Consider the following 72,089-nt stretch of genomic DNA (forward strand, 5'->3'; position numbering starts at 1 on the left):
ACCAGTTGCGCAAAAGGATCCGTGAATGCAAGAGTGAATACTGTGAGATACAAGAGGCCAACCAAAAGCTGATTGAGGAGTGGAAAGACATGGTTGTCAGTGCCAATAAGCGACTAGGATATTTGGAGCGAGGCATAGTAGAGTTGGAAAGGAAATTTCTCAAAAGAATCAAAGATTGTCAAAAGGTTAAAGGAAATGAAGGCGGACATCTAGCTAGAGCATACCTGTTGCTAGGACTTCGCGAGTTGGGGAAGCTGTTCGATGAAGCCAAAGATGCCAAATCTGGGGAATGTCCTTCAGGGACCAAGTAGATAGGAGTTTATCTTTTCGCTCTATAAAATGTAATAAGGTCAATGGTCATTAGTGACTTTTATTTCCTGTTTATCTAGTGTCGATTTGGGATTCGTCTAATTTTCTATTAATAAAATGAGGCATTTAGCATTCTAAGTTCTACAAATTAATTTGTCGCTAGGCCTACCTCGGGCATAAAGAGGTTCCCAAATTAGGACACGATTTACATTCCCACACTGTGTGTTTAAATGCGATGCTTTTTATAATCCTCACTAACTTGGTTACCTTTTTGTTTTATTATTCCCCTCCCCAAAGGTTAGTTCGTGCACTCTGGCAACATCATCCTATTCCATGAGATCCAGGGGCCCTCCACCCATTCCTCCTCTTAGTGTTGTCAAAAACAAGAACAAAGGGAAGATGGAAGATTTGAGCAATGTCAGAAAGAAGAATTCAACTGAACGGGTAGGGGTCACTAATGGTCATGGCAATCAGGTTCCTAAGGAAAATGCATTCCAACTTGAACAAAAACTACTGAAATTCCAAGAAGAGCTTGATTAAGTTCGGAATATGGCAAATCTATCATTTTCCCTCACCACCCCAGACATCAATTTCCCAAATGCTCAGAACCCTACACCTCCACAGAATATCCCAAAGCAACAGAACCATCCCGCTCCTTACTATCATTGTAACACCTGCCACCTCCCAAACAACACTCCACTACTTATCCCAAAACCCCAAAACTCCACAAATGACCATTTCCACACCCACCATAACACCCCCATCTACGTGGAAACCGTGCCACACTCCACCCAACCCATCTCAAGCACACCCGAGTCTGATGATAAAGACTTGCTCATCAGGAACCTGGCTGAGGAACTTAAGAAATTGACTAGCCGGATTCAAGGCGTCGAAGGAAGCAAGGGAATTGAAGGGATGAACTATGAAGATCTTTGCATACAGCCCGATGTTGAATTGCCCGAGGGGCACAAACCTCCGAAGTTCAAAATGTTTGATGGTACAGGGGATACAAGGGTCCATTTGAGAACGTACTATGACAAGCTGGTTGGAGTAGGGCAAAACGAGAGAATCCACATAAAGCTTTTCATGAGGAGTTTGAAGGGAGATGCTTTGTCTTGGTACATTAGCCAAGATCCAAAGAAATGGTCAAACTGGGTAAGCATGGCGTCCGACTTTATGGACAGGTTCAGGTTTAATACAGTGAATGCGCCGGATGTGTTCTATATTCAGAATCTAAAGAAGAAGCCTACAGAAATATTTTGCGAGTATGCTACTCGCTGGAGGTCTGAAGCTGCTAAGGTCAGACCTGACTTAGAGGAGGAACAGATGAACAAATTCTTTGTCCGGGCTCAGGACCCGCAGTATTATGAACGACTAATGATGATCCAGAGCCACAAATTTTCCAACATTATCAAGCTGGGTGAAAGAATTGAATAAGGTATCAAATGCGGTATAGTTACAAACTTTGAGGCATTGCAAGCTATAAATAAGGCCTTACAATCTGGTAGTGTATCCAAGAAAAGGGACGTGGGGTCCGTAATGGTTGCACAGAGAACCAAATCTCCCATCAAATACCAAACTTGCCCAACACCTCCACTCACATATCAGCCAACTCTGAACTACCAAGCACCCTCACCCTCATACCAAGCTCCACCACCAACTTATCAATCGCCTCCACCTCCCACATATCAGCCTACTTTGCCCAGATATTCCCAACCCGCACATGTCTACTAAACCTACAATGCTCAACCACCCCACTATCAATCACCTCCTACACGCCAAAACTTCCCTAGACCTCGACCAAATTTTGATCGCAGACCTCCCAAACAATATACAACCATTGCTGAACCTATTAACCAGTTGTACGAGAGACTCAAAGCTGCTGATTATGTCACCCCCATCCATGCTGCAACTCCTTAGAAACTTTCTCAGTGGGTTAACCCAAACAAATCCTGTGCCTACTACTCCGGCATGAAAGGACACACCATCGACGAATGTTGTTCTTTGAAAGACAAGATATAGGCCTTAATTGGTAACAAGATTATTGTAGCAAAGGAGCCTGCTCCAAATGTCCGCAATGACCCTATGCTAGACAATAAGGGTGGAGGCATTCACATGATTGAAATAAAGGATGATTGGGATCCCGAGAGATCAATCGGGTTGATCGTAGAAGGTGATAACCCAAAGAAGCCAATAGTTACTCTTAATCTAATCATAGTCCAGATTCAGCCATCTAGGGACGCTGAGGTAAATATGTCTGTGCCACTTGAGTTTGAAGCAACGTCATCTGCAAAGACACCAGCGCCAATCGAGGTCAAATTCGCGTCTCCAACAAATGCGCCCACACCGTTTGAAGTTATAGTTTTACCACCCAAGGTACATGCTCCGTTCGGAGTAAGGATAGCAACGCCGATCCCAATGGTGATGTCAACCATGACACCATTCCATACAAATGCTATACCATGGGACTATACAGCTGAGGCAAGGAGGAAAGGCAAAGTTAGGTTCAAAGAAACTATTGCGGCACATACTCCTGAACATCTAGCTGAGTCAAGCAAGCTGGCCTCCAATCGGTCACCCATAATTGAGACAGGTCCAGACGATCTTTGGAGAAATATACAGTCCAAGGAATACTCGGTCATCGACCAGTTGAACAAAACACCGGCACAAATCTCCATTCTTGCTTTGTTACAAAATTCTAAGGCGCACAAGAATGCTTTGCTAAGGGTGCTAAGTGAAGCATATGTGCCAAGCAACATCACTGGCGAGGAAATGGCTAATATGGTAGGACAGGTATTGGAAAGCCATAAGATCACTTTTCATGAGGATGAACTGCTACCCAAGGGGCTAGGGCACAACAAAGCACTGCACATCACCGTGCAATGCGAGGACTATTTTATCACCAGAATCCTGATTGATGGAGGTTTCAGTCTCAACATCTGTCCACTGGTAACAATCAAGAAGTTGGGTAAAGGACTGCACGAGATAAAGGACGGAGCTAACAATGTGAAAGCCTTCGACAGTTCCTAAACGTCCATCATTGGGGAGATTAGTTTATGCTTGAAAATGGGGCCAACCTGGTTCGATGTGGATTTCCAGGTGATAGATGTGTCAGCATCCTACAATTTACTGTTGGGATGGCCATGGATTCATGCTGCTGGGGTCATAGCATCAACACTACATCAGGCCATAAAGTTCGAATGGAATCACCAAGAAGTGATCATTCACGGCGACGGTAGCAACCCTATATACAATCGCCAGATTATTCCAGCAATCGAAGGGAGAATGAAGCTAGGTGGAGAGACTTACCATCACATTGAACGGGTAAATATTGTTGACAAAGATAAATGGTGGGATAACAAGATCGAGAGTATACTGAATTGGAGTGGGTACGAACCTAGCAAAGGGCTCGGCAAAAACCTCCAAGGGTTGCTAAGCCCATAAAGCTTAAGAAACATGGCACTGCTTTCGATCTGGGATATGAATACACTTGGGAAGAATTCAACAACTGGTCACCACCATGGCGTGGTCCTTACTATCCTCTGGAGCAGCCAATACCACATTTGGAGCAGACTTTCCAACAGGCCGACATTGTTTATGGGTCAGACGAAGAAGAAGCATTTGTAGCGGTAAAGAACTTGTTCTTAGAATACAATGATATGGACTATTGTGTTGTTCTCGAGGAGGAGGGGGAGGGAGGCCCTTCCATACTGGCTGTAAGTATAGGGGCACGCCTCAATAACTGGACCATCAGGACAACCAGAGCCCAATGAGCCTCGGGGTAGCAAGGCTAAAACAAGCATCATACACTGTTTTTATTTTCTTTTCGCATTTTAATTCCTGCAATAAGATCTCCAATGTTCAAAACAATTATGCAATTTATCAAAGAATTTTGACTTTTCTAATGAAGCAACACTCATTATTATTTTTCTCTTATTACTTTACTTATACAACATTACTATTACGTGTCTTGATGAACCAATGACTATGACATGCAATGAGATAACGCAACAGACGAACATTGATTCAGAGGAAGATGACATAACTGAAGAGATTGTTAAAGAAGTAGAGAATTTTGAAAATAGACCTAAGGCCAACCTGGATGAGACTTATATTATTAACCTGGGAGATACAGAAAATGTCAAATAAACACGAATCAACGTTCACTTATCGCCATCAAAAAAGAAGGAATACACAAAAAATTTAAGGGAATATGAGGACATATTCGCCTGGTCATATGATGACATGACTGGTTTGAGTACGTCTATTGTGGCTCACAAACTGCCAACCGATCTGACATGTTCGCCGGTAAAAAGCTCAGAACGTTCAAGTTTGATATGAGTTTGAAAATCAAGGAAGAATTCATTAAGCAGGTCAAAGCTAAGGTTCTCGGGGTAGTAGAATACCCAACATGGTTAGCCAACATTGTGCCAGTACCAAAGAAGGATGGGAAGGTCAGACTCTGTGTCGACTACCGGGATCTCAACCTGGCCAGTACGAAAGATTACTTCCCTTTGCCAAATATACACATCCTGATTGACAATTGCTCCAAGCATGAATTACAGTCATTTGTAGATTGATTCCCCGGTTATCATCAGATCGGGATGGATGAAGAAGATGCTGAGAAAACGGCTTTCATTACACCGTGGGGAATGTACTATTACAAGATGATGCCACTCGGACTAAAGATTGCTGGGGCCACCTACATGAGGGTTATGACAACCATTTTCCATGATATGATACACAAGAAGATAGAGGTATATGTGGATGATGTTATCATTAAGTCCAAGAAAGCTGCTGATCACATGGGATATTTGAGGAAGTTTTTCAATAGACTGCGAAGGTACAACCTGAAACTGAATCTTGCGAAGTGTGCATTTGGGATTCCTGCCGGGAAATTGCTTGGGTTTATTGTGAGTCGCCGAGGAATAGAACTGGATCTATCAAAAGTCAAAGCCATTTAAGAATTGCCACCACCAAAGAACAAGAAGGATGTGATGAGTTTCTTGGGGAGACTTAACTACATCAGCCGGGTCATAGCACAGTCTACAGTTATCTATGAGCCAATCTTTAAGATATTGAAGAAGGACGTCGCCACCAAATGGACTGATGACTGCTAAAAGGCTTTCGACAGAATCAAGGAGTACATGTCAACACCACCAGTCTTGGTCCCTCCCGAGCCAGGTAGACCCTTGTTACTCTACCTTGCAGTATTAGATGGAGCTTTCGGTTGCGTTCTGGGGTAGCATGATAAAAAGGGGAGGAAGGAGCAGGCCATTTATTACCTCAGTAAGAAGTTCACCCCGTAAAAGGCTCGGTATTCTCTATTAGAGCGCACCTGTTGTGCTTTGACTTGGGTGGCGCAGAAGCTAAGACATTACTTGTGTGCCTACATTACATATCTCATATCAAGGATGGATCCTTTGAAGTACATCTTTCAAAATCCCATGCCCACTGGCAAATTGGCCAAGTGGCAAATCCTGTTGAGTGATTTTGACATTGTCTACGTGACTCAGAAAGTAATCAAGGGACAGGCACTAGCAGATCACCTTGCTGAGAATCCCGTGGATGGAGAATACTAACCCCTGAAAACGTATTTGTCTGACGAAGAGGTATCATTCATAGGAGAAGACATTGCAGAATACTATGATTGTTGGAGAATGTTCTCCGATGGAGCAGCAAATTTCAAAGGAGTTGTCATAGGAGCAGTCCTAGTATCAGAAATTGGTCAGCATTATTCGGTATCTGCCAAGCTCAGGTGTCCCTGCACCAACAATATAGCCGAGTATGAAGCCTGAATCCTAGGGCTCAAAATGGCCATTGACATGAACATTCAAGAGTTGTTAGTAATTTTAGATTCAGACATACTTATACATCAGGTCCGAGAAGAATGGGCAACCAAGAACTCCAAGATACCCCCGTATCTACATCATCTATATGAATTGAGAAAGAGGTTTACGAAGACAGAGTTCCAACATGTTCCCAGAGTCCAGAATGAGTACGCCGATGCATTGACTACTTTATCATACATGATACAACATCCAGACAAAAATTTCATTGATCTTATTCTGGTAAAAATCCATGATCAGCCAGCTTACTGTGCCCATGTCAAAGAGGAAGCAGACGGAAAGACTTGGTTTCACAATATCAAGGAATATCTGGCAAAAGGTGAGTACCCAGAATATGCAAATCCTACTCAGAAACGCACACTTCAGAGATTGTCCAATAATTTCTTTCACAGTAGAGGAATCCTGTACAGAAGGACTCCTGAATTGGGATTATTAAGGTGTGTCGACGTAAAGTAAGCATCTAGGATACTAGAGTAAATTCATGCTGGGACCTGTGGTCCACATATGAACGGCTTTGTCTTAACAATGAAGATACTCCAAGCTGGCTACTTTTGGATGACTATGGAAACGGACTACATCCAGTATGTCCGGAAATGCCACCTCTGTCATATACATGCAGACATGATAAAGGTACCTCCAAATGAGCTTAATGCGACGAGCTCATCATGGTCGTTCGTCGCCTGGGGAATGGATGTTATTGGACCAATTGAGCCCGCCACTTCCAACGGGCATAGGTTTGTCCTAGTGGCAAACGACTATTTCACTAAGTGGGTCGAAGCAGCATCTTACAAAGTAGTGACTAAGAAAGTCGTGGCAGACTTCGTACGCGACCGCATTATTTGTCGATCCGGGATTCCAGATTCAATCATTACTGATAATGGCTCCAACCTCAACAGCGACTTGATGAAAACTATGTTTGAAACCTTCAGGATCAAACACAAGAATTCCACAGCCTATAGGCCTCAGATGAATGGAGTTTTAGAAGTCTCCAACAAGAACATCAAGAAGATACTAAGGAAAATGATAGAGAAGCATAAGCAGTGGCACGAGAGTTATCATTTGCTTTTTTGGAGTATCGTACCACAGTCCGCACATCAACCGGGGCGACTCCCTACATGCTGGTTTATGGTACAGAGGCAGTCATTATTGCCGAGGTAGAAATTCCTTCCCTAAGAATCATACAATAAGCTGAGCTCGACGACGCAGAATGGGTGACAAGTCGTTATGAGCAACTAGCCCTTATAGATGGAAAGAGAATGAATGTAGTCTGCCATGGTAAACTCTACCAGAACAGAATCTCCAGAGCCTTCAACAAAAGAGTCAAGGCGAGACAGTTCACACCGGGGCAGCTAGTGTTGAAGAAACTTTTCCCGCATCAAGATGAAGCTAAAGGGAAGTTCTCTCCCAACTGGTAGGGTCCATACATAGTTCATTGGGTTCTGACAGGAGAAGCCCTCATACTTGTAGAAATGGATGGAGAAGTCTGGCCGAAACCGATCAATTCAGATGCAGTCAAGCGTTACTATGTGTAATCTTATGCTTTCCTTATATGATGTAATTTGAACTATGCCAAACCTGAATCCTATTTAAGAGGGGATACGTAGGCAGCCCTATGGGTTCGGTCACAATTCAATAAAATTTTCATTTTCCCCCGCAATTGGAAACTGGGTAGAATTTTGAGGAGGACCCTCAAAATTCCGAAGCTATTTCAGCCGAATCGTCACAAACAACAGTCAGAAGCATCAACCCATTAAACTGGGGGTAGAATTTTGAGGAGGACCCTCAAAATTCCGTAGCAAGAGAGGTTGCAATGTCTTGAACCACTTCACAGTCATCGGCTCATTTAAAGTTATTCTTAATTATATACTTATGTCATATTTTACAAAATCGTGCATGTTTATTACAGAAATTTACTTGTTTAGCAATGCTACCCCAATGATACATACAGCATCACCAGATCAAAGCCAAGTAGGTCAAGCAGAGCCGGCGGGGATACGAACTAACCTTCCCCCTTTAAAAAACTCACGATTTTTCTTTAGATGTAGGTACTCGGATTGCGAAATCATCAAACATACTATACACTCAGGAGACGAACATTGTTCAGGAATAATACTCTTAGAACTGTTGCACTTACCCACATTTTCAATCCATGCACACCAGTGACATCCCGTGTGTCACAATGTCCCCAGTAGTCACAATATCGCAACCTGCTATCATCTAATAAAGCTCTATTACCATTTGCCATTTTATTTCTTGCATAAGGCTACCATTCTATATTCCGAGACTAAATGCTGTCTCCATCTGCATTTCTACATTGCATAAGGCTACCATTCTGCCCTCTCAGACTAAACAATGTCTCCATCTGCATTTCTGCATTGCATAAGACTACCATTCTGCCTTCCGAGGTTAAGCTCTACCTCCATCTGCATCTCTACATTGCATAAGGCTACCATTCTGCCTTCCGAGGTTAAGCTCTACCTTCATCTGCATCTCTACATTGCATAAGGCTACCATTCTGCCTTCCGAGGTTAAGCTCTACCTCCATCTGCATCTCTACATTGCATAAGGCTACCATTCTGCCTTCCGAGGTTAAGCTCTACCTCCATCTGCATTTCAACATTGAATATGGCTACTATTCTGCCTTCCAAGACTAAACACTATCTCCATCTGCATTTTTGCATTGCACAAGGCTACCATTCTGCCTTTTGAGACTTAACGCTATCTCCATCTGCATTTCTGCATTGCATAAGGCTACCATTCTGCCTTCAGAGGTTAAGCTATACCTCTATCTTCATCTCTACATTGCATAAGGCTACCATTCCGCCTTTCGAGGTTAAGCTCTACCTCCATATGCATTTCTACATTGCATAAGGCTACCATTCTGCCTTCGGAGACTAAATGTTGTCTCCATATGCATTTCATAAGGCTACCATTCTTCCTTCTGAGATTAAACACTATCTCCATCTGCATTTTTGCATTGCATAAGGCTACCATTCTACCTTTCGAGTTAAGCTCTACCTCCATACTACATCTGCATGGCTGAAAGATCGCCACATACTGCATATGCATGGCTGAAAGATCGCCACATGCTGCATCTGCATGGCTGAAAGATCGCCACATACTGCATCTGCATGGCTAAAAGATCGCCACATACTACATCTGCATTGCTGAAAGATCGCCACATACTGCATCTCATGGGCTAAAATATCGCCAAATTATCCAAAGGCTTCATCGTTCGGAGGCACCATTTTCATAGCCCAAGAACACCATGGCATGGCCTGAGGATCCCTTTTAATCTTTTGCATATTATTATTCAAAGACATCATGGTTCAGAGGTGATGTTCTAAACGTCAATACTACACAAGAGGGGGGGTGATTTGTGTGGTACCCAATTTTCGTTGTAGAAGAACTTGGTTCTTCTAGGTGTTCTAACTAGTATTGTTTGCGGAATAAAAGGTACATAAAATAAAGAACACAGAAAATTTTACATGGAAAACACCTGGCTCAAAAGTTGAAAAAACCACTACCTACTGCTCAGTAGGATTTTCCAAAACATCCACTAAAATCACTGAGCCAATACACCATTTACAAAAATTCTTTGTAAACCTAAGGATTAACTCTAATCCCATTGTAGCACACATCCTCAACTGTTGCGACAACTTCAAGTTAGCTTATAACTTGAATACTCAAAGTACCTAATACAATTGCTTCTATGAAAGTTAAAAGGTACAACTTTAAACCACCTACTACAATTGAACTAGAATAAGAAAAAAATACAATGGAACTGGTTCTTCTATCTCGTTCAAGTAGCTTCAGGAGTGCACACTAAAATCTCACATAAATTGCTTTCAAAAATCGCCTTCCTCCTTTGCTGTCAATTTAATTTAACTTCTACGTTTGTGCAATACCTGTAAAAGAGATCAATCACTGTCATTTAATAGGTTAGTAATCAGTGTTTGATTGGGACTCGATTGTTGATCTTCTATCGTAGTTGAGTCCTTGAAGATCTCAAACTCCAACACTATCTTTTATCTGAATTGTGTTCTTTTCATATAAGGAGACCTTCTCCCCTTATCCAATATGCAACCTTTCCGATCAGATCACGAGATATTGTTTATGACTTATCTTCCTCACGCTCACCTCCTTTACGTGCATCTCACATGTTTAGATCAAGACTGTGCTTCACTAGATGGACCCAGTCCATGACTGAGTTCATTTGTCATCTTCAAAACTTTACCTGTTCCTGGGCCAACAAATTCCCACTTTTTGATGATGACTAACTCTGTGCTTTTTACTGATTAAAGAACCTGTAAGAACTCAACTTAACCATCAACACTAGACTTAGAAAATTTACTTATCATCAAGGACCAGGTTAATTAGGTTATAAATATCACTTATTTCAGAATAATGTGTAAAGCACAATATTTCTTCCCCCTTTTGGCATCATCGAAAAGGTGCATACACAATGTGAATTCTAGATTTTAATAAGTACTTATGGCCACTAGGGCAACTGCAAGTGAAAACATGGTGCAATTATCAATAATCAACAAACATATTTAAACTATTAAGGTCAGAATCACCATAGAACAAGAGAAAACAATTGTTGTCATTGATCATGATATGTTGCCATTAACAGCCCACAAAAAGAAAGAAAAACTTTCAAAACATGAGCAAAAATAGAAAAATCCCTAATCCGGGTCACTGGGGTTCACTAGGGGTACTAGACAGGTTCAGAAGACAAGTGCTAGGAGACCTAAGGCTTGGAGGAACTAGAGGGTTGAGTCTGGAGAAGGTTCAGCATATTTTGAAGGATTCCATCACTCTTCTCCTTTTCTTTTGCTAGCTCAATTCTAAGGCCATCGCTCTCAGTTTCCAATTCAGCCACACGAGCCTTGAGCCTAGCAATTTCAGCATCCTTAGTTCCACATTCCTGAACCAAAGTCCTAACCTTGCTGTTGATAGGTGTCTTCAGAGATGAACCAAGTTCAACTGGGATGGCATTGACCGGATAGTCACAGGCCAGAAGAGTCTTAATGCCAAAATGTTCCTTGCTTGATGCTATTTCCCATTTCATCAAAGGCATGTTCAGCCTGTCCAGAACAGTGGTCAGTGTGAAGCCATATGGAGTAGCATGAGCGTTGGAGCCATTGATGACCCTGTCTAGCAATTTTACAATAAGAGCAGGCCATTTGATCTACTTTCCTCTCTCAAGGCACTCCATAAGAACCAGGTCCATGTAATTTGCAGTATGTCTTCTCTCTTGTCTGGGCAGTAGGCACTTGTTGACAAACTCAAACACAACCTTGTGCTAAGCCATCATCTCACTTTTCTGCACAGCCCTGGCTTCATTCACATCCTCTGAATCACAGAACCTCTTGGTGATCTCAAAAGCAGTAGGTAGGGAGTCCAAGCATGGCCACCTTTGCCTAGTGTAGTCATCAAACCCTTTAGAGGGTATATCCAGAATTTCTCCCAATTTCTCAGCATCAAATTGCACTGGGACACCCTTCACCAAGCTACTGACAACCCCATCCTTAACAACAGCATTAGCCATGAACTCAATTAGTTCATTTCTGGCTAGTCTCCCATCCATCTGAAGGACCATGTCCTTCCAACCTTGAGCAGCTAAAGAGTCAACAAACCTCATCATCCCTGGTTCCACCAGGTCCTTCAACAATCTACCTTTCAAAAAATTTCTCCTGCCAAAGATGACAAACTTGTCCTGTTCCTTCTCAGATTCCTCTTCTTCTTCTCCACTCCACTCTTCATCATCTGAAACTTTTGCTTGTTTAGATTTCACTGCAGATATGTTCCTCTTGTCTAGTGAGGGTTCAGCAGACACAGGTACAGAAGAAGACTTTTTGGAAGAACTTTTGGACTTCTTAGGTTTTGGTGTAGGAACCTCCACTGTTGTACCCCTTTCTTGATCGACTAGTTCCAGCTCCTTTTCCTTTACAACCTCAAAGGATTATGCAACCATTCCCTTTCCCTTCTCCATTTTATTTTTCTTGCTTTCTTCTAGAGCCTTTTATAAGTCAGCTTGACTTTGTTTTACCCTGCTTTTTGTGGCTCTTCCCTTAGGCATTGAAAAGGCAGTAGGTTTTGGGGATAAAGTTTTTCTTTTCTTGGATGACTTGGGAATATTTGGGGCTTTTGGTGTGGTAGCTTTGCATTTCTTTGGGTCATAACTTACCCCAATCTTTCTCAGTAGATCAGCTAGGGTCTCTTCAGTAAATGAAATGGGTTCATCTCTCCTTTTGCTCAGATGAACCAACCTCTCAGCAACCTCCCCAAACCCACTTCCCCTTGTCTTCATGTCACTCTCTTCTAACCTCTCTTGTGCAACCAACTATAGCAAGAACTGCTCCCTTCCCATTTCCCATCTCTTCACCACATGCACCCTCTCTCTCATTTTCATTTTCAGACTTCTTTTTACCTCCACTCCTACTCGTCTCAGCCAACTTAACATCCCTAATGGGTCCAACTAGAACAAACCTAGTTTCTAAGTTTTCAATAACAGATGAACTTACCTCAATAGGGAATTCTTGAGTCTTCTCAGAGTCAGAAGACCTATGTCCATCTCCCTCAGTCGCGGATTGAAAAGATTCAGTCTTAGAGGTAGAATCAGAATTTTGAGCTGGGCTTTCTTTCACTTGGCTAGCTTTCAACCTTTCGTTTAAAACCTTTCTCAGAGCCCCATATGCTACAGTTTTTTGGGCAAGCATTTTTTGCCTTCGAAACCTAGGTTTTGGAGATTCACTAGGTAGAGTAGTTGAGGGTGAATTTGAGGGAGAAGGTGGAGGAGCGGTTCCAGGATGATCTTTTGGGTTAGACATGGTTGTTGATTTATTGAAATAATTTGGGAATTTTGGAGAGTAGGGAAATTAGGATTGAAGATGAATTTTTGATGGTTTTAGAATTTTGAAGAGGGCTGGAGATGTGATGTGTATTTAAAGAGAATTAGACATTAATTAGGTAACGACAGATTTTTTAGGGGTCAAATAGAAGTCTAATCAAACTGAAATTCCAGCATTTTAATGATATATTTGGCTTCCCTAGATTTTAGGCAAAAATCGCGGTTTTAGAGTTCTAAATGGACGAAAATGGTTCAATGCTTCAACTAATAGAATTTTCTAGGAGTTTGGAAAGTATAGGACTTCTGCTCATTATTGAATTGGTAATCTTTCTAACTATGCAAAGTTTTGAAAACATACATGATCTTTCATATGAACTCACATTGATGAACTAGGTTCTTCGTTTAGAATTCTCTTGAACATGCCTCAAATGCCATAATAGAAAAACTTTATAAGAGATCAGTGAGTCATATATACACATGTCACAGGAGTATACTAACTAAAGTATGAAACTAAGTAAGAATTAATCTATATATTTACACAAAGTTAGAATATTCCTAGCCAATTTTCTTTTTCATTGTGTATTCTGAGCTGGGCCTATTAGGTGATCTTAATCATCCCTAATTCCAACTTGTTCCTTTCAAAGTTTTCTCTACTCAGTGATTTAGTGAAGATGTCAACAATTTGCTTATCAGTAGCACAGAATTCTATGGAGATCAAACCTTTCTCAAAGTTATCTCTTAAGAAGTGGTGCCTAATATCTATGTGCTTAGTCCTCTTATGATGAACAGGGTTCTTTGTCATCCTTATAGCATTTGTTTTATCACAGACTATAGGAATGCAATCAACTTCAATGCCAAAATCTACCAGCTGTTGTTTGATCCATAGCAATTGAGCACAACAAGAGGCAGCAACAACATACTCAGCTTCAGCAGTGGATAAGGCCACTGAATTTTGCTTTTTAGTAACCCATGACACAAGACATGAACCAAGAAAGTGTGCCATACCTGAGGTGCTTTTCCTATCCACTAGGAAACCTGCAAAATCAGCATATCCTACCTACTAGATTGAAATTACTACCTTTGGGGTACCAAAGACATAAATCAGTGGTGCCTTTCAGATATCTTAGTATTCTCTTGATAGTAGTCAAGTGAGACTCCTTTGGATTTGCCTGAAAATGGGCACAAAGCCCTATACTGAAAACAATGCCAGGTCTGCTGGCAGTAAGATACAAGAGTGAACCAATCATACCCCTATACAACTTTTGATCAACTGATGAACCAGGTTCATCAATGTCTAATTTAGTGGCAGTTGCAATGGGTGTGTCTATTTCTTTTGATTCTTCCATTTTAAACATATTGATAAGCTCTTTTGCATACTTTTGCTGATGGATCATGGTTCCATTAGGACTTTGTTTGATCTGCAAGTCTAAGAAGAAGTTAAGCTCACCCATCATACTCATTTCAAACTCACTCTTCATTAATTTTACAAAGTCCTTACTTAGCTTATCAGTGGTGGCCCCAAAGATTATGTCATCAACATATATTTACACCACAAGGAGATCATTACCTTTTTCTCTTAAGAATAAAGTACTGTTAATTTTACCTCTTTTGTTACCATGCTCCAGTTGGAATTTGGACAGTCGTTCATACCATGCTCTTGGGGCCTGCTTAAGTCCATAGAGAGCCTTGTCTAACTTGTACACATGCTCAGGACATTCTTTGCTCTCAAACCATGGAGGTTGTTTTACAAACACTTCTTCTTTCAGGTAACCATTTGGGAAGGCACTTTTGGCATCCATCTGATGAAGAGTGAATTCCATGTGTGCTGCAAATGCTATGAGGAGTCTTATTGCCTCTAGTCTTGCAACTGGAGCAAAAGTCTCATCATAATCTATGCCTTCCTCTTCGCTGTAACCTTGGACCACCAGTCTTGCCCTGTTTCTTGTAACGGTTCCATCTTCATCAAGTTTGTTATTGAAGACCCATTTTGTGCCAATAACTGATCTGTCCTTGGGTCTTGGAACTAGATGTCAAACTTGACTTCTCTCAAACTGATTGAGTTCATCTTGCATTGCATTCACCCAATCTACATCCTGCAAAGCCTCAACAACATTTTTAGGCTCAATAAGAGATAAAAAGGCATCAAAAGCACACAGATTCTTTAATTGTGATCTAGTTTTGACTCTAGATGTTGGATCAGTGATAATGTTCTCAATTGGATGAGAAATTTGATACTTGTGAGGTTTCAAAACCAACTGGTTTCTGCTAGATGTTTCTCCCGTGTTCTGTTGCTGAGGAACATGGTCATGAACAAGTTCTTTTAGGGGATTTATTTCAATTCTTCCTTGATTAGTTCCCCCTGTCAAGTTTCCCTGGATGGAAGAACCTATTCCATCACATGTTCCTTCTTTTGGTGCCACTTTGACTTGTGCTGAGGCTTCAGTCAGATCCTTTACCAATCCAATGGCTTCATCTTCGTGTTCCTGTCTCTCAGAAAGAATGTTAGTTTCATAAAATACTACATGTACACTTTCTTCTACACACAAAGTACTTTTATTGAACACTTTATATGCTTTGCTATGTGAAGAATATCCCAAGGATACTCCCTCATCACTTATGGGATCAACTTACCTAGGGAGTCTTTTCTATTATTGTGCACAAAGAATTTGAAACCAAATTCCCTAGGATGGAATATATTTGGTTTTCTCCCTTTAAGTAACTCATAGGGAGTCTCCTCTACAAGAGGTCTAGTCATGCATCTATTGATTATGTAACATGCAGTGTTTACAGCCTCTACCCAGAAGCTATGGGGAAGTTTACTAGAAAGAAGCATAGTCCTAGCCATTTATTCAAGAGTCCTATTCTTTCTTTCAACTACTCCATTTTGTTGAGGTGTCCTAGGGGCAGAGAATTTATGATCTATACCATTTGCATCACAAAATTCAGCAAACTTAGCATTCTCAAATTCAGTTTCGTGATCAAACCTAATTGATGCAAGTTGATTTCCTAATTGTTTCTGAGTTTTTCGAACAAAGGCAGTAAACATGTCAAATGCTTCATCTTTAGATGTAAGAAACAGTACCCAGGTAAATCTAGAATAGTCATCAACAAGTACCATTACATACTTCTTTCTACCTCTGCTCATGGTTCTCATTGGACCACATAGATCCATATAGACCAGTTCCAATGACTTGGTTGTGCTTACAATTTTCTTGCTTTTGAAAGATGATCTTACCTGCTTACCCCTTGCACAAACCTCACAAACTTTGTCTTCCTTGAACTTGATGTTAGGTAACCCTATCACCAAGTAATTAGAGACCAATTTGTTTAGCAGATTCAGACTGGCATGACCAAGTCTTTTGTGCCACAGGAGGGGATCATTATCCAGCACACCTAGGCAGGTTAGTTCATTTTCTGAGAGAGTAGACAAATCTACAATGTAAATATTGTTAACTCTTTTTTTCTGCAAAACAATCTTGTCAGTGGTAAGATTAATCACAAAGAATTTAGTAGAGGTGAATGCTACAAGGTTATCTTTGTCACACAGTTGTGACACACTTATAAGTTTGTATTTCAAGCCATCTATCAAGTAGATATTCTCAATGGAGTGAGAGTCTGTCTTACCTACCTTTCCAACCCCAATGATCTCACCTTTCTTCCCATTTTCAAAGGAGACATTGCCTCCCGTTAAGTCCTTAAGTGAAAGGAACTGGTTCTTGCTTCCAGTCATATGTTTTGAGAAGCCACTATCCATGTACCATATTTGTTTGCTTCCCTTCACTTCGACCTGCAAAAAGAAATCAGGGGTTAGTCTTAGGAACCCAAACTAGTTTGGGTCCCTTTCTATGGGCAAAGGGTTAAATCAGATTCCTTCTAGCCCACCCAGGCAGCCTATTCTTTTCTTGAAAAAAAGTTTTGTTCTTTTGAATGGCCTTTTCTTTTGCATTACATTCATTTTTGTAATGGCCAGTCTTGCCACAATGTGTGCAAATTTTGTTTTCAGGAAGAGTGAGGTACTTGTTTTTAGGATCCCACTTAGGTGTTTGAGTCCCATAACCAAGTCCTCTTTTGTTGCTACTATGATGTTCGTGTAGCTAATAGAGTGCATCAAAAGCCTTGTTCCATTTGCAAGTTTTGTCTAGTTCATGTTTTACCTTCCCTAGATCTTCTTTTAGTAATCTTATCTACTCATCTTTCCTGTATAGCTCATCCTTCATTTTTCCTAAGTTTTCTTCTAGGGTGAGATGAGTGTGATCAGCTTTCTTCTTTCCTGTTCCTAGTTTCAGTTTTAAGTTCTCAGACCTAAGTTCTAGGACACTAGTGTCAAGTTCAAGAACCTGGTTCTTCAACTCAGTATTTTCACTTTCGCTCTCATTAGCCCTAGACTCTAGATTTTTGCACTTGGCTTTTAGGATCATACATTCCCTAGACAGCTCTTCCTTTTCATTGTTAATTATCTCAAACTCATCAATGAAATCCTGAAATAGCTCAGACAATCTTTCTTTAGACAGGAATTTAATCTTGTCATCCTTGCGGAGCAAACAAAAGATCCCAAAATCACACTGCATGTATGAACAAACAAACTTTGCACAAATAGCTTACGTAGAAAAGATTGAGATGAAGAATACTTACCTCTTGTTCATCATCTGATTCTCATATGGCCATAAGAGCTTGTTCATCTCCAACTGCATCTTTTGAGTCCTCATCTGATGTTTTTCCCCAGGCAGCAACCATAGCCTTTGTTGATCCTTTGTTCCTTTTTGGTTGAACATGTTCCTTCTTCCTGCTCCTTCGTTCAGCCCTTTCCTTCTTCTACTCAATTTCCCATTGAGGGCAATTCTTGATCATGTGATCAGTCTTACCACACTTGTAGCAGCCCTCATTGGTTTGTTTCTCAAGAGCCTTTGGTTTGTTGAAGGTTGTACCTCTTGAAGAACCCTTTCCTCTCATCAAGTAATTTTTGAAATTTCTAGTGATCATAGCCATTTCATCATCCTCCAGATCTCAACCTTTAGCAATTCTGAGAGCCAGACTTCTTTCCTTCCTAGGTGCATCCATTTTCATGGTCTGCCTTCTCAGTTCAAAGGCAGTAAAGTTTCCTATTAGTTCATCCAGCTTGAGGGTAGCAATGTTCTTTTATTCCTGAATAGTAGTGATTTTGCTTTCCCAAGAGACTGGCAGAACCCTGGTCAAAATCTTCTCAACTTTGTCTTCTTCAAGAATAATCCTTCCAAGAGATTTAAGTTCATTTGTCAGTGTGGTGAACCTTGTATACATATCTTGGATGGTTTCTCCTTCCTTTATGGTAAAGTTTTCATACTGGGAGTACAGTAGTGTTCCTATGGACCTCTTCACTTGAGGTGTTCCTTCATGAGCTACTTGCAAAGTGTCCCATATTTCCTTAGCAGTAGTACAACTTTGAATTCTACTGTACTTATCTGGACCTAGTCCATACACAAGCCATTTCTTGGCCTTGGCATTTTTCTCCCACTTCTTCAGGTCTTCAGCAGTGCAGTCAGTCCTTGTCTTAGACACATCCACTCCTTCAGCATTCTTCTTTGTAGTTGCTAGAGGACCATCAGTGACTATGTCCCAGAGCTCATAGTCTTCTCTTATGATGTGATCCATCATCCTGTTCTTCCACCAAGAATAGTACTGACCATTGAAAAGTTGAGGCCTAGTAGTGGATTGTCCTTCCTAATTCCCAAGTGGTGCACTCATGTTGATCTTTTCCTATGGCGTTAGCCTCTTCAAGTATAATCCTCTCTGATACCAATTGATGTTCTAACGTCAATACCATACAAGAGGGGGGTGATTTGTGTGGTACCCAATTTTGGTTCTAAAAGAACCTGGTTCTTCTAGGTGTTCTAACTACTACTATTTGCAGAATAAAAGTTACATAAAATAAAGAACACAAAATGTTTTACGTGGAAAACACCTGGCTTAAAAGGTGAAACAACCATGACCTACTACTCAGTAGAATTTTCCCAAACTTCCACTAAAATCACTGAGCCAAAACAGCATTGACAAAAATTCTTTGTAAACCTAAAGATTAACTCTAATCCCATTGTAGCACACAGCCTCAACTATTGCGACAACTTTAAGTTAGCTTATAACTTGAATACTCAAAGTACCTAATACAATTGATTCTATGAAAGCTAAAAGGTACAACTTTAAACCATCTACTACAATTGAACTAGAATAAGAAAAAACACAATGGAACTGGTTCTTCTATCTCGTTCAAGTAGCTTCAGGAGTGCACACTCAAATCTCACATAAATTGCTTGCAAAATCACCTTGCTCTTTTGCTTTAAATTTAGTTTAACTTCTGTGTTTGTGCAATACATGTAAACGAGATCAATCACTATCATTTAATAGGTTAGTAATCAGAGTTTGATTGGGACTTGATTGTTGATCTTCTATCGTAGTTGAGTCCTTGAAGATCTCAAACTCCAACACTATCTTTTATCTGGATTGTGTTCTCTTCATATAAGGAGACCTTCTCCCTTTATCCAATATGTAACCTTTTCGATTAGATCACGAGATATTGCTGATGACTTATCTTCTTCATGCTCACCTCCTTCACGTGCATCTCACATGTTTAGATCAAGCCTGTGCTTCACCAGATGGACCTGGTCCATGACTGAGTTCATTTGTCATCTTCAAAACTTTACGTGTTCCTGGGCCAACAAGAGGCACCATCCTCAAAGCCCGAGAGCATCATTTCATGGCCTGTGAATTCTTTATTACACGCTTCATGGCCCAGGACATCATGTTCTAAAAAATGTCATCTTAACCGTCCAAAGACAACATTCATGGTCCTACGGGAATTTGCATCGTGTTTAAATTTATGTGTGGTACACGCTTGTATTGTTTCTAATTGCAGGTATACTGGCGAGCAATGGCCATCTCGACAGGAGAGATCTCGCTCCAATCCGTAGCCATATCAAACCTAAACATTCCCACAAATCTACCACACACCCGACCCTAGATATTGCGTCCATTCTCGAAAAGTCTCCATCGACATCCTCCGCCGACAGATCCTGAACTACATATGGCCTAATTCCTGTAAAACCAGGGATATGTAGGCAGCTCAGAAGCCAGGGCACGGCCTAAACCTCTTCGAACCATTCCGCTCGGTCAAAATTGGTCATCATATCTTTGCCTGACAACTCTTTCATCCTTCCCGGATAAAGAGTGGCAGCTGTTGATACCCAATTTTTTCCTATATATTTTTTAATATGCAAAATACTTTTAAAATAGCATATGTATGCATATATAAGTATGTCCAAATATTTTATTATTTTTCCTTAATTTTTAAAGATTTTCAAGCCAATTTATTTCCTTATTTTCTTAATAAAAAATCCAATAATAAATCCCAAAATTATCATTTTTGGTGATTCATTATTGGATTCTCATATATATGCTAAAATATAGCTAATATAATTTTTGAATATTTTTACAAATTTATTTAGTATTTTTTAAAAGTAAATTGCATATAATTTCAATGTTAGCCCCTTTTAAGATTTAATTACGTTTACATTTATAAAATTATGTCCAGTATTTTTAATTGATAATTATATGTTATAAATCATTTTAGTACTTTCAATTTATTTCCAGAATTTAATTTGCTATTTTTTATAAAATAAATGGGAAAAATGGCTATTTAAAATCTAGCTAGATTTCATTTCAATTTCAGCCTAATTTGAACCCCAATTTGAACCCAATTTACCCCGACCCAATTTCAAATCAAACTGACCCATACCCAGATCCCCACCTAACCCTTTAAATCCCAGCCGTTGATCATTTAGATCAACGGCCACCGGCTGCCCTTTCCTTAATTAATCCCAAACGACCCCAAACCTAATTCATTATTCACCCACTGCCACCTTTGAACTCCTATTCTCTCTCAACTCTCTTTGAAACTCCTACAAACCCTAGCTGCCGCCATCAACTACAACCCTAATACCTCCCTAATCCATGGCCTTCTGTGGTCATTTGAGACCTATACCAGCCTTACATGGCTTCTATGTGTTTGTTTTTGTGGTTTCACGGCCAGACCTTGAAAGAGTCTGGGTCCAGTCCTTGTTTGATTTCAGTTCATGGCCCTTCTCCGGTCCTCCTTGACCTTTTCTCCGTCCAGCCATGGTCGTTCGAGTCAGATCCTTGACTCTCCTGGTTAGATCGTTAACTTTCGAAGCCTTTCTCACCTTTTTTGGGTTTTCTGAAACCCTAATCTCTAAGATCTTTCGATTTCTTTCAGATCTACCTTAGATATATGCTTACTTTGAACTTTTAAGCATGTTCTCAAATTTTCTTTAACATTGCTTTCAAAACGACTCTTTATCTTTTCCGATTAGGGTTTTTCTTAAGTTATTTGAAAATCTTTTCTTTGTTTTTAACGTGTTTCTGGTTTGACTATGTTTTGCTCATATTGTTCGTCTAACTGGGTTAGCATGTTTAAAACCCTAATTTCATTTGGGGTCTCATTCGAGTTCTGAAACTGTTTGTTATATGAGTGTTTATTTGGTTAAGTTTTTGTTTGATCTATTTGTTTATCATCTTTTAAGCTCGACTATTGTTGAAACAAAAACCTATGTTTTTGGGTCTGAAACTGTTCGTTTGAATACCTGACTCTTTTTGAAGTTCCTTGTTTTAGAATCCTTTTTTCCTTTATGTGATTCTTCTGATTCAGGGTTTCTATTATCTTTAAAACTTAACTATGCTTGAAACCCTAACTTTTCAAAAGGGTTTTCTCATCTGCTACTGTGAGACCTTTGCATGCTTCTAATACTCTATTTTTCTTCACTATTGATTCAATGTGACTTGACCTACTTGATTATTATGTTTCGAATGTTCGATATCTACTGAATCTTATGCTACTATTGTATGTTGTTTCTCTTGCCAATGGGTTTGGCCTCGCATGTCTGGTGTTTGTTCACTCTATTTATATGTTGAGGTTCCTTCTTTGATTAACCTTCAATGAGTTCAAAACTTTTCTTTGGTGAACTCTAATTTCACTCGCCTTTTAAGGTTAATTGATTCCTTTCCTTATTTTGCCTTACTGAATCCTTTCCCAAAATAAGTATATTTCTTTACTTAGACTTGATTACTTACTCAATGGTTTTACTACTCCTTCTATGGCAACAATCAGTCTGCTTACAAACTGATTTTTAAAGGAAATCACTTGTTTAATTGATTCTGACTTGTGATTGTTTCCATGTTTACTTCCCCTTCACTCGTTTTCAAAAATCTATAAATACCCTACACCTTCTCTTCTTTAAGGACACGAACTACTTGAGTTCAGAACACACACTTCACTTAAAAACTCTCTCTCTCTCTCTCTCTCTCTCTCTCTCTCTCTCTCTCTCTCTCTCTCTTGCTCTGTTACTACTTATGTTGCTACCTTGTCTAGCCGGCTGAAAGCCAAGGCTAGGCTGTGTAAATTTGCCTACTTTTCTTTGTGCATTTGCTTCTTTACTGGTATATTCTAATTATTCTTCAGCATCAACAACAACGTGTTTATTTAATATTTCCTTCACTCTTGCCTGTTTTCCTGCTCGTGTTTAATCAAGTTTCATTCTTAAAGCATGCTGTGAATCAATGTGTTCTCCTTATGTATGAATTCTGTTAGTCACTTATTATGACTTATGAATCCCAAACCCCCATATCCCCTATGTGTTTGTATTCTTTGGTTGGTTTTAGGGCATGTCAGCATTAGACATTGTTGTGCATGACCCAAACCTGACCCTTCCTGGGTCATATGCTTCATATCCTCTCTATGTGTTATGTCCTTTGACTGGTTTATGGGCATGCCAGCATCACTTATTGTTGTGTATGTCTAGATTCGACTCCCTCCTAGGCTCATATGCCACCTGTAATGTATTCCCAAACCCCTACCCCCTTTGTGCAACTACTGATGCTGTATAATTTTAGCTTTATTACTACTGTTTTCAAATTACCCTTACCCCCTTACTACTCTCAACCCAGTTTTAAATAACTCTCTGCTCCTGCACTTCCACTCTACTCTTAGACTTAGGCTCTGCCCCTCTTGTGTGAGCCTTGCCTTGGGACCCATGAGCTCCCTCTGAACTTGGACACATAAGGGTTGGCCCTTCCACACTGCACTCGTCTCTACCTGGTTTTGCAAACTTGGGTGTAAGCACTGCCCGGGGTTCCTTGAGACCCTTAGGGAACTTTGATATACCCAAGTCTAAGAAAGGCTTTGAGTCAATGGCATTTGAGTTGGTTTATCTCATAACTCAGACAGGAAGTCAAGAATCAGTTTTCCTATGGTTGTAACTTCTTCTTTTTGTACTTTTTTTATTGTAGTTCATTATTTGGTCTGTAATAAGTTGTAATAAAACATTGGAGTGGCTAGTGAAAAGGGGTGGGTAATTCAGCATGTTTAACTCTGCATTTAGAAAATATGCCTATAGAACTTGTTAAATTCTGCACGTTCGGCTCTGCATCTAGACACCATGCATATAATGTCTGTTCTCTAATAAATTCCGCATGTTCGACTTTGCATTTAGATAACCTGCCTATAGGTTTATTCTGCATGTTTGTTACCACACTTAGACATCATGCTTTTAGGATCTAAACGGCTAAGCAGATATCATGTTCATAATGTTAAAATCAGTATTCTCATAGAAATCATGCCTATAGGAATTCTAAGCAACTCCTGTCTATTTCATTTCACGCTTAACTAGATATCATGTCTATAGGATCTGAACCCAGTCTGATTTAAAATCAGTTTGACTTTGAACCAGTTTTAAACAACCTTACTTCTTTATTTAACACGATTTAGAAAGCATCCCTATAAGATTTCCAATCGCTTATTTTAAAAATGGTTACTGCTATACCACATTCTGAATTAGAATAGATATCATGTTATAGGATTTCACCCAAACACTTAGGCAAGCCCTAGGTGATAATGTTAGTGAAAATTGAATCCGCCTTTGTTAATCAATAATTGCTACAACCAGCAGGCAGGCCTGATTCGGACTTCCTATCTGAGTTATGTAATAAACTGATCTGCTTCAACAATCAAACCCCCTTAGTATTTTAAATTCAGACCCTAAATGTATGTTCAAGTCATGTTATTTATGTGTTTGCTTGAGGAGGTATACGTGAGCCTTTTATTTGTTTACATGTTTCCCCTAACGTGCAGTATTATGTGTTTTGTATGTCGCCTTAGCTTTTTCACATTTGAATCCTAAAAGTCAGCCTGATATCCCTCCCTTTTTAGGAATAGTAGTCCTAAGTTCCTCCGGGACTGATAGGAATGGGATGGGTAATAGCATGTTGTAACGACCCGACCGGTCGTTTTGAGCTTTTGCACTTTGCTCGCCAGTTCTCAGGCATGACTTACCCCGTGTGGTGTATTATACTTATGTAAATCGTTGGTGTTGGGTTTTAGGTTAATCGGAATTTAATTTAGAAGAACAGTCTCAGTTGAAAGCTTAAAATTTGAAAGGTTTGACCAATATTTGACTTGTTTGTATATGATCTCGGATCAGAAATTTTATGATTTGGTTAGCTCCGTATGGTAATTTTGGATTTAGGATCGTGCCCGGAAAATTTTTTGGAAGTTTGTAGTTTAATTAGGCTTGAAATGGCGAAAATGAGAAGATGAAGTTTGGAAATTTGACCGAGGGGTTGACTTATTGATATCGAGATCAAAATCCGACTCAAGAAGTTAGAATAGCTCCATTATATCATTTATGACTTGTGTGCAAAATTTGGGGTCAATCGGACCTGATTTGATAGGTTTCGGTGTTGTTTGTGGAATTTGAATTTTCTAAGTTCTTAAGCTTGAATCCGAAGTTGATTTGGTATTTTGATGTTGTTTTGAGTGATTCGAAAGCTCGACAAGTTGTTAATGATGTTATGGCAGGTGTTGGTATGTTTGGGTTGAGGTTTGAGGGCCTCGGGTGTGTTACGGGTGAGTTTTGAGCGAGTCCGGACATTCCTGAACTTAGAAAATGGATGGGGGCAGAAGTTTTAGTGTTGGGCGCGGTGGATTTAGTGCTGGGCGCAGAAAATGGTCCGCGTTCCGCGATCATGAAGATCTCCAGGTCGTCGGTCCAACTTCGGAAGCTCATATCTTTAGATCTACAAGGAATTTTGAGATGATTCAAAAACAAAAGTAGCCTTTCGTGTCTAGTTTCCAGAAAGGCAAAGATATTTCAATTTGGACATCTGTAGCAAAGGTTATGGCCAACATACTAAAGCCTGTCACTGCAGAGGAAAGTTGTGCGGCCGCAGTTGTTTTTGTGCGGACCGCAATGGTTTGTGCGGACCGCGGTCGGTTTTGTGCGACCCGCAGAGGGTGAAATCTGAGGGGTACTCTATAAATACGAGGTTTTGGGTTTTATTTGATATTTTGACCTAGAGAGCTCGGATTTTGGCGATTTTTCGAAGGTTTTTCAAGAAATTCATCGGGGTAAGTGATTTTAACTCAGATTTGGCTAGAATACATGAATCTATCACTGAATTCATCATTTAATTCGTGATTTGAGATGGAATTTGGGAACAAAATTGTGAAACCTTTCAAAAATATAAAATGATGATTAGATGGTATCGAAATTGGATAATTTTGGTATGGTTAGACTCGTGAGGGTATGAGGATTCTCAAAAAGTAAATTTTACCCGATTCCAAGACGTGGGCCCGGGGCTCGGGTTTTGCTAATTTCGGGATTTTTGATATTTTTCGAATGTTTTCGCTTGGGCTATGTTCCCTTGGCATATTGTGACGTATTCGTTCTGATTTTGAATAGATTTGATGCGCGTGGAGGCAAATTCGAGGGGCAAAGGCATCGCGAGCTAGAGAATTAGTCAGTTCGAGGTGAGTAATGGTTGTAAATGATGTTTTGAGGGTTTGAAACCCCGAATTGCACATCGTAGTGCTATATTGAGGCAAGATACGCGCTGGATGATGAGCGTGGGGTCATTTACTACTGGGGATTGTGACTTGGTCCATCCCGATTGATGATTTTACCGCGTATTTGACTGAAATTCATTTGTTATCATCATGATTTGGGCTGATTGCCATATTTGGGCTTCGTGCCAACTATTTGAACCCTTCGGGGATTTTTATCACTGTTTCCTCACTACTTGACTTATTATTTGAACTCAGTCCTATTGATATCTACTGTTTTACAAACTCAACCACTTTTACTCAGATTTGAAACTTAAATGATATTTCTACATCATGTTTTGGGCTGAGAACTACTGTTTTGCTAATGCCCAAGGAGCTTGTGATGATTTTTGGACTTAGTGAGGCCGAGGGCCATATGTGAGGATATGCTGAGTGATATGAGGCCGAGGGCCTGAGATACTTTATATGCCACGAGGTGGCTTGAGTGATGTGAGGCTGAGTGCCGAGTGATGTGAGGCCGAGTGCCGAGTGATGGCACGAGGTGGCTTGATATAGCGCTTGGGCCGTAAGGGGCCCCTCCAGAGTCTGCACACCCACAGTGAGCGCGGGTACCCATTGTTCTGAATGATTGATACTATGCCCGAGGGGCTGATATGAGTGATTGTGAGGGAGCCTGAGGGGCTGATACTATTCTGAGAGTGAGCCCGAGGGGCTGTTACTGTTCTGATAGTGAGCCCGAGGGGCTGGCACTGTTCTTATATTGAGCCTGAGGGGCTGGTTTTGTTGGTTCTGTTGATATTATGCCCAAGGGGCAGTTTGTTGTACATGTTGTCCGAGGGGCTATTTACATTTCTATCATTTTTGTTACTCACTTGTAAACTACTTGCTTTACTTGTTGGAAAAAAGGGATTTTCACTTGATTTCTCATTGCCTTACTATTTAAAGTGATTTTACTGCTTCAGTATGGAATGCCTTGTGTTTTTACGTGATTTCTTGCCTTCAGTCTTTATTTATTATTATTACTCACTAAGTCGGAGTACTCACATTACTCTCTGCACCGTGTGTGCAGATTCAGGCATAGCAGAGTCCGCACCTGAGTGCTGATTCCTTCCAGGCTAGGCAGTGATTTGGAGTTACGAGGTAGTTGTTGACGTCCGCAGCCCCTTGTCTCTCTTATCCTCTATTATTTTTGATTTCTTCAGACTGTTGTATCGGATTCCGTACTTTGTAGACCTATAGCAGATTCTGTAGTAGCTCATGACTTGTGACACCCCAGTTTGGGCTGTTTCGGGATGGTTTCTTCTGTTGTTATCGTTAATTCCGCATATTGTGGTTATTATATCACGTTTTAGAACTAATTATGGTATTTAACTATTTAAAAGAGGTTGTCTGTTTTGGTCTGGCTGGCATTGTCTTCACAAGAGGCACCATCACGATCTGATTCGGGGAATTGGGTCGTGATAAGTTGGTATCAGAGCCTAGGTTACATAGGTCTCACGAGTCATGAGCAGGTTTAGTAGAGTCTCGCGGATTGGTATGGAGACGTCTGTAGTTATCCTCGAGAGGCTGCAGAACCTTTAGGAAAAACTTCACACTCTCGAATTCTTATTGTGCGTCCTTGATTCAGCTTGGAAAGTAACTTTTGAAATTCCTTCCACGCGTTTGTATGCACGCATGAGAGCTCAGTATCAGATGTGCATCAATGGCTTATGATTCCCTGATTGAGGGGTGAGATATGATCTCGGTGAGTTGATATTGGGCCAGTCTGGAGGACTTGATGCCGGATTTTTGCATATAGCTTGAGCACCGAGATGCTGCTTGTGTAAGCAAGTGCTTTTGAATTTATATGTTAGGTATTTTTCCCTGTTAGTGGAAGTGGTGGCTGGATGGCTATGTAATAAGAATGTTAGTGCTGCGAGATGTATTCGTACAATTTTGCAATGACGAGAAAGGTCTACTGGAGGATAGAAGAACTATTAGGTGCTTTATTTCCGTCTTGATTCAAGTTATAGCCCGAGTTATGGGCGTGTGAAGAATCTTTTCATGTCTCTTAGTTGGGAGTGGAGTGGATTTCATGTTGCGGTATGAGTTTAGACTCAGGAAGACTAAGTGAGTGTGTAATGGTTATGATGGTAGAAGATATACATAAATGTTAGTTTAAGGCGAAGCAGGTGGGTTATCTCATGCGAAGTGTTCTGGAGTTGTGCGATCTTTATGTTGTCTGTTAGAAGATCCCATTTACAAGTGAAATATATGTGCGAATTTAATTTGGGTCACTTAAGAGAGTGAGTTTAATTGTTATGAGAGTAAATGCAAGATTTGTAAAAGATATGAAGTACTAGATGGTCTGTGTGCCACGAGCTTATGAAGGGTTGAGTTTAATCTCACTATGGTATTATGGCAACAATAAAGTGTATGCGTTATGAGTTATGGTGTGTGTTTTGAGCTATGACTTTGAGCTAAGTAGGGGAGTCCGCTATTGAATAGTTGATTGCACGGTTATGTGCTCTAATGGTTCCAGTTCGAGGCATATTTGTAAATCAGTTGTGGCTCGAGTAAAGGAAATTTCAATAAAGGATGTGTTATGCTTTATGGGTGTACGAGAATTGGGGAATGACTTGAGTTGTGGTTGGTAAGGAATGCTCGGTGCATAGGGCAGGAAGTTGCTTGGTTATATTGGAATGAGGTCACATTTTGCAGTGTCGGAGTGCAAATGAAGCACAACTTGTTCGATTCGTTTAATCAATCTAACTGCGGTTTGAGTAGAATGGATGCCTCTAGAGAATGGTCCTATTGTGTTCAAAATTTTACATGCAATAATTGAAGGCTTTCAAGTTGTACTCATGGATAGAAACTGAATTTTTCAGTGGGAGATGGCAAGACTTGTGGTATTTTCTATGTTAATTATGGGATTCCATATATCAGTATCGGGAAGGTGAAGGTAATGTCTTCGGATTCGCAGTAAGTCCTTTCAGAGTCGGTATCTTGAATATGGTGCTTAGGGGAAACATTAAAAAGAGTATTCAGCGGGTGATGAGCCTTAGGCTGGGTGGTATTATGCTTGGGTCTCGTGTGGTAAGTTTGGGTTGAGGAAATGTGATGTTATAGCAAGAAGGAGTATCAAGTGAAGGTAAATCAGAAGGGAGCTCGGATAGATGGGATAGCTTGGTAGTAGGCCATATCGGTATGGTAAGGATATGAATAATTCTTTGGGTGTTTACAAGGTAATGAGTTTCCATATATGTTTCGTGGCAATTCTCTTAGGTTTTGGATGACTTGTGTATCTTAGTTGAGTTAAAGTAAGTCAATGTTGGTGGTTTTGTTTTATGGAAAGAGGGATTTGGAGAGTTCTTAATAATTTCTACCACGATAGAGATGTATAATTTCTACTGGCATAAGGAGCATGGAATGTATAGTGATTTTCTCCAAGATAGGATCAAATGGAAAATTTTTGACTAGTTAAGTATATAGTTGATGGTGGCTCGGAAAGGGATTTTGAAGTTCTCATATTTATCATAGTATGGCATATTATATGTGGTATGTTATGTAGGGCGGAGATTGGCATATGTAAGGTCGCAATTCAGTTTTGAAAGGAAGGTCATAAATTCTTAGACAACACATGCAGTTTCAGATGACTAGGTAAATGATATTACTAAATGGTGTGTCTTGATAACGGTATGCACTTTAGAAAGAGGGAAATGTGATTGAGTTAATAATACATCATAGGTATTGTGGTTGTGGACTGTGAGAAAATAGCTAAGGTTGGTCAGAGGGTAGTATGTGTTATGATTCAGTCATTGTGAACCTTCGGAGGATTATTTATATGTTGTGTGTGACTAGACTTGATGTGTGGTTCATTGATAGACCTATACGGATGTGTGTTCTGTATCACGACGTTTTGGTTGACTTCGATTTATCAATGGTGAGAGATGTGTTGATTCGGTTGTTATTGAGTTATTAGTAATCACGGGGAGTTATGAGTTATCTTTCCATGTTGCGAGGCGTTAAGATTTGTTGGTTATAGGCACATGTGGTGTGGCGCTATTGGGTCCTCTCAATGGAATTTGAGCATGTAGAGTATCGGGTACTGCTCGGCGGGTAGCGTATCGGTTGTGTCCCTTCGGGTATGTGTAATGTTATATCAATTGCTTCGCGGTGATTATGATGATTGCTTTGGTTTTAGCCATCATATTGCGCACGATTGTTGATTTTGAGAAGAGTGACTTAAGGTGTTTTCACGTGGATCAGTGTCTGGATGAGGTCGCGCGTTGGAGGGAAGCTATTGGGAGGTATGATCCTGCGGGTTAGATTTGTGTGTTCTGTTTTTATGATGTGATACGGGTTCTTGGCATTGTGTGTGGTGGTACTAGGGAGCTTGCGGTACAGCTCTTTCATTTGAGTCATTTTTCAGGAATTAAGTAGGTTCGGATTGTGGCTTATTGGTGCACGGATTGCACAAATCATGGCTTTAGTCTATATTGAGGTGTCAATGTCACAAGAGTAGTTGTGTTGGATTAGATGATACTATCAGGGTCTTTAATGACTGCAAACGGATTTGAGTTCAGCATGTTGAAAGGATAATATCGAGTTTCGACTCAGAAGTTTGCTGTGGCATTTGCCAAAGGAGGAGTGACTTCTTGAATGGTTAATCTGGGAAATGGTTATGGATTACCGCGTGTTTTAGTGATCATTGACAGTATATGAAAGTGTTGGGGTGAGGCTTTAGTTGATAAGAGTTTTTCTATCGGTATTCGTTTGTTGTGTGTTGTTGCTGTAATTAGAAGTTATCACTACGAGTGTTTGAGTCATGTGGTATATCAAGTGATTTCACCTGAGATTGCAAGTATGGGTGATTACAGCTGGTTCGGGCTTATTCTGAATATAGATGTGAGATTCTGATCTTGTGAATGATTTCAGAAGTGGAAATGTGGTTCTAAGACTTATGGGTTAGATTGGGTTGTGAAATTTCAGTTATTGTATGTTATCGCACCTATGTGAGATAGGGTGACGTGGGATCACCCTGGATATATGCATGGTAAGGTTATTCAGCGATTCGTTAGCTTTTGGAACAACTCTGAGCACGTTCACGGACGAACGTATGTTTAAGTGGGGGAGGATGTAACGACCCGACCGGTCGTTTTGAAATTTTGCACTTTGCTCGCTAGTTCTCGGGCATGACTTGCCCCGTGTGGTGTATTATGACTTATATAAATCATTGGTGTTGGGTTTTAGGTTAATCGGAATTTAATTTGGAAGAACAGTCTTAGTTGAAAGCTTAAAATTTGAAAGGTTTGACCAATATTTGACTTGTTTGTATATGATCTCGGATTGGAATTTTTATGATTTGGTTAGCTCCATATGGTAATTTTGGATTTAGGATTGTGCCCAAAAATGTTTTTGGAAGTTTGTAGTTTAATTAGGCTTGAAATGGCAAAAATGAGAAGCCGAAGTTTGGAAATTTGACCGAGGGGTTGACTTTTTGATATCAAGATCAAAATCCGACACAAGAAGTTGGAATAGCTCCATTATGTCATTTATGACTTGTGTGCAAAATTTGGGGTCAATCGGACCTGATTTGATAGGTTTCGGCGTTGTTTGTGGAATTTAAAATTTCTACGTTCTTAAGCTTGAATCCGAAGTTGATTTGGTGCTTTGATGTTGTTTTGAGTGATTCGAAAGCTCGACAAGGTGTTAATGATTTTATGGGAGGTGTTGGTATGTTTGGGTTGAGGTTTGAGTGCCCCGAGTGTGTTTCGGGTGAGTTTTGAGCGAGTTCGGACATTCCTTAACTTAGAAAATGGATGGGGGCAGAAGTTTTAGTGCTGGGCGCGGTGGATTTAGTGTTGGGCGTGGAAAATGGTCCGCGGTCCGCGGTCATGAAGATCAGCAGGTCGTCGGTCCAACTTCGGAAGCTCATATCTTTTGATCTACAAGGTGTATTGAGTTGATTCAAAACAAAAGTTGTAGCCCTTCGTGTCTAGTTTCCAGAAAGGTGGAGATATTGCAATTTGGACATTTGTAGCAAAACTTATGGCCAAAATACTAAAGTCTGTCACTACAGAGGAAAGCTGTTCGGCCGCAGTCGTTTTTGTGCAGACCGCACTGGTTTGTGCGGACCGCGGTCAGTTTTGTGCGGCCCTCGGAGGGTGAAATCTGAGGGCTACTCTATAAATACGAGGTTTTGGGTTTTATTTGATATTTTGACCTAGAGAGCTCAGATTTTGGCGATATTTTGAAGGTTTTTCAAGAAATTCATCGGGGTGAGTGATTTTAACTCAGATTTGGCTAGAATACATGCATCTATCACTGAATTCATCATTTAATTCGTGATTTGGGATGGAATTTGGGAAGAAAATTGTGAAACCTTTCAAAAATATAAAATGATGATTTGAAGGACCAAATGGTATCGAAATTGGATAATTTTGGTATGGTTAGACTCGTGAGGGTATGAGGATTCTGAAAATGTAAATTTTACTCGATTCCAAGAAGTGGGTCCGGGGCTCGAGTTTTGCTAATTTTGGAATTTTTGATATTTTTCGAATGTTTTCGCTTGGGCTTTGTTCCCTTGGCATATTGTGACGTATTCGTTCTGATTTTGGATAGATTCGACGCACGTGGAGGCCAATTTTAGGGGCAAAGGCATCGCGAGCTAGAGAATTAGCCAGTTCGAGGTGAGTAATGGTTGTAAATGATGTTCTGAGGGTTTGAAACCCCGGATTGCTCATCGTAGTGCTATATTGAGGCAAGATACGCGCTGGATGATGAGCGTGGGGTCTTTTACTACTGGGGATTGTGACTTGGTCCGTCCCGTTTGATGATTTTACCGCGTATTTGACTGAAATTCTGTTATCATTATGATTTAGGCTAATTGCCATATTTGTGCTTCATGCCAACTATTTGAACCCTTCGGGGATTTTTATCACTGTTTCCTCACTACTTGACTTATTATTTGAACTCAGTCCTGTTGATATCTACTGTTTTACAAACTCAGCCACTTTTACTCAGATTTGAAACTTAAATGATATTTCTACATCATGTTTTGGGTTGAGAACTACTATTTTGCTAATGCCCAAGGAGCTTGTGATGATTTTTGGACTTAGTGAGGCTGAGGGCCATATGTGAGGATATGCTTAGTGATACGAGGCCGAGGGCCTGAGATACTTTATATGCCATGAGGTGGCTTGAGTGATTTGAGGCTGAGTGCCGAGTGATGATGCCACGAGGTGGCTTGATATAGTGCTTGGGCCGTAAGGGGCCCCTCCGGAGTCTGCACACCCATAGTGAGCGCGAGTACCCATTGTTCTGAATGATTGATACTATGCCCGAGGGGCTGATATGAGTGATTGTGAGGTAGCCCGAGGGGCTGATACTATTCTGAGAGTGAGCCCGAGGGGCTGTTACTGTTCTGATATTGAGCCCGAGGGGCTGGCACTGTTCTGATATTGAGCCCGAGGGGCTGGTTCTGTTGATATTATGCCCGAGGGGCGGTTTGTTGTACATGTTTTGCCCGAGGGGTTGTTTACATTTTTGTTACTCACTTGTAAACTACTTGCTTTACTTGTTGGAAAAAAGGGATTTTCACTTGATTTCTCATTGCCTTACTATTTAAAGTGATTTTACTGCTTCAGTCTGGAATGCCTTGTGTTTTTACGTGATTTCTTGCCTTAAGTCTTTATTTATTATTATTACACACTAAGTCGGAGTACTCACATTACTCCCTGCACCGTGTGTGCAGATTCAGGCATAGCAGAGTCCGCACCTGAGCACTGATTCCTTCCAGGCTAGGCAGTGTTTTAGAGTTACAAGGTAGTTGTTGACGTCTGTAGCCCCTTGTCTCTCTTACCCTCTATCATTTATGTTTTCTTCAGACTGTTGTATCGGAATCCGTACTTTGTAGACCTATAACAGATTCTGTAGTAGCTCATGACTTGTGACACCTCGGTTTGGGCTGTGTCAGGATGGTTTCTACTATTGTTATCGTTAATTCCGCAAATTATGGTTATTACATCACGTTTTAGAACTACTTATGGTATTTAACTATTTAAAAGGGGTGGTCTGTTTTGGTCTGGTTGGCCTTGTCTTCACGAGAGGCTCCATCACGATCGGATTCGGGGAATTGGGTCTTGACACATGCAATAGAGGTCGAGACCAATTCGCGCTTTAACACCTTAACGGGGTGGGAAGGGTAGATATGGATATGATGACCAGTGCGCTAATACCACATGTATCCCCTCTTCTGAGGAGTGTCATACCGGGTATCGCATTGACGTAATCCATATTATAAATAAACCTAGGCCCCCCTTTCCCTTTTTATATTTGTAGAACTGTAACTCTTTCCTTTCAAAATTTGCCTTCTAATTGTTTTCAAACTCTTATGTGTTTAAACTTAAATCCCCTACTATTTGAGCCTATACTTGTTTGTGTGCTAACTATAAAAAATCACAATAAACTGTCTGGCCGGGAACCACACTAGTGGATCCTGAGGGGTACCAAACACCTTCCCCTTAGGATAATTTCAAGCCCTTACCCTATCTCTGGTTATCCAAACAAACTCAGAAGTGAACCCTTATAGGTGTCCTTTTGCGCCTTAAATCATTAGGTGATGACTCTTCAAATGCAAAACTCAGTTCCCAAAAAGAATGAATTGTCATATACCCAAAATGTCATAAACCCGATCTCCCGATGCGAAGAGGGAAAAAGGGGGCGCGACATACCACTAAACAATATATATAGGCATGGAAATGCAATATCAGTGAAGAAGATGGAACAAATATGCAAAACTGGAGAATAGATTATACACTAACTCAAACAATAAATATGGTATAGCAATAGAGAATTGATAACACAGTGTCAACTAGAACAAAGTAATAAAGGAACAGAAAGAACTAACCTTTTTTATATACATGAAGATTTATGTACGAAGAACTGTTCCTTGGTTTTCTTTTTAATTGACATTTAACTTTACTCCTATAAACTTTGGTTCCTAACTACTAGAAATTGATATTTCTCCTCTTCTGCAAAGCTAATTCCCTCGTTTACGCATATTAAACTTCAGATATCAGCGGAATCAATTCAAATTTGAGTATTCACTTAAGATTTTAAGCGAAAAAAGCAACATTGATCATTAGCAAAAAATGTGAGATAAAATGAGAAAGCGTACTTTGCAGTTCCTAATACCGAACTGAAACAAGCGAATATCATTTTCCTTTGAAAACTCCATGTTTGCTTCTGGATATGGCTCCGGACACAAGTATCTTTTTATATACATAATGATTTGTTGAATACAAAAATGTAAACTCGACAAGAAAAACTCGAACAAGCCGGACAAGGCAGGGAGAACTTCGCCGGAACTTAACGGACCTCCGGACTCGCCGGAAAAACGGCTATGGTATAGTGCGATGCAACTGGTTTTGCCGCATTTTAAGGGCTATATTGAGCTGGAGTTTGGGGTAGTTTCGACAGAGATGTTGGAGCTGTTTTCGAGCAGATTTTCGTGATTTTATCGACTGGTTTTTTGTGATGGCTTGTCGGAGGAGATGAAAGAGGGTATTGACAGGTTGAAGGCTGTCGGCAATGGCTGAGAGGAGGAGAAGTGTTGAGTATGACTTCCGCCTCTGCCAAGCCAGTTTGATAATATTTTCAGCTTTGCTTGATGACTTTGAGATAAAGATTGATGAAGATGTATTGTGTGCTTTAGAAAAATGAAATTAGGATTCAAGGTTGCTGTTGTAAGCTTAGGAGAGAAAGGAAGATGGTCCCTGTAGCTGATCTCCTCCTTCTTCTTTATATAGAACTAGTATCCGTACCCGCACGTTGCGCGGAGAATAATAAATATAATCTTTCATAAGAAAATATATCTTAGAAAAGACGATAGATACAAAAAGCATGCAAATGCTGTTATTTTTTGGAACATGTTAATGTAACAGATATTCGTATAATAAAGTAGCAAGAAAACACTATAAAAAACATACTGTTATTTCCTGAAGTCATGTATACCAGGTAGATTGCGAAACAAAGGTTTCTAATGCCTTGAAAATTCAGAAATACGACAAAGCCATAGTATTTCAAGATAGAAAAATCAGACTTCATAATATACAGTTAGGGGAAAACAATTACTCCTACTTGCACAACCTTGAAATCCACAATGTTCCCACTCTATTACAACAACTTTACTAAGGTGTTTGGAGACATGACAATGTACACATAAATACTGGAGTATGAGTTTTTGCTTGATATTACATGCAGAGACGCTCATATCTAGGCTGCATGTCAAAACACAGGAAATAAGAAAGAATTAAATATAAGAAATTGACGGATTCTTAAGATATAGAGGATGTTAAACATCTTCTTTCACCTTTCAATCAAGTTGCAAAATATATAATCTTGTTTCAAATAGAACTTATTGAAGCATGACTTATTTCATTGTATTCTTATTATGCTCTTTATTCATGTAGTATTTTTGTCCTTCCTTTGTGTCAAGAATTACAGGTTGTTCACTTAGTAGTTAGTACATATCTTAATCAAACATAGTTTTCTAGCATAAAATTCTTCAAACTTACTGAAAAGTTAGTTTTTCAAATTGTAGATTCTCAAACTTCGATGGTATGTTCTCATGGAAGTGGGAGAATGAAAACCTTGACAGAATAATATTTTTTTAAGTTAAGACGCGCAAAATTGTAAAAACATAAGAACAGAAATTCAGAAATGTGTTTAAAAGAATATCTTGATGAAGATGTATATCACAAATTATACAAATTTATGAGAAGTAGCAATGAGATATTGATTTGTGCATGTTATTATATTACATAATAAAACCATTAATACGATAGTAAAAGAATTTCTTACCAGGAACAATTGAATTCTTTTTTATATCCAAAGGAAACTTGAGTTGTTGTTGTCCTAAGAGGTAGTCCTTCAGAAAATGACAATATAAAATGGGATGTATTAGTACTGAACGTAAATTTAAAGAAGGGATAGTTTTTCGTAATATAGACTTTTATTATTAAATACCTGAATAGGTAGAGATGTCAACATGTATGCCGCAAAGAAGTGGCAACTAAAGTGCTAATGTGGTGTTGATAGGAAGAGAGATGAGGTTAGTTTGATCGAGCAATAGGCAAAGACAACTTGATTTCTGGCTCTAGCCTTGCCTTAGGTACTGCACCATCGGCAAGGGCATGCGACTTGCAAGAATGGTCCACGGGGAGCAAATTGTAATAGGAGCACGATGACACGTTGGGGCCTAAAGTTGAGCTTTCCAAACTCTATGAAAGGGTGGTAGGCAGAAGAAAAAAAGGAAAGAAAAATTAAGAACGGTTGTAAATGTAGGATTAGCAGCCAGGGAATGAAAAGACATATTGTTGTGAACCTTTTAGTGTTTTTTTCTTTATTGATTTAACACATGGTTAACCTGGTTATTTACTGCTAAGATGAATCATGAAAATGCTTACTTCATGGACTTTTATAATTAGAAGGTGAAATTTAGTGTGAGGTGCAGCATGCATAGAGTATGTAAATTACCAAGTAGCACTTCTTTTCTTTCTAGCATCAGCTGCCATATCCCTTAAACAAAAACTACATATGATTCAGCTCTGACTGCCAAGATTATGAATTTATTTTTCATGTATTGATAGCCAATGACCAAAAGGGATTTATATTGTATGGAAGAAGGGAAAGCATTAATAAAAAAAGAAACAACTAACAGATTGGAGTAATTGTTATAATATAACATACGCGACATTTTGAACTTCTTACCTACAGAATAATGTGAAGTGAAATCCACATTCATAAAGTTTGAAAATTGCATGACAATGTAAGTGCGAGAGCCATTGTATAGATAAGGTTCAAACTTTTCTTCAAATTCTTCCCACAAAGTTATTTTTGATTTTGCAAAACTGCCTGGGGAAAAAGAAGAAACATAATCTAGTTGAGTTAAAATCCATATGATTCATCCAAAATGTAATATAAAGATATGTGCTTAAAAAACTTGAAAACAGAATTAAGGTAGGAATTAATCAACTTTTTTTAGAAAGATAACAAACAAAAGTAGATGTCCCATTTTTCCACTTATTTCCAAAACTCTCCATGTCACCAATGGCACATAGAAAACCAACGACATCTATAATATGAACTGAAAAAAGGAGTTATTTCATAATTACATTGGAAATAAACAAAATGTAGAAGCAAAGATTGATAGTAATATAAGAAACTGATAACATGGTATTATTGTTCAGCCGTGAACTAATCATGTCTGTATAGGAATATTAACAATTTCTTCGTATAGTTTCTGGAGCAAATTTGTGAGTAAGAAAGTAATTTTAAAAGTACTTATCAGTGCTCTATATTCACCAGAAGTCTCAGTAACTTTGAAATTCTGATTAACATAGGTTGAACCTTTACTCAACAAATTCTTGAACCTATTTACTTGATTATTTCTGATTGTAGCATGTATCAAGTTATGCTGGTACAGAAAAAACAGTAAGTGTATGGACAGTTAAAAATTACAAAATGCATATACAAAAGATAAAGATACATGTATTACCTTTTCAATAAAGGATATTCCAATATTTGTTTATAAATACATATTTAGAGATATTATTGTTCAATGGGTGGCCTATAATTTTTGCCCTTTTTACCGTATTGGCTACAGCGGGGACAGAACCTGAACTTAAACTTTATAACTACACATATTTTGAAGAAAAACTATTATACTTTAAAAATAGAGATTGAGACTCATTACCTAAATCCTGTAAGGGTGCATCCGCAGTTGAGGCAAGGACTAAAGTTCACCATAAGAATCTTAAATATGCAGATGAACAATTAAGGCAAGAGATGACAGTTTTTTTATTTGAGATACATGTAAAGAAGAATGTATTTGAACCTCCCGAGAAAGCAGTAGTGTATCGGCAACTTGCACACAACCGCTATCAATGCAGTAAAGAGAACAATTAACAGAAAGCTAAGTTTTATAAGACAACCTCCTAAAATAAGCACATGAAAAATAATTACCAATTGGCTTAACAAATTCTACAAAGCTGAACTTTGAAAGATAAAGCCTACTCAATATAATAGAGGTGTTATTGTAAAGGTAAAAGTAGTAACCTCGACTTTTCTTTCAAAAGTATCACTTCCGCAATAAGGTGTTGTAAAAGTATAGTCATCCTCGAGTACTACCTATTGCAACGGTTTATTGCAGAAACCAAAATGCAAAACAAAAACATGCAAAAAGGAGTTAGAAAAAGAAAGAAAGAAAGAAAGAGTAAGCAAGTAAATATGAAAGTACTAACCTTTCCCATAGAAAATATAGTGAAATATCGGAAGAAAGTGCTGCAAGCAACTCCAAACAACATAGATGAACATATATTTGACATCCCTGAACAGGAATTACTATGACTTTACACAACTTGATAAAAGAAAGAGTAATCAACACTTAATACTCACCGAAAGGAACGAAGTTAAAATTTTCATTTAGCAAGTAATACTCTAATGCAAGTATAATTTGGACGAATTTAATTTATGAGCAGTTCAAAAGAAAATTTGTTTTCTCCACTATTTCTATCACAATTTCAAGACAATGGCGTAAATTATAAATGATTCACAAAATATGGTAGGAATAAAAATAACAGAGAGGAAATGAGACTAAAATTAAAATAAAAGGCTTGAAGAACAGAAAATATGGTAGGAATAGTGTTAGTTGAAATGAACGATCTTTCATTTAAATAAATAAAAAGGAAATAAATGATTCATATTTGTAATGCATGAGTAAGTAAAAGCTATAAGCTATCAATTCACAAATCTTTAATCAGATTCAAATGTGTGATTAAACCAAAATCAAGCGGATGTTTATTTAGTATTAATTTTACCAGTAGAATCTTTGTCTTCTTTTGTTCCACCTTCGGTTGCGGAGCAAGTTTTATTTTGTAAACCTCAACATCCATTGTGATAACTCTATTGTAAAATGTCAGAGATGTTTGTAAGTTGTTTGTTAGTATATTTAAAGCATAAGAATTTATTAGCTCAGAGAAACTCAAAATAGTAACAATTAATGTTGATGAGATGACAGATAAGCATACCAATTGAAGTTGTCAACTATTGCTTCTGAAGCTTATTTCCAATATGGTTTAGCAAAGACAGTAGCATGAGAAGAAAATAAGTTATGAACTTTCAGATCATATTTGCTTTCATTCTCCAAGTAAATTACGGAAAACTTCTTTGTAAATTATATTTGTTGCTTCATTTGAAATTTCTCCATCATCGTCATAAACCAAAATCTTTAATCCCTTTCTTTTTGTAACCCGTGATAGAGCAACATAAAGTTGTCCATGTGTGAAGACTGGTTTCTTCAAATATAACCCAACATGAGTTAAAGATTGTCCTTGACTTTTGTTAATAGTCATTGCAAAAGATACAACTATTGGAAATTGCCTTCGCTGGAACTTAAAAGGTATTCTTGCATCAGATGGAGTCAGCAACATTCTCGAAATGAACACCTTTTGTCCAGACCTGAAGATTGGTCTATATTTCTCAATAACATCACTGGGACACCCACTTTCAAAGTGATAACATGAGTTGGAATTTCAGAACACTTAATAGTGTTTAGGAATGCGGGTGTATGTACATGTTCCAAACCTGTAAAAGCATTGTCTAACATGCAAATTGTATCGGAACTTAAAAATATTTTTGGTTGACTTTGGTTTAGTGAAACCATGTATTCGCTGATTGATTCAACCATGTCAAGAGTGGGAGCAAGAATTCCTCTTGTTGTAGGTATGTTATATCACTGCAATGACTTAAAAAATCTGGATATGTACTTTCCACAATCGCATAAAATGGATCTCCACAATTATTTATGATAAGATCATCAGGTATATGAACTTTTTCTGTACCTTCAACAGAATTTCCAATCATACCGTCACCAATTGCTAAAATTCAATCAGAAAATTGTCTTAGATCATTCAAATGTGAATCCACCTGATTTCCATCCAACCTCATATTTTTTGTTAGCTTTAAGACATGACATTGATTCCACAAATATGAAGAATTAAGGGCAGCATTAACAATATCTTGTCTAGTACCTTTTGGAATGACTGGAAGATTTGTCTGAAGTCACCTCCAAGAACAACCGTTTTTCCTTCAAATGGTCGATCTAAATTGGATGCATCTTTAAATCTAAGAATATCTCTTAGAGTTCTGTCTAAAGCTTCAAAACAATATTTATGCATCATTGGTGCTTCATCCCAAATAATTAACTTTGTCTTGACAATCAATTTTGATAAAGGAGTACCTTGTTTTATATTACATGTTGAATCTTCAGTTGCATTGAGTGGGATTGCAAATCTCAAATGAGTTGTTCGACCTCTTGGTAACAAAAGAGATGCAATTCCGCTGGACGCAATTGTTAAAACAATGTCTCCTTTAGATCTTATGGCTGAAGACAAAGTCCTCCACATAAATGTCTTTCCTGTTCCTCCATGACCATATAAGAAGAAGAATTTACCTTTGTCCTCATTCACTGATGTGATAATTCTGTCATAAACTAACCTTTGTTGCACTGTCAATTTAACCAATAATTCTTCATGTTCCTTAGACAAAGAGCGCCTATTATAACGCAATTTATCACAAATGAGTCTATTAGTATTGTCAACTTCCTCTTCATTGAAAACCGGTCTTGGCATTGTTAGAAAATCATGTAATGTTCTTCCGCAACCTTTCAACAAATTTTCTAACTTTTGTAGACAATGATTCTTTAGTTCATCGTTTGTTAGCTCAGCCTCTAAAATAACAAAAATATATAATTAATTAATTAATTGATCAGAAATTGTAAATGCAAATTAATGTTACTTTACTTGATTGGAAGGCTACATCGAGTATGTAGCCAACAAAATATATTAATAATTAAATACTCATACTTTGCAAACCTAAATCTAGCATAGTATATTAGACTAAGATTTAATTTGTATACAACAATAATGTAATTTTTTTTTAACAAATATATAATATTAAAATCTGAAATAGAAGGTGGAATTGTATACCTGGATTATCTAATATTCTTCTTTCTTCGTGTAGGATATCATTAGATAATAAAATTCATGTTGCCTCCCAAACACATTCTGGTCTTGACATTGAATTTGATAATAGTAACATAGCAAATAACTGCCTAAGATATGATGGCATTCCCCAGTTACTTGCCTCCTTTATGACATCCACATATTCTTTATCATCATCTAATAAACCCAGTGCATAACATGCATCTCTAAAAGTTAGATGTTCATGATTGTTGATTTTGTGTAAATCCTCATAGCACTTAGGTCCTTTAATGACATTCAACAACATTAGAAGGTAATATTGCTCTTCACTTCCATGCAGTACAAAGAATATTCTCCCTTTTGAAAATGCAGAATTTCTTCTTTTTCCCCACTTTTTTACTTTTTTATTCCACACAAACTTAAGAGGAAATTCTGCATAAGTTAATTCTCTTGCTTCTTCATATATTTTATTTTCTTCAAACCAGCTTAAAAATTGTGATTCCTTTACACTTAGTCTATTGGCAACATCATCAATTGGATCATCATCAGAGAAAATAATTGTTTGTTCATTTGGTAGATGAAAGGAAAGTCTTTCTACCGAAGGTTCTCTATGGTGAATTGGAAATTTAAAAATTCTCCAAGCAGCTTCACACGGTAATATGTATCGACAATCATAATACATTTTTATTTCATCAACAACGGATGAGTCTTCCCCATGCACACTTTAAGAAAAAACTGCTGCCACATGATCATAACCCTTATTAATGTACTTGAATAAGTACTTGATTGATCGAGATTGATTGCACCATTCAACATTTATATGTGCACCATACTTCAACAATAAAAATCTATTGTGTGGCACCACATACCTATTATCCACTTCAATACCTTCTTTCTGGATAGTTCTACCATTGTTCCTTCTTTTATAAACAGGATATCCATCTTCAACGATTGTGGTATTTTCTACGAACTTGTTTAGAAAGTATTTTGTACATCTACCATTACGCATGCAAGGAGATGATTTTCTAGTAGAATCACACGGGCCATGCATCATAAAATTATTCACGGCCTTATAATAATACGGATCGACCAATTCATCTGGTATTTCTGTGAAATTATTTGATCTATGTCTCCAACATTTGGATATTTATTATGAAGAAAGAGCAATATGTGTGCATGAGGCAACCCTCGCTTTTGGAATTCTATAGTATATATCACTGCAAAAAAGTAATAATTTACAATTAGGGTAAATAGTAGAAATTCATATGTAAAAAAATGCTTTATTAAATTAGATTATAAACTGATAATAATTTATTATAAAAGATTAATTATATACTTGATTTAACTGCTCCAAAAAATTGTTTCTCTTTCAAATCCTTTATTAAACGATCCAATTTGATTTTGATCACCCTAAATAAAATGTTTGGGCGATCTTCTGGTTGCAAGCCCCTATTCTTTACAAATCTACTAATCTCAGGCCACTTGGGTTGCAAGTAAATGTAATGAAGAGATTTGGATATCCAACCCACTTGAGGATTGTCATAGCATCTTGATAATTTTGAATCACATATCTTGCACTCCCTGTGAAGCTGGATGAAAGAATTACCCTTTTACCTTGAGAAGAAGGATTTATCTCTCCATGTAAAACTGCATCTTCTAATCCTTTATACATATGTGCTCGCAATTGTCTTTGATGAGTTCTGATATACTTCAACCTAGACGATTCAACCATTGTAAATCCATCGACCAAGAATTGTTGAAATAATCTTCTTGAGTTCACAATTGTTGGTACTTCACCATTCCTTTCTTGAATTTTGTATGCGAAATATTCACGGATGCTAACAAAATTCCTTGCTCCACTTGATTCATCATTTCCATTTAAAGGAATGTCTTCCCGATAACCATCTTCACCAAATAGAAACAATAAAGGATACTGAAGTCCTAAATAGGTGGCATTCAACTCATTTATCCTTTGTATTTGTCCAGATTGGGTTTCAACAATGATGTCTCGGTCACATCTAGACACATCAAAATCTCCAACCACCAAAGCAGCTACCTCTGAAACCGTTGGTAAATTGTATCTTCTTCCATCATAGTTCCATTTCCCTATCAATCTGAGCCTAAAATTGGAGTGAGTATCTTCTTGAAATTTGTCTCTGACCATTCTAAATGACTTTGTGAAAACATTCTTTTCATCAAGCATTTATTTCATATCTTGAACAATTTCAGCATGAAGTTGGTTTACGCTTTGACCACGACTGCATAAATATAGGTTTAGTAAAATTGATCTAAGTTTGTTTTTGTTAGAATATTCATGCATATTTAAAATAAGAATAATTGAATACTAACCCCAGTGCATGAATTCTATTCTGCACTTCGTTTTCTGTGTCGTATATATATAATTGTGCAAACTTGGGGGTGGATCCTTCGGGAGGCAACAAACTTCCGATTTGATGATAGTTTTGTCCAGATAGTTTGAATGTTCTTGGTCCCTTTGTTTGATTGATAGAAGGATCAACTTTTCCTCTCATTGATGTAAATGAAAATATTGAGTTATAACTTCTAATATTATCTCTGAAATGATTACTTTTTGGACCTGCATAAAAATATTTGGTGGTGAATCAAAATATTCATATATTGAAGAAATTATTTAAGTATGGTAAAATAGATTTTCTTGTTACCTGATCCGAATAATAAGTGTTTTAAAATTGTGGGGCGTTCTTTTGGATGTGGTAGCTGTATCTTTCCATGATTACAACACAAAGAGAACTCTGATTTTTTAGCTTTGACTTTCTTGTTTATTCTTTTTTCATACCAGAAGTAAGCACCACAATGTTCACATTCATATGTAGGATCGCCTATATCCCAGTAATTTATGAATAAAAGAAGCAAATGTAAGATTAATGTCAAGGTTTTATGTTATGGCATGCCTACTTATTATATATACATATAACAATAATAAAATATTGATACCTTCATTGTCAATAATTGCATATCCGACGCCAGCCTCTAAATAGTATAATATTAAAATTATATTAAATTAGCCATATAAATTGAAAAACGTGGACATGTATGAATCATTGTTTGTGTTAAGATGGACATACCTTCATACTCGTCTTCATCTTCAGTTGCATCATTATTTTCTGTGATTGTTTTCACGTACCATTACGTTAAGTATTTAATCAAGCTACCATTATTTTTATTATTTATAAATGTAGTTTATTTGTATAATTTGATAGCTAAAACTTTTATTCATTAAAAACATACCTGATACATCACCATCAATATTGTCATCCTCAAGTTCTAATAATAAATTATAATAAAATGTTGTTAGTATATATAAATGACTTATGTTATATAAATAAATTTATTTATAATAAGAACCTTGCAGTTGGGGTAGCTCATTTAAATCCGGTAGAAGATAATTTCTCTGCACATTTGAAGGTGACAAACCAAATTGGAAATGTTTCTCTTGAGGTAAATTTGGATATTGTGTCTAAGATTGAGACGATGAAGCATGTTCACAACTGTTTAAAGGTGTATAATGAAATCGTGTGGAATTTTGACGTTTTGTTATGTCTGTTAAAGGTTGTGTTGCCTTTTCTTTGCCAAAAGCATCTCCTCTGATAGTAGCATTACGAACGAAGTCTGTAAACGAAAAAACATACAAATCAGATAACTAAAAGAAGTGGAAAAAATATATAAACTAATATCTTGTTTGAATAGTACTATTTAACGTAATGAACTTTGTAAAAGTATCATCACAAATCAATGTATGTTTAACAAACTAAACAATGTAATCCAAAAATTTGGGCAGAATAAACATGCAGGTACAAACACTAATCAACTATTAGCACATACGATTAATAATTCAAAGGCAGAACTTCAAGATTTAAAATGATTCAGATATCATAATACACGTGTGAAGGCGTGTCACTTTTTTTTAGCCCATTAAAAAAATAGAATATCGGGAACTCAATGGTTGTGCCATATTCTACCCTTGGAAAAACAGGACATTTGATATGATTTCAACCTAAGCTTTTGGCAGAAATTTAATATTGATATAATTGTGTAGTACTCGACTTGTTTATAGTATTACATTAGATCACAGGACATTATTCGCGCTTTTAGTTGCATTGTAATTTCAATAGCTTTCTAATCACTCTAGCTAATCTTCCTTTGTATGTATATAATTTCGAAAAACACAAAAACAAATTCTTTTTTTTTCAAAATTTCGGCAGAGTTTCGGTATATTTTGGGACATTGGTTTTTCAAAATAGGCAATTATACCTCTCAGCCTTCTTATTAAATCTCTCTAAATTTTCCCTACAAGCCGGTCAACATGCAAATCTGAAGCAAATGAATGCACAAGTAGCAAGTAAGATGCATCAGAATGGTCTTTTCATTTCGGGTACACATGTCCTAGACAGACCCAACCCCTGTGTTGAGTCTCCAAAGTTAAATGCACATGATGCAAACAAACGTTCCTACTAGGGATCCGGCATGAGGCTGAGTTATTCTAGGTTCAAAACCTGGGTATTTATTCTACACTGTATACCCGAGTGGACAACTCGAGCCGAGGAGGGGGCTACGTACCGGGAACCAAAAGGCCATCTGGCTTAGTAACTTTTCCGAATCTCTTTCTTATTTCAAGGTATGACACTAACAGAATATGGAGTATCGGCCAGCGAGCACATCCCCGAAGATGAGAAGAGAAGGGTTTCGTAGCAGTTTATATACAATTCAGATAATATCAAAGTGGTAAAAGCATCATTTAGCACATTAAACCCAAACATGTAATAAAATCAAATAATAGATAAAGCCAAATATAACAATTCATCTAAGCTCGAATTCTGAACCCTGAACTAGAGATTCTGGGTTCGATCCCCAGCGGAGTCGCCAGAGCTGTCACACCTCATTTTTCTAACACTCCCGTAAAGGAGTATAAGGAAGTTTTTCCAATTAAAGGACAATCAGAACGAGATTTATTTCAATTCAAATTCAGAATCGCCACTTGGGATAATTTAATGGTGTCCCAAGTCACCGGTCCAAATCCCTAATCGAGGAAAAGATTGACTCTGTATTACAGTCCGCGAACACAGAAATCTAGGTAAGGAATTATGTTAACCCGGGAGAAGGTATTAGGCATTCCCGAGTTCCGTGGTTCTAGCACGGTCGCTGAACTGTTATAATTGGCCTATTATCTGATTTTAGAACATGTTTAAACATATGGTTCAATTTTAACTTTAACCGCTTTATTTAATTAATTTTTAGGAAAAAAATTCAACGTCATCAAAAACATGTCTTGAACCACGTCACATAAATGCACCCGCGGTCCACGACATATTTTATCTAACATTGTTGAGATTTGGATTTGGGTCACATAAATGCGGACCCAAGTTTAGGGAGGTAAGTTATTAAAATAAGGCGCCTAAAACAACTGCGTATTAGCAACTTTGCGAGGGCCATGAAAATTCGCTAAATGGCGCCCCTCGAATTCTAAGGATTAAACAAAACTAATTAAACGAGGGTCATGAAACTATGATTTTTTAGTCTGTTAGTTTTTGAGTCGTTGTAATCAAAGCATTTTCTTTTTTTATGAAAATTTGAAAATACCAAAATATTTTATATTTACACTTATTCTCCAGAACTACGCTCGGTCTGATTCATGCGGGGTCATGATGCGTAGGCAATCTCCATAGGATTCGACCATAACCAAAAGAAAGAAAAGAAGAGTGATAAAAAAAGAGGAAAAGAAAAAGAGAGAAAAGCAAGAGACAAAAAGAAAAGAAAAGAGAAAGAAAATAAGAAACTGTGGGAAAAGAGCAATGGCAAAACAAGAGAGATAAGTATGAGAGAGTAAAAACAAAGAAAGAGCAAAGGCAAGGATAAAAAGAAACAAAAAAAAGAGAAAAAGGGAAGTCGTAAATAGAAATAAGGAAAGGCCGGGATGACGCAAGCAACCGATCAAATGCATAATAGAAACGGTTAACTGTTTAGGTGCATTCATTTTCCAAATGTGCGGTTGTCTATGTGTTACACCCTGATCGCTAACCAGTTTGTTGTTGTCGACAATTAACAGGTAGGTGGTTAGTTTATGTGGCATTCTAGAAACTCACCCATACAACACCCGTTCAAAAAATAGATTGATCATGGCCAATCAGGAACTTGATGCAAGTGTTATCGATCCCTCAAGAGAGGTGGAAGAGTTGGACGTTAATTCAATGAAAGAAGAGATGTATAAGTTGAAGCAGCAGATGGCTGAAATGTACCAGGCCTGGGCAAAAGGGCAACCACCACCAGCTTACCCCGCTGACCCTGCTTTTATCCCGCCATTGGCTCAGCCCCAGGAACCTCCCACTGTGAACTCATCTCCGGCCTTTCCCCTATACCAACAATGCCATGACACCACCTCCCATACATCACAAGCTCCACCACCCAAACAAGTCTTGTACCCTCCTCCACCAGTCACTTCTGTTTTTGTGGCACCCCCACCTGCTGCATTATACTGATCGTCCAGTGAGCCTCTGTTCCAAACTCACGACAACCAGTATTACCCCCTGGATCCCACTTTCAAGGCTCCCGAACCCTATTCCTACACTCCTCATTTCGACCTCCTCGCGGAAACCGAAAAACCATCTAAAAATCCCGAACATGAGGAGATGTTCAGAAAAGTTAAAATCCTGGAACAGTCATTCAGAGACATGCGAGGGTTGGGAGGTCAAGTAATTATGGCTTACAAAGACCTATGTCTGTTTTCAGATGTGCAATTACCGGCAGGGTTTAAGATGCCTAAGTTTGATTTGTACGATGGGCACGGTGATCCAGTAGCGCACTTGAGAGGGTTTTGTAGCAAAATGAGGGGAGCTGGAGGGAAAGATGAATTGGTAATGGCATATTTCAGTCAAAGTCTAAGTGGTTCAGCATTGGAATGGTACACTCGGCAGGATCACGGAAGATGGTACACATGGGATGATCTAGCCCAGGCATTTGATTGTCACTTCCAGTACAATCTCGAAATTATTCCAGATCGTCTGTCTTTGAAGAAACTTGAGAAAAAGCATAATGAGAGTTTCAGGGAGTATGGTTTTAGGTGGAGAGAACAGGTAGCAAGGGTTGACCCTCCAATGAAAGAAAGTGAAATGGTAGATTATTTTCTGCAGGCTTTAGAGCCCACTTATTACGGACATCTAGTATCGGCCATGCATCATAAAATTATTCACGGCCTTATAATAATACGGATCGACCAATTCATCTGGTATTTCTGTGAAATTATATGATCTATGTCTCCAACATTTGGATATTTATTATAAAGAAAGAGCAATATGTGTGCATGAGGCAACCCTCGCTTTTGAAATTCTATAGTATATATCACTGCAAAAAAATAATAATTTACAATTAGGGTAAATAGTTGAAATTCATATGTAAAAAAATGCTTTATTAAATTAGATTATAAACTGATAATAATTTATTATAAAAGATTAATTATATACTTGATTTAACTGCTCCAAAAAATTGTTTCTATTTCAAATCCTTTATTAAACGATCCAATTTGATTTTGATCACCCTAAATAAAATGTCTGGGCGATCTTCTGGTTGCAAGCCCCTACTCTTTACAAATCTACTAATCTCAGGCCACTTGGGTTGCAAGTAAATGTAATGAAGAGATTTGGATATCCAACCCACTTGCGGATTGTCATAGCATCTTGATAATTTTGAATCATATATCTTGCACTCCTTGTGAAGTTGGATGAAAGAATTACCTTTTTACCTTGAGAAGAAGGATTTATCTCTCCATGTAAAACTGCATCTTCTAATCCTTTATACATATGTGCTCGCAATTGTCTTTGATGAGTTCTGATATACTTCAACCTAGACGATTCAACCATTGTAAATCCATCGACCAAGAATTGTTGAAATAATCTTCTTGAGTTCACAATTATTGGTACTTCACCATTCCTTTCTTGAATTTTGTATGCGAAATATTCACGGATGCTAACAAAATTCCTTGCTCCACTTGATTCATCATTTCCATTTAAAGGAATGTCTTCCCGATAACCATCTTCACCAAATAGAAACAATAAAGGATACTGAAGTCCTAAATAGGTGGCATTCAACTCATTTATCCTTTGTATTTGTCCAGATTGGGTTTCAACAATGATGTCTCGGTCACATCTAGACACATCAAAATCTCCAACCACCAAAGCAGCTACCTCTGAAACCGTTGGTAAATTGTATCTTCTTCCATCATAGTTCCATTTCCCTATCAATCTGAGCCTAAAATTGGAGTGAGTATCTTCTTGAAATTTGTCTCTGACCATTCTAAATGACTTTGTGAAAACATTCTTTTCATCAAGCATTTATTTCATATCTTGAACAATTTCAGCATGAAGTTGGTTTACGCTTTGACCACGACTGCATAAATATAGGTATAGTAAAATTGATCTAAGTTTGTTTTTGTTAGAATATTCATGCATATTTAAAATAAGAATAACTGAATACTAACCCCAGTGCATGAATTCTATTCTGCACTTCGTTTTCTGTGTCGTATATATATAATTGTGCAAACTTGGGGGTGGATCCTTCGGGAGGCAACAAACTTCCGATTTGATGATAGTTTTGTCCAGATAGTTTGAATGTTCTTGGCCCCTTTGTTTGATTGACAGAAGGATCAACTTTTCCTCCCATTGATGTAAATGAAAATATTGAGTTATAACTTCTAATATTATCTCTGAAATGATTACTTTTTGGACCTGCATAAAAATATTTGGTGGTGAATCAAAATATTCATATATTGAAGAAATTATTTAAGTATGGTAAAATAGATTTTCTTGTTACCTGATCCGAATAATAAGTGTTTTAAAATTGTGGGAGGTTCTTTTGGATGTGGTAGGTGTATCTTTCCATGATTACAACACAAAGAGAACTCTGGTTTTTTAGCTTTGACTTTCTTGTTTATTCTTTCTTCATACCAGAAGTAAGCACCACAATGTTCACATTCATATGTAGGATCGCCTATATCCCATTAATTTATGAATAAAAGAAGCAAATGTAAGATTAATGTCAAGGTTTTATGTTATGGCATGCCTACTTATTATATATACATATAACAATAATAAAATATTGATACCTTCATTGTCAATAATTGCATATCCGACGCCAGCCTCTAAATAGTATAATATTAAAATTATATTAAATTAGCCATATAAATTGAAAAACGTGGACATGTATGAATCATTGTTTGTGTTAAGATGGACATACCTTCATACTCGTCTTCATCTTCAGTTGCATCATTATTTTCTGTGATTGTTTTCACGTACCATTACGTTAAGTATTTAATCAAGCTACCATTATTTTTATTATTTATAAATGTAGTTTATTTGTATAATTTGATAGCTAAAACTTTTATTCATTAAAAACATACCTGATACATCACCATCAATATTGTCATCCTCAAGTTCTAATAATAAATTATAATAAAATGTTGTTAGTATATATAAATGACTTATGTTATATAAATAAATTTATTTATAATAAGAACCTTGCAGTTGGGGTAGCTCATTTAAATCCGGTAGAAGATAATTTCTCTGCACATTTGAAGTTGACAAACCAAATTGCAAATGTTTCTCTTGAGGTAAATTTGGATAATGTGTCTAAGAATGAGACGATGAAGCATGTCCACAACTGTTTAAAGGTGTATAATGAAATCGTGTGGAATTTTGACGTTTTGTTATGTCTGTTAAAGGTTGTGTTGCCTTTTCTTTTCCAAAAGCATCTCCTCTGATAGTAGCATTACGAACGAAGTCTGTAAACGAAAAAACATACAAATCAGATAACTAAAAGAAGTGGAAAAAATATATAAACTAACATCTTGTTTGAATAGTACTATTTAACGTAATGAACTTTGTAAAAGTATCATCACAAATCAATGTATGTTTAACAAACTAAACAATGTAATCCAAAAATTTGGGCAGAATAAACAGGCAGGTACAAAGACAAATCAACTATTAGCCCATACGATTAATAATTCAAAGGCAGAACTTCAAGATTTAAAATGATTCAGATATCATATTACACGTGTGAAGGCGTGTCACTTTTTTTTAGCCCATAAAAAAATAGAATATCGGGAACTCAATGGTTGTGCCATATTCTACCCTTGGAAAAATAGGACATTTGATAAGATTTCAACCTAAGCTTTCTGCAGAAATTTAATATTGATATAATTGTGTAGTACTCGACTCGTTTATAGTATTACATTAGATCATAGGACATTATTCGCGCTTTTAGTTGCATTGTAATTTCAATAGCTTTCTAATCACTCTAGTTAATCTTCCTTTGTATGTATATAATTTCGAAAAACAAAAAAAAATCTTTTTTTTTCAAAATTTCGGCAGAGTTTCGGTATATTTTGGGACATCGGTTTTTCAAAATAGGCAATTATACCTCTCAGCCTTCTTATTAACTCTCTCTAAATTTTCCCTACAAGCCGGTCAACATGCAAATCTGAAGCAAATGAATGCACAAGTATCAAGTAAGATGCATCAGAATGGTCTTTTCATTTCGGTTACACATGTCCTAGACAGACCCAACCCCTGTGTTGAGTCTCCAAAGTTAAATGCACATGATGAAAACAAATGTTCCTACTAGGGATCCGGCATGAGGCTGAGTTATTCTAGTTTTGAAACCTGGGTATTTATTCTAGACTGTGTACCCGAGTGGACAACTCGAGCCGAGGAGGGGGCTACGTACCGGGAACCAAAAGGCCATCCGGCTTAGTAACTTATCCGAGCCTCTTTCTTATTTCAAGGTATAACACTAACAGAATAGGGAGTCTCGACCAGCGAGTACATCCCCGAAGATGAGAAGAGAAGGGTTTCGTAGCAGTTTATATACAATTCAGATAATATTAAAGTGGTAAAAGCATCATTTAGCACATTAAACCCAAACATGTAATAAAATCAAATAATAGATAAAGCCAAATATAACAATTCATCTAAGCTCGAATTCTGAACCCTGAACTAGAGATTCTGGGTTCGATCCCCAGCGGAGTCGCCAGAGCTGTCACACCTCATTTTTCTAACACTCCCGTAAAGGAGTATAAGGAAGTTTTTCCAATTAAAGGACAATCAGAACGAGATTTATTTCAATTCAAATTCAGAGTCGCCACTTGGGATAATTTAATGGTGTCCCAAGTCACCGGTTCAAATCCCTAATCGAGGAAAAGATTGACTCTGTATTACAGTCTGCGAACACAGAAATCTGGGTAAGGAATTCTGTTAACCCGGGAGGAGGTATTAGGCATTCCCGAGTTTCGTGGTTCTAGCACGGTCGCTGAACTGTTATAATTGGCCTATTATCTGATTTTAGAACATGTTTAAACCTATGGTTCAATTTTAACTTTAACCGCTTTAATTAATTAATTTTTAGGAAAAAAATTCAACGTCATCAAACACACGTCTTGAACCACGTCACATAAATGCACCATCGGTCCACGACATATTTTATCTAACATTGTTGAGATTTGGATTTGGGTCACATAAATGCGGACCCGAGTTTAGGGAGGTAAGTTATTAAAATAAGGCGCCTAAAACAACTGCGTGTTAGCAACTTTGCGAGGGCCATGAAAATTCGCTAAATGGCGCCCCTCGAATTCTAAGGATTAAACAAAATTAATTAAACGAGAGTCATGAAACTGTGATTTTTTAGTCTGTTAGTTTTTGTGTCGTTGTAATCAAAGCATTTTCTTTTTTTATGAAAATTTGAAAATACCAAAATATTTTATATTTACACTTATTCTCCAGAACTACGCTCGGTCTGATTCATGCGGGGTCATGATGCGTAGGCAATCTCCATAGGATTCGACCATAACCAAAAGAAAGAAAAGAAGAGTGATAAAAAAGAGGAAAAGAAAAAGAGAGAAAAGCAAGAGACAAAAAGAAAAGAAAAGAGAAAGAAAATAAGAAACTGTGGGAAAAGAGCAATGTCAAAACAAGAGAGAGAAGTATGAGAGAGTAAAAACAAAGAAAGAGCAAAGGCAAGGATAAAAAGAAACAAAACAAAAGAGAGAAAAAGGGAAGTCGTAAATAGAAATAAGGAAAGGCCGGGATGACGCAAGCAACCGATCAAATGCATAATAGAAACGGTTAACTGCTTAGGTGCATTCATTTCCCAAATGTGCGGTTGTCTATCTTTTACACCCTGATCGCTAACTAGTTTGTTGTTGTCGTCAATTAACAGGTAGGTGGTTAGTTTATGTGGCATTCTGGAAACTCACCCATACAACACCCGTTCAAAAAATAGATTGATCATGGCCAATCAGGAACTTGATGCAAGTGTTATCGATCCCTCAAGAGAGGTGGAAGAGTTGGACGTTAATTCGATGAAAGAAGAGATGTATAAGTTGAAGCAGCAGATGGCTGAAATGTACCAGGCCTGGGCAAAAGGGCAACCACCACCAGCTTACCCCGCTGACCCTGCTTTTATCCCGCCATTGGCTCAGCCCCAGGAACCTCCCACTGTGAACTCATCTCCGGCCTTTCCCCTATACCAACAATGCCATGACACCACCTCCTATACATCACAAGCTCCACCACCCAAACAAGTCTTGTACCCTCCTCCACCAGTCACTTCTGTTTTTGTGGCACCCCCACCTGCGCATTATACTGATCATCCAGTGAGCCTCTGTTCCAGACTCACGACAACCAGTATTACCCCCCCGGAGCCCACTTTCAAGGCTCCCGAACCCTATTCCTACACTCCTCATTTCGACCTCCCCGCGGAAATCGAAAAACCATCTAAAAATCCCGAACAAGAGGAGATGTTCAGAAAAGTTAAAAGCCTGGAACAGTCATTCAGAGACATGCGAGGGTTGGGAGGTCAAGTAATTATGGCTTACAAAGACCTATGACTGTTTCCAGATGTGCAATTACCGGCAGGGTTTAAGATGCCTAAGTTTGATTTGTACGATGGGCACGGTGATCAAGTAGCGCACTTGAGAGGGTTTTGTAGCAAAATGAGGGGAGCTGTAGGGAAAGATGAATTGCTAATGGCATATTTCAGTTAAAGTCTAAGTGGTTCAGTGTTGGAGTGGTACACTCGGCAGGATCACGGAAGATGGTACACATGGGATGATCTAGCCCAGGCATTTGCTTGTCACTTCCAGTACAATCTCGAAATTATTCCATATCGTCTGTCTTTGAAGAAACTTGAGAAAAAGCATAATGAGAGTTTCAGGGAGTATGGTTTTAGTTGGAGAGAACAGGTAGCAAGGGTTGACCCTCCAATGAAAGAAAGTGAAATGGTAGATTATTTTCTGCAGGCTTTAGAGCCCACTTATTACGGACATCTAGTATCGGCTATAGGCAAGTCCTTCAATGAAGTGGTAAAAATGGGCGGTATGGTAGAAGAATGGCTTAAGACAAACAAAATCATGAGCTATTCGGGGATCAATGCAACCACCCAGGCCATTCAAAGTGGAACTGGGGGAGTAATTGGAAAAAAGAAGAAAGAGGATGTCGCAACAGTTGAATCAGGAGCTTGGTTCGGGCATAGGGGTCCACCTCACCATTATCATCAACCTCGTCCCCACCACCCCATACCCCATATAATCCACCCCAACACTACTACCTACCACCAGACTCCCATTTTTCTGTCCACCATGCCCAAACATATAGCCAACCTCCGGCACACGCACAATGGTGTGCGCTAGTCCCACAAAATACATAACCAGCTCCACAAAATGCCTATCCACCCCCAAGAGCCTACCGAAACCCTCCTAGATCATGTTTCCGGCCCAAGCAAGCATTTAAGAATGATATGTTGTAGAAGAAGAAAACCTTCACTCCATTAGGAGAATCCTATACCAGTTTGTTCCACAGGTTATGATAATTGGGTATGCTGAGTCCGATCGAGCCAACACTGCCAAACCCTCCCCCAAGGAATCTTGATCACTCTGTGAGTTGCGAATATTGTTTTGTGTTCCGGGGCATGACACAGAGAAATGCTGGCAAATGAAAACAGCTATTCAGGAACTTATTGATACTAATCGGATTGAGGTCCAAGCTCCGGAGGCACCTAATATCAACCAGAACCCATTGCCAGCCCATCTTGAGACAAATATGATTGAGATAGTGCATAATGGAGGGGATCCTAAGAAGCCTTCGCAAACTGTCATGATAATTCGGTCCAGTGAAGCCATGCCGTTTGAAAAATAAACAAGTGAGAAGTATATGATCAAGTTGAACGGGGCAAATAGTGAACCATCTGTGGTGGTCAAGAAGGGGTCCTCAAGTGATGTTGCAGGAAAACATGAAAGAGCGAAAGTGGTTATGCCAGGAATGGCGAACAAGCCTGTTGTAATTGTGGAGGGTGTCCGCATAGATCCTGTCATTATCGAACCGGTAACTCAATTACCGATAGTCAACAGCAAGGCGGTCCTGTGGAATTATGAACAAGTGACAGTGACTTACAAGGAGAAAGAGGTTAAAGAAGATGTTTGTGAAACCCATGGTTTGGCTCGATCGGGGAGATGCTTTGCCCCCGAAAAGTTGAGAAAAGCTAAGATCTCCAAAGACAACCCGGTGCTAGTGAAGAAAGTTCTGACCGAGGAAGAAGTAGAGGAATTTTTGAGAAAAATGAAAGTGCATGATTATTCCATTATGGAGAAATTGAGGAAGACACCGGCTCAGATCTCACTATTGTCATTATTGATCCATTCAGACAAGCACCGTCGAGCTTTGATGAAGATCTTGAATGAGGCCCACGTTCCTGACAAAATCTCAGTAAACCACTTGGAAAAGATAGCTAACAAGATATTTTTGAGGTAAACAGAGTCACTTTTTCTGATGATGAGTTGCCTGTTGAGGGTACTGAGCACAATAGGGCCCTTTATCTTACGGTGAAATGCGAAGATTCCGTGGTTACTCGGGTACTGGTTGACAATGGTTCTAGTGCGAACATTTTCCCTCTCTCCACTCTGAACAAGTTAAAGGTGGATGATGAAAGAATTCACAAGAATAGTATCTACGTTCGGGGATTCGACGGTGGGGAGAAAGATTCAGTCGGGGACATAGTGCTTGAGCTTACAATAGGGCCAATTGAGTTTATCATGGAATTCCAGGTGCTCGATGTGGCTGTTTCTTACAATCTGTTGTTGGGTCGACCCTGGATTCATGCTGCCAAAGCAATCCCGTCTACTCTGCATCAAATGGTCAAGTTTGAATGGGATAGACAGGAAATTGTTGTGAACGCAAAGATAATTTGTGTGTTCCCAGTGACGCCATTGTTCTGTTCATAGAATTTGAAGACGACAAGGGGCCATGGGTTTATCAGGTTTTTGACACGGTATCGGTAGAGAAAATTCCAAAAGGGAAGTGTGTTCCAACTCTGAGGGTAGCTGCTGCATCAGTCATGGTAGCCGTTAAAATTTTGAAAAATGGTTTTGTACCGGGCAAGGGTTTGGGTGCATCTCTGCAAGGTATCGTACAACCGGTGTATCCTCCCAAAAACATGGATACATTAGGTTTGGGGTTCAAGACCATAGTTGTAGACGTGAAAAGAGCTAGAAAGTTGAAACAAAGGGCCTGAGTCCTACCAAAGCCCATCCCACGACTCTCCAGATCATTTGTCAGGCCTGGCACCAAGAAACACCTAGTAACAACAGTTCCCAGTTCTGTGGTCGGTCCTAATAAGGAGTTGCTCGAGAGGTTTGAGAAGTTATTCGACGGTGAACATGGTGGAAGCTGGAGAGGGTTCTAGCAAGGCGGATGTGCAATTTGTTGGGCTCACTGCAAATATTAACAATTGGGAAGCTACTCCTCTCCCCACCAGGAAGGAGTTTTGGTAGTTTGCTTTGATTTTCTTTCAGTTTATCTGGATTATTCCAGGGTTGTAATTCAGATTCTATGTTCTGTCCGTTTGGATGTATAAACCTTGTTATCTTTTAATTTTAATGAAATGCAATTTCCCTTTTTCTTCATTCCTGACAGTTTTATTTTTGTTTTTTTTTCTTCCTTGTACAATTCTTTTTATGCTGGTTTCAATAACATGACATGCATGAGGAATCTTTCGCCCAATCTTAAAAGCCAATCTAATTCTGAAATAGTAATTTAAGAAATAGAGTGTGATGATGAATCGGAATATGATGAGGATGAGGCCTTTGAAGATATTAGTAAAGAATTAAGCCATTTTGAAGAAAAATCCAAACCTAACCTGAGTGATACAGAAGCAATCAATTTAGGGGACCCAGATAATATCAGAGAAACTAAGATAAGTGTCCATCTTGAACCTCAACTCAGGGGGGAGATAATTAAAGCGCTACTTGAGTACAAAGACGTCTTTGCATGGTCATATGACGACATGCCGGGTTTAAGCACTGACTTGGTGGTTCACAAATTGCCCACTGACCCAGCGTTCCCTCCTGTCAAGCAGAAGCTGAGGAAATTTAAAACTGATGTGAGTGTGAAGATCAAAGAAGAGGTCACCAAGCAGTTCGATGCAAAAGTTATTCGGGTCACTTGGTATCCCACTTGGCTAGCCAATATAGTACCTGTGCCAAAGAAGGATGGCAAGACCAGGGTATGTGTTGATTACCATGATCTCAACAAGGCGAGTCCCAAGGACAATTTTCCACTGCCAAATATCCACATTTTGATTGATAATTGTGCCAAACACGAGATTGGGTCTTTTGTGGATTGCTATGTGGGCTATCATCAGATCCTAATGGATGAGTAAGATGTAGAGAAGATGGCATTCATCACACCGTGGGGAACATACTGCTACAGGGTCATTCCTTTTGGTTTAAAAATGCTGGGGCAACTTACATGAGGGCAATGACAACCATATTCCATGACATGATACACAGAGAGATCGAAGTTTACGTGGATGATGTAATCATAAAGTCTAGAAAGCAGTCTGATCATGTCTGAGATTTGAGTAAATTTCTCCAAAGGCTTCGCAGGTACAATCTTAAGCTCAATCCTGCAAAATGTGCATTTGGTGTGCCATCTGGAAAATTGTTGGGATTCATAGTCAGCCATCGAGGTATTGAATTAGACCCGTTAAAGATCAAAGCTATCCAAGAGTTGCCACCCCCAAGGAACAAGACTGAGGTGATGAGTCTATTGGGGAGATTGAATACATCAGCAGGTTTATTGCTCAGCTTACGACAACTTGTGAGCCTATCTTCAAACTGTTGAAGAAAGACGCTGCGGTCAAGTGGACAGATGAGTGTCAAGAAGCATTTGATAAGATAAAAGGGTACTTGTCAAACCCACCTGTGTTGGTGCCACCAGAACTGGGGAGACCTTTGATTCTGTATTTGACGGTCCTGGACAATTCATTTGGTTGTGTGTTGGGTCAGCATGACATCACCGGCAGGAAGGAGCAGGCCATCTATTATCTCAGCAAGAAGTTCACATCTTATGAGGTTAAGTACACTCACCTTGAGAGGACATGTTGCGCCCTAATTTGGGTGGCACAGAAGTTGAAGCACTATTTGTCATCTTACACCACTTACCATCTCCCGTTTGGATCTATTAAAGTATATCTTTCTGAATCCTATGCCCACATGGAGGCTCGCAAAGTAGCATATTTTGCTCACGGAATTTGACATCATCTATGTGACCCAGACTGCGATGAAAGCCCAGGCGTTGGCCGACCATTTGGCTAAGAACCCAGTGGATGAAGAATATGAGCCTCTGAAGACTTACTTCCCTGATGAAGAGGTAATGCACATTGATGAGTTGGAACCAGTTGGAGAGCCAAGTTGGAAACTTTTCTTTGATGGAGCTGCTAACATGAAAGGCATCGGGATAGGGGCTGTACTTATTTCTAAAACAGGGCATCACTACCATGTTACGGCTTAGCTTCATTTCTATTGTACTAACAACATGGCTGAGTACGAGGCATGTATTTTGGGTTTGAGGTTGGCCGCAGACATGGGTGTCCAGGAAGTCTTGGTCTTAGGAGACTCAGACTTTCTGGTGCACCAGATCCAAGGGGAATGGGAAACAAGGGATTTAAAACTTATACCATATCAGCAATGTTTACATGATCTTTGTTAATGATTTCGATCAGTAGAGTTCAGGAATATTCCAAGGATCCATAACAAAGTTTTTGATGCTTTGGCTACCTTGGCGTTAATGTTACATCATCCGGATAAGGCTTATGTTGACCCGTTGCATATTCGGGTCCATGATCAGCATGCTTACTATAATGTGGTGGAAGAGGAACTTGATGGTGAGCTTTGGTTTCAGGATATCAAGGAATATATCAGGATGAGGGTGTATCCATTACAAGCCACAGGTGATCAAAAGAGAATGATTCGGTGGTTGGCAAGCAGATTTTTCTTCAGTGGAGGGGCTTTGTACAAAAGGACTCCGGATCTTGGACTGTTGAGATGCATAGAGGCTAGATAGGCCACAGCTACCATGACTGAAGTATATTCTAGAGTCTGTGGACCGCACATGAGTGGGTACGTACTGGCAAAGAAAATTCTCCGAGCAGGTTATTATTGGCTCACTATGGAGAGAGATTGTATCAATTTCCTGTGCAAGTGTCATCAGTGTCAAGTGCACGGAGATTTGATCCATTCTCCACCATCTGAATTGCATACAATGTCTGCACCATGGCCTTTTGTTGCATGAGGCATGAATGTCATTGCACCAATCGAGCTAGCAGCGTCCAACGGGCACATGTTTATTCTGGTGGCCGTTGATTATTTCACCAAATGGGTTGAAGCTAAAACTTTTAAGTCTGTAACCAAGAAAGTAGTGGTCGATTTTGTGCACTCAAATATCATTTGTCGGTTCGGGATCCCAAAGGTGATCATCACAGATAACGGTGCTAATCTCAACAGTCATTTGATGAAAGAGGTGTGTCAACAGTTTAGGATTACACATCACAATTCCACCCCATATCGCCCCAAGGCGAATGGAGCAGTCGAGGTAGCCAACAAGAACATAAAGAAGATACTTCGGAAAATGGTGGAAGGTTCCAGGTAATGGCATGAGAAGCTGCCTTTTGCATTATTGGGTTATCGCACTACTGTTCGTACTTGAGTAGGAGCAACTCCTTATTTGTTGGTATATGGCATGGAAGCAGCAATCCCTATGGAAGTTGAAATCCCATCCCTTCGGATTGTCGTTGAGGCCGGAATTGATGATGATGAATGGGTCAAAACCCGCATGAAGCAACTAAGTTTGATTGATGAGAAAAGATTAGCAGCAGTGTGTCATGGCCAGTTGTATCAATAGATAATGGCAAGATCATATAATAAGAAGGTGCGTCCACGGAAGTTTGAAGTGGGTCAGTTAGTATTGAAACGCATCCTTCCTCATCAGGTTGAAGCAAAAGGCAAGTTCGCCCCAAATTGGCAGGGGCCGTTTATCGTAACTAGAGTGTTGTCCAATGGTGCTTTGTATTTAACAGAAATAGAAGGCAAATGTGTAGAAATGGCCATCAATTCCAATGCGGTCAAGAGATATTATGTATGATTTCTTTATTTAAATTGTATTTGTTTGTACTTGGCATATTTTGAAGATTGGAATGATGAAGGTATTTTGTTCTGCTATCTAAACACTTTATCCTTTGTTATCCCTTTGAACCTTATTTATTTCCTTTCATACCCCTCTTTTGGAATCAGTACCAAAGATCAGAAGCGCAAGTGCGAAAGATGAGTAAAGGAAAAAGAGAAAAGAAAAGAATGAAAAGAGAGAGAAGAAAAAAAGACAGAAGGAAAGAAAAAGAAAGAGAAAAAAAAGAAGAAAAAGTGAAAGAAAAGAGAAAAAAAAAACAACAAAACAACAAAAAGGAAAAAAAAGAAAGAAGAGAAAGAGGAAGAACAGAAAAGAAAAATCACAACAATACAGCAATTTCTATGACATGAACTACGTTCGACCTGATTCCTTTTAAGGATACATAGGTAGCCTCACGGTTCGGTCCCATCAAAATAAAAATCCAAAGTCCCCAAGCAAAGAAACTGGGGCAGAAGTTGTGTTTGTTGTAAGAAATCTGATCCCGAAAATTGTAATTTTGAACCCATTTGAATTGTTTTGAGCCTTGATACCCTTTATTTCTAACCCTATCCAAAAGCCCACATTACGGTTCAAAGAAAGACCTTCTGATCAGTCTTTTAGAGATGCCAAGTCGAGCAAGTAGAAGTAATTCATATCAGGGGAAACACTCTGTTCCAAGCAGGAAAATGAAAAAATGAGAGAGTCTTATTGGTGAAAACCCTCACGGGCACCATAAGGCGACGCGAGCTGAGAGAAATCAAAAATGAGAGAGTCTTATTGGTGAAAACCTTCACGGGCACCTGGAGGCGAAAGTGAGTTGAGAGATGAACAAATGAGAGAAGTCTGCCGGTGAAAACCCTTCAGGGCACCGCATGTCAAACAAGGTCAAGGTTTTGGCAAAGAAATTGTGTTTTGAAGATCTTAGAGCAAAGTACGACAACTGAAAGTTGATCGGTTGGATAGATTGGGCCGATTAATCCGAAATGCATGTCATGATCATTGGTGCCAGCTGCTCCACTCAGATAAGTCCCTTTTCTTTTTCCCCTTCAGATAGTCTTCCAGTTTTGGATTTTTCTTATCCTTAGCTCTGAAAGTAATCGCATTTTATTTCTTTTGGGTTTATTTCTCTAAGATCTTCCTAATGTCAATTCTGTTTAAGCAAATAAGAAGGAATTTCAAAGCTTACTGCCAACTTCCAAAGTTGCACAAGGCACAGGGCGTTCAAGGCATTGCTAGAGATAGTATGATGTGAAATGGGGTATAAAAGGTTAGTGGAAGTTCCATCAGTGAAAGGGTTTGGTAATTTCTTGGGAAATGCAGAGATTCAAACAGATGGATCAGAGATGTAACACAACGGTTTGGGTATCGAACACTCGGGTCATCCAAAGTCATGGGGGTTTGAAAGTCGATCGGGAAGTCAAGCAGTTTTTGACCAGTTCAGGGGAAGGCAGTCGAAATAAAGCATGACAGCAGGGAATCCACTTTCAGCAAGAATGCCACAAACTAACCATCATATTTTAAACTGACAAGATTTTTCTTCAATTGAAACAGGGGCAGAAAGTTTCGATTGTTTCGGGGAAACCCTCCGGGGGAGAAAAGCAAGCACCAGACAGGTTTGACTTTTGACTCTCAGGACCCTCCGGGAAAATGGGACCTAGTTTAAAATTAAAAACAATCATGAGTAGCATAATCTAGCATAAATGTACCCCAAAGGAATATAAGTTGGTTTCAAAGTTTGCATGTTTAAGATAGAATTCAATTAGGAGTTTTCAGGACCCTCCTGGATAATGGGGTGTAATTTTAAAACTTACTTGAATAACAAGACTTAGCATAAGATATACCTTCAGAAAACATAATTTAGCTTTAAAATTGTCATCTAAATAGGAGTTTGTCAGGACCCCTCCTGGATAACGGGATCTAGCTTTCAAATTCTTAGTAATATTTGGTAACATGATTCAATTTAACACTCACATATGTGCTCAGCTACCAAACTGGGGCAGAATATTTTCTTTGTTTTGTCTATTTTTGTTGAAATCAGGTACCCACTTGGAGAACAGGGAGAAGTAGTTTGAGTTCAGCAGTCAGGTGCTCACCTGGAGAACACGGGAATACATTCAAGTTCAGCAGTCAGGCGCCCACCTGGAGAGCACGGGAATACATTCAAGTTTAGCAATCAGGCGCCCACCTGGAGAGCACGGGAATACATTTCAAGTTCAGCAGTCAAGCGCCCACCTGGAGAGCACGGGAATACAGTTCAAGTTCAGCAGTCAGCCGCCCACCTGGAGAGCACAGGAATACAATTCAAGTTCAGCAGTTAGGCGCCCACCTGGAGAGCACGGGAATACAATTCAAGTTCAGCAGTCAGGAGCCCACCTGGAGAGCACGGGAATATTCAAGTTCGGCAGTCAGGCGTCCACTTGGAGAAATGGAAAGCATCTCAAAGTATAACTCAAGTTCAGTGGTCAGGCGTCCACCTGGAGAAATGGAAAGCATCTCAAAGTATAACTCAAGTTCAGCAGTCAGGCGTCCACCTGGAGAAATGGAAAGCATCGCAAAGTATAACTCAAGTTCAGCGGTCAGGCGTCCACCTGGAGAAAGGGAAAGCATCTCAGAATGTAGTTCAAGTTTTTGGCAGTCAGGTATCCACCCGAAGAAAGGGAAAACATCTCAGATTACAATTCAAGTCGGTAACAAAGGAATTTCGCCGGGAGAATACAAGTCAACAAGGCAACAAGAAACACAAGAGCAAGTTTGAAGATATAGATAGGATTTTTGTTTTTGTAATGCATAGATCATAGTCTAGTCTAGTTTCTTTTTATTTTGACATGGTGTTATAAGGGGTTTCGTAAGCAGTAGCAGGAGCAACAGTGAAATCATAGCTTCATGGTAGTCCCAGCTACCAAAACTTTTCGAACTACACTGACCTGATTTCTTTATAGCCAAGGATATGTAGGTAACCTCAGAAGCAGGGTGCGGTCAAATCTTTCAAAAAATGCTTCCCGCGGAGTATTCAAGCGGGCAAAAATCGCTCGTATCCACTCACTTTATCTTTGCACGAAAACTCATCATGTTTTCGAGCAAAGAGGGGCAGCTGTGAGCACGTGATTTTTGCCCTATATAAATTACTCCCACAAATTCAAAACAAAAATAATTTTTTCTCATTATTTGCAAATTTTGTGGATTTTTGTGGCATTTTTTTGTTAATTGTTTGCATTTGTCTGTGCATTATTATTTTTTGTTTAAATTGATGAAAAATACAAAAAATATGTTGCATTTGCATTTAGGATTTAACTTGGCAGTTGTAAGAATTAAGTAGTAATTAAGTTATTTTATAAAAAAAGGAAAATCACAAAAATAGTTATTGTGCACCTTTTTAATTTTAATTTTTGATTTTTGAGTAATTGTTCTTTAATTTATTAATTGTGGTAATTATTTAGTATTAGTTGGTCTTGTTTTATAGCTTAATTTAAGATTTTAGTTTTAATTTGTGAAAAAAAAACAAGGAAAAGAATTGTTTGAAAAATTAATTTGAAATTAGAGAATTGAAAAAAAAATAAGAAGAGAGTTGGATTTTGGGCTGCTTTAAATTAATTCACCCAAGCCCAATGTTTTTTTCCTTAAGAACCCGCCCAATACCCGGGTCCAAACTGGTCGGTCTCTTTAATGTCCAAACGACAACGTTTAAAGTTTTAATTCCAATCCAATCTCAGCCTTTCATTTCAGATCATCCAACGATCCTAGAACTATCTCATTTGTCACATACTAATGTCCGAAAATATAGAGACCCTTCAGTTCCCCATCTCTCATCTCCCTCATCTCTTTCACGTCTCAACCCTAATACAACCCTAAGTCCCGCCATTTTCGAAGGAAGAAAGCTCCAAATAACTCCAAAACTCTCACCATCTACTCCCCAAACCCCTTCAGACGTTAATCTGGTGCCAATTTCCCCCAAAATGCCCAATCTTCACTTCAAGTCTAGATTTGAAAATCAGAAAGAAAATAACATTTCAAGACTCGACTTGACACAGAACTTTCGTTAAGCGATTGTTCTTGTTTAGAACAATTGATTAACGACGATTTTGGCTCTTCTTCATCGATCCATGGCGGATTGCATCAGTACTTTCTTTCTTTCTTTCTTTTCTTTTCGTCCTTTGTTTATTTTCTTTTCTGGTTTTCATATTTTCTTGTGATTTAAATTAGTTTAAGTCTAATTAAAATCAGTGGTTTTTAAGCTTTTAAATCATGTAATTAGATTAATTTTTTATTGGAATTTGTCTTTGTTTGATTTGGATTCCTGTTGGGTTTAATTCGGGCTTGTTAATTATTTTGGGGCTTTTGTCAGCCTTTGCTCAATTTGTTACCAGGCTGATTTTTGATTAGTTTCAGGGCCTTGGGTAAGGTAGACTTAGGGGGCATTAGAAGCCCGTCTCTGTTTAGAGCCCAAAGGTTTTGGGTCAAGCTTGGTCTGTTTGGTTGCTGAGGGAAAAAACAAGAAGACTTAGAGGTTAATTTGGAAAATTTGGGGTAGAGAATCTTTTGATAACTGTCTAGGAAGCTTCCTAGAAGCTGAAAAAAAGGCCTTACTTGGCCAGCAAGTCAGAAGTTTAGGGATTAAGCAGCAAAAATAAGAATTGGAAAGGGACTAAGGGGGTAAATATTAAAATTTGAAAGCTGCCCTACTTCCTGGCCTATAAAGGCATGCTTTCTTGTATTGAAAGGCAGAGCTTAATAGATAAAAATTCTGAAAAAATACAAACGGCTGCAAAAAATTACTATTTCATTGAGTTTCCTTGGTGATTTCTTAGATTTCCAACTCCTGAATTGAATTCTAACTTCTTTGAGGGTTGAAATGACTTTATTTTGAGAGTTTTAAGAGATAAAAAAATACAGAAATACAAAATGGCTGATTTTTACTGTTTCATTGGGTCTCTTCAGTGATTTGTTTTGAATTCTTTTCAATTTCTGAAACAATCTGGACTCATCCGAGTATAAAATGGGTTCAATCTGGTCGTCAAAGTTGGTTTAAAGCTTGCTGGGCTACTGTTTGATTGGAACTGTTGTTGCTGCAAGTTTAAAGCTTGCTGGGCTACTGTTTGATTGGAACTGTTGTTGCTGCAACTCATTCTTGGTTGGAGTTGATTTTAATGGTTGTTTTGCTGCTTAACTGCTGTTGATCTCACCGTTCCCTTACTAAAATTCTGTATTTCTTTTGGCTATATCCCGGTATCTACTTTGAGCCTCAATGTTGTGAAGTGAACTTGAAGATTGAAATGAAAAGCTGAATTTGAAGCATGACATTTCATACTTTGCTGATTTAATAGTCTTGCTCTGATTTTACATTCGAAATCTCTTTGTTGTCTTAATGGATTGAATTCTGGTTTAAGTAAATGAGTGTTATTAGTATGTTTGGCATAAGGCTATTATGAAACTTGGGTCACACTTTGGCCATTTGAGTTGGTAGTTGGACTTTGGTATTGTATAATCGAACTTTAGCATGATTCTGAATTATTATGGATGCCTGATTAGCATTAGGTTTAGTCAAATTTGGTTATATGTTGTGTTCTCATTATTCTGAGTTTTAATTAAAACTTCTGGCTACATTTAAGTTTAGTCATCAGATCTCTTTGCTGGGAAATTTATTGAGGTTGTTGTCAGCTTATTTCAAATGCTGAAGTCGAGCTTTGTTTGAGTATAAAAGGCTACAGGGTGAGTTAGAATGAGTGTTTGCATGTCAACTCCATCTTTGATTTTGGTACTCATTGCTTGAAGAATGAGTTTAAGTTAGATTTCTTTTAAAAATTCCAATAACTAGCATGTTGTCTTGTGTGGATTGAATGTTGTTAGTACTTAAAGGTTTTGGTTTGAATTTCCATGAGGAATAAGCAAGTCCAGTTGTATTCGAATCCAAAATAGGCATCTGATAAATCTGCAATCAAACAGTTGTACCTGATAGTGTTAAAAAGTAGCTTGATATATTGATTACTGATTGTTAGGGAAATCTGTTAGCATGTGGCTAAATGTGAAAGAATCACTTGCTTTGGTTAAGGACTCGATCTGGAGTCTTGCTTTCCACTGATGCCCAGTTTTCCCCAAGGATTTGGGCCCACGATTGGGCCTGAGTTGGAAATCAGCTGCCTCTCTTTGTGTTCATGCATCCATTCATTCTCGCTACTGACCCGCCTTTTAAAAGTAGTTCAATTTTTTGTCCAAAGCTTTGATAAATTTTCTCCTTTTAATTAATGAGACTTTCCAAAATGAAATCGAGATGTGCCATAATGACCAATTGCATAAAGAATGTCCCTCACTTTATAATCTAGCAACCCCCTTAGGTTAGAATAATTCGGGGCACGCCATGCAAAAAAAAAAATCACAGTTGCATGGCCCTCGTTTTAATTAATTTTGTTTAATCCTTAGAATTCGAGGCGCGCCATTTAGCGAATTTTCATGGCCCTCGCAAAGTTGCTAACGCGCAGTTGCTTTAGGCGCGTTATTTTAATAACTTACCTCCCTAAACTCGGGTGCGCATTTATGTGACCCAAATCCAAATCTCAACAATGTTAGATAAAATATGTCGTGGACCACAGGTGCTTTTATGTGACGTGGTTCAAAACGTGTTTTAGATGACGTTGAATTTTTTTCCTAAAAATTAATTAAATATAGCAGTTAAAGTTAAAATTGAACCATAGGTTTAAACATGTTCTAAAATCATATAATAGACCAATTATAACAGTTGAGCGACCATGCTAGAACCACGGAACTCAGGAATGCCTAGCACCTTCTCCCGGGTTAACAGAATTCCTTACCCGAATTTCTGTGTTCGCGGACTGTAATACAGAGTCGATCTTTTCCTCGATTCGGGATTTGAACCGGTGACTTGGGACACCATTAAACTATCCCAAGTGGTGACTCTGAATTTTAATTGAAATAAATCCCGTTTCGATTGTTTTTTAATTGAAAAAACTTCCTTATACTCCTTTACGGGGGTGTTAGAAAAAGGAGGTGTGACAGGTTGCATGTTTTATCCCGGCCTTAACTAATCCTTCTAGTATGTACCTCTTTTCTTTTATTTCTGCCTCTCTTTAATCACTCTTGATTTTTTTATTTTATTTCTACCGCTCTTTTATTTTTTGGCATTCTCTTTTCTTTTCTTTTTTATTTTGTTTTTGTCACTCTTTTATTTTTTGTCTCTTTTTTTTCTTTTTTTTTTCCCACTCTTTTCTTCTTCTTTTTTTTTCACTCAATTTTTCTTTTTTTCAGTTTATTTTTCACTCAATTAATTTTATTGCTATTATTGAATCCGATGGGGATTGCCTACGTATCATGACACCATATGAATCAAATCTTGCGTAGTTCAGAAAAATCAGGAATGAAGTAAATAAACTAACTCTCTCTTTTACTTTTTATAACACTCAAACAATGAAAGCGTTTAAAAAGGAACTCTTTTTTTTTGCATTTCATTTTTTTTATTTATTGAATATTCGGAAGAAAGTCTATTAAAGAGGAAAGAAATATTTTAGAATTTTTGATTTTGATTTTGATTTATTTGAATTTTTGGAAAAAGGACTTCTAAAAAGGTAGAATTTTTTTTTTTTTTGGATTTTGATTTGTATTATTTCTCTTTTCTTTTTTGAATTTGTAGGAGAAAGATTCCTAAAGAATGGAAAAACATATATATTTTTTTTGAATTTTGATTTTATTTGTTTTCTTTTTTTTGAATGAAAGACTTCCAAAAGAAAGAAAATATTTTCGAATTTTGGATGTTGCCTCTTAGTTTTAGAAAGAGGGGCTTTTAAGAAAATATTTTGGATTCCTTAGCTTTTTATTAAAATTTACAAAAGTATTTCTAAAGAAAAACGATAATATTTTTGGACTTCAATTTTTTATTTTTTTAATAACATTTACAAAAGAAAGACCTTTAAAGAAGGAAAAGAATAATTTTTTTGGATTCTTTTTTTCTGATTTGTTTTTGGCATTTTTTGGAAAAAATACTTCAAAATAAAGGACATCCGTATTTTGGATTTTGATTTTTGATTGATTTTTCTTTTTTTATTTCTTTTTTCCGTATGAAAGACTTCAGAAAGAACGAAACTATTTATTTTGAGTTTAATTTTTTTTTGAATTTTCTAAGGAAGTGCTTCTAAAGAAGGAATTAAAGGAAAATATTTTTTAGATTTTTTAAAAAAATTAGGGCCAGAACCGATGAGGTTTGCTACGTATCTCATTTCCGGTGAGAATCATACCTGCATAGTTTGGTCAGTTTTGACGGAACAAGGAAAACATGGCACTTGAAAATTTTGGATCATTTTGAAATGACTTTTTTTTTACCTCATAATTTCGGCAGAGTTTCGGAATTTTCAAATACCTACCTCACTCTTGGTTTTTTTTCTTTTTCTTTTTATTATTTATTTTTTATTTTTTCTTTCCTTATTCTAGAAGCTGGTCAACATGCTAGCCGAAACAAACTGATAATCAAGTAGCACGTAAGATGTATCATGATGACCTTTTTAAATTGGGTACATTTGTCCTAGACGGACTCAACCCCTGTGTTGAGTCCCCAAAGTCAAATGCACGTGATGCAAACAAGCGTTCCTACTAGGGATCCGCCATGAGACTATGTTATTCTAGGTTTAAAACCTGGGTGTATTATTCTAGACCTGGCTTACCCGAGCGGACAGCTCGAACCGGAGGGGGAGGGGGACAACGTACCGGAAATACACAAGTTTCACCTCGTTCTAAAATTGGGATACGACTCTAATAGAAAAGAAGTCACGCAAAGCGCACGTTCCCAGAAGATTTAGAAGACTCAGAGAGAAGAGGGTTTCATAACAGTTTATATACAGTTTAGTCAATATCAAAGCGAAAAAAGTAGCATTTAGCACATTAGGCTCAAACACGTAAAAATCAGATAATAAATAAAAGACAACTATAACAGTTATTCTAAGCTCGAATTCTGAATCCTGAACCAGAAGTTCTGGGTTCTTATCCCCAGCAGAGACGCCAGAGCTATCACACCTCCTTTTTCCCGAGGGGAGATAGGGAGTTTTTCTAATTTAAGTGGCATAACCGAAATGAGATTATTTATTTAATTTCTGAGTCGCAATTTGGAATAATTATTGGTGTCCCAAGTCATCGGTTTATTTCAAATCCCAAATCGAGAAAAATTGACTCTATTTTTTTGTCCACGAACACAAAAGACTGGGTAAGGAATTCTGTTAACCCGGGAGAAGGTGTAAGGCATTCCCGAGTTTTGTAGTTTTAGCACGGTCACTCAACTATTAATAATTGGCCTCATTATCTGATTTACTACATATTTTAAACCTATTGTGTATTTTTATTTTTATAACCGCTTTTATTTACTTAACCATTTTTTCGATTTATGAAATTTATTTGAACTAGTCACGATGTCGTGCACTCGTTGTTTTTGTACATATTGCGAATCGCGTCACATGAAATGCACCCGCGATTTACAACATATTTGTTTTAATTATTGTTTGAAGTTATGATCGAGTCACGTGAAACACACACTCGAATTGAGAATTATGTATCACGATCATGCCACGAAAATCGTATCCATAGTCGCGATGATTTATTAATCGCACCTAAAGCAAGCTAAGATGTTCAAAAGTTGCTTATTTTACTTAAGGAGGTGTGTCAGGCATAATTCTTTTGGGCCAAATTTCTTTATCTTTTCGTTAAAATTATTTCCAGCATCCGTCATCCCTAAACCAAACTTAGTCTCAAAATCCGTTGAGCACTACAATATTATTCTCTAAGCTTAAGCATTCAAATCTAATGAAGCCTAGTGCAGTATATCAAAGATCTATTTTAACTAGTAAATAAACTTGTTGCAGCATGATTTCAACTAAAAATATTCAAACATTAAGCAAAAGAAATGTACTTAATTAAAGCTTCTATAAAGAAAAAGAAAAGACATAGGACATTTACAGCAAAAATGTTAACTCGTTACTATGTGCTAAATAAACAAAGAACATTTAAAATTCTAATGGCTAAATATTCACAGTCCACCACAAATTCCCAACTAATCACATGGCCATCACTATTTAATTTTGAACTTAATCAAAATAAACAAATTACTTAATAGTCACATAATTAATTCAAGTTATAACTCAATATCAAATCTAATAAGCAAATCCAAACAAGAAATCATCTACCCGACCATAGGAATAGGCATAATATAACAAAAGTCACAACAGATCTACTATTATATTGAAAACAATAGATTAAAAATGGATCTTTTGATTAGCTTTCAATGTTTGCAAGAGCTTCCAACAAATATACAAAGAGGAGCCTCTGACGAAGCTGAGAGCGTACGGTCCAGCCAACTGAAAGCCACGCCGGAACCTCGATGTCAAATCGAATCTGGCTCAAACCCAATTACACGCTACCTTGGGGAAGAATTACGATGGTTTTAATGGTGCTTATTGCTGTATTTTCCAGCTGGGTTCGGCTGTAAAATATTGCTATTTTGGAGCTAGTTTAAAGGTGTTTTGGAGGTGAATTTCATGGCTGGTTCGGGGAGGAGAGTTGCTGCATTTTCTCAGCAACTTTGGAGATGAATATTGGTTGTTATGGAGGTGAGTTTTGGGGCAGATTTTGGGGTATTTTAGATCTGGTTTTCAGCTAGTTTTGGGA

General features: G+C 38.3%; 1 protein-coding gene and 1 long non-coding RNA gene across 2 annotated transcripts in view; both read right to left on the reverse strand.

Annotated features, from left to right (window-relative positions):
• Window positions 1-41,983: 41,983 nt before the first annotated feature.
• Window positions 41,984-42,604, reverse strand: LOC142164118 (uncharacterized). The gene has a single exon (XM_075221300.1). The coding sequence runs from the start codon at window positions 42,602-42,604 to the stop codon at window positions 41,984-41,986; it is 621 nt and encodes a 206-aa protein (XP_075077401.1).
• A 28,644-nt stretch (window positions 42,605-71,248) lies between these two features.
• The window catches only part of LOC142181163 (uncharacterized), a 3,793-nt gene continuing 2,952 nt past the window's right edge, over window positions 71,249-72,089 (reverse strand). The window contains exon 2 of the long non-coding RNA XR_012709566.1: window positions 71,249-72,089. This exon is cut by the window's right edge and continues 2,023 nt beyond it. This is a non-coding gene — a long non-coding RNA (uncharacterized LOC142181163).

This window comes from Nicotiana tabacum, chromosome 1 (assembly GCF_000715075.1).
Source record: "Nicotiana tabacum cultivar K326 chromosome 1, ASM71507v2, whole genome shotgun sequence".
Lineage (NCBI taxonomy): Eukaryota > Viridiplantae > Streptophyta > Magnoliopsida > Solanales > Solanaceae > Nicotiana > Nicotiana tabacum.

Coding starts and splice junctions, on each gene's coding strand:
- LOC142164118 (XM_075221300.1), bottom strand. CDS start 42,604: ATGTATTATGATTGTCGATACATATTACCGTGTGAAGCTGCTTGGAGA.